The 70973-nt window shown below is 48.9% G+C and overlaps 2 protein-coding genes and 1 long non-coding RNA gene across 8 annotated transcripts in view; 1 reads left to right on the top strand and 2 right to left on the bottom strand.

Annotated features, from left to right (window-relative positions):
* Positions 1-12570: 12570 nt before the first annotated feature.
* On the bottom strand, positions 12571-13123 carry LOC103640226 (light-regulated protein, chloroplastic-like). The gene is made up of 3 exons (XM_020546322.1): positions 13017-13123; positions 12749-12901; positions 12571-12631 (listed from the first exon to the last, which is right to left on the bottom strand). Exons 1-3 carry the CDS (start codon positions 13121-13123, stop codon positions 12571-12573), a joined length of 321 nt encoding a protein of 106 aa, XP_020401911.1.
* Positions 13124-15864: 2741 nt separating this feature from the next.
* On the bottom strand, positions 15865-63819 carry LOC103638917 (uncharacterized). Its single transcript, XR_002266059.2, has 6 exons — positions 63656-63819; positions 63459-63565; positions 63217-63368; positions 62985-63140; positions 16370-16448; positions 15865-16294 (listed from the first exon to the last, which is right to left on the bottom strand). It is a non-coding gene; the product is annotated as an uncharacterized lncRNA (long non-coding RNA).
* Positions 63820-66100: 2281 nt separating this feature from the next.
* LOC100274243 (uncharacterized) overlaps positions 66101-70973 on the top strand; it is a 6593-nt gene continuing 1720 nt past the window's right edge. The window contains exons 1-6 of one of the 6 annotated variants that reach the window (XR_558238.4): positions 66229-66708; positions 69111-69335; positions 69542-69648; positions 69742-69907; positions 70099-70159; positions 70251-70645. Coding sequence is in view for 3 of the 6 variants with exons in the window: in NM_001148611.1 (NP_001142083.1) it covers positions 66474-66708; positions 69111-69335; positions 69542-69648; positions 69742-70044 (870 nt within the window). In the remaining 3 variants the exon portion in view is untranslated. Of the gene's footprint in view, positions 66709-69110; positions 69336-69541; positions 69649-69741; positions 70646-70743; positions 70912-70973 lie in introns of those variants that run through there. The other 5 variants (XR_004852436.1, XM_008660092.4, XM_008660093.4 and 2 more) reach the window with 5 other exon arrangements.

Raw genomic sequence — 70973 nt, 5'->3', positions numbered from 1 at the left:
AATGCTTTCGAAGCAATTCTTCATCCTGCTTATCTCTGCATGAAGATACCTTCGGATCAAGGACCCATTGCTATTCATGGAAGTCAGGAAGCTGCCAGAAGGGCAGAAGGAAACTGGACTGACTCAAAAGCAATTCATAACATAGATGGAGCTGAAGCTTGTGAACAATACAAATTCAGAAGGGAGAAAGCAGCTTCAGCAGATCAGCTGAAGCCCATGCTCTTATGTGAGGACATAGCAGAGCAGAAGGTGCTGTTAGGCTCTCAATTATCCGAAGAGCAGGAGAAAACCTTGATAAGGTTTTTGTTCAACAACAAAGATGTTTTTGCATGGTCAGCCAATGATCTCTGCGGAGTTAATAGGGATGTTATTGAACACTCGCTCAATGTTGATCCATCCTTCAGACCTAGAAAGCAGAGGCTTCGGAAAATGTCTGATGATAAGGCCGAAGGTGCTCGTAATGAAGTCAAAAGACTCCTCAGTGCAGGGGTTATCAGAGAAGTAAAGTACCCAGAATGGCTAGCTAACACAGTTATGGTAAAAAAGGCCAATGGCAAGTGGCGAATGTGTATCGATTTTACAGATCTTAACAAGGCTTGTCCGAAGGATGAATTCCCATTGCCAAGGATAGACTCTTTAGTTGATGCAGCAGCTTCTTCAGAGCTCATGAGTCTGTTAGACTGTTATTCAGGCTACCATCAAATCTGGATGAAGAAGGAAGATGAGCCGAAGACTAGCTTCATAACTCCAAGTGGCACATATTGCTATCTTCGGATGCCTGAGGGGCTCAAAAACGCTGGAGGAAGTTTCAGCAGAATGACTGCGAAGGTTCTCCAGTCTCAGATAGGCAGAAATGTGCTAACTTATGTTGATGACATCATTGTAAAAAGCACGAAACAGGAGAATCATATTACTGATCTGCAGGAGACCTTCGCCAGTTTCAGACAAGCTGGCTAAAATTGAATCCAGAAAAATGCGTCTTCGGAGTAAAGAAGGGGAGATTTCTAGGATGCTTGGTTTCAACAAAGGGAATTGAAGCTAATCCAAGTAAGATTGAAGCTATACTTCGGATGGAGCCACCAACTACAAAAAAGGGGGCTCAAAGGTTGACAGGAAGGTTGGCATCTCTCAACAGATTCATATCCAGATCAGCAGAGAGAAACTTACCATTCTTCGAAGTGCTGAAGTCAGCCGAAGTCTTTCAATGGGGACCAGTCCAGCAGAAGGCCTTCGAAGAGCTGAAACAGTATTTGATAGATCTAACAGCACTAACTCCACCTACGCCAGGGGCTCCCTTGTTATTATATGTGGCAGCTTCGCACTCAGCGGTAAGTGCAGCACTTGTCCAGGAGAAGCTTGATGGCCAAGTCAGGAAGCAGGTCCCAGTGTATTTTGTATCTGAAGTTCTTAGTATATCAAAGAAAAACTACACAGAATTAGAGAAGGTGTTATATGCTGTTTTGATGGCATCCAGGAAGCTTCGGCACTATTTTCAAGCTTACAACATAATTGTTCCTTCTTCACAACCTCTGAAGGATATTATGAGGAATCGAGAAGCTACTGGAAGGATTGGAAAATGGGCTGCAGAGCTCAACGAATTTTGTATTGAATATGTTCATAGATCTTCGATTCAGTCCCAGGCGTTAGCAGACTTCATTGTTGACTGGACGCCAGGGGCTCAGGAGGAAGAAACAAATAAAGACGCCGAAGCATGGACAGTGTTTTGTGATGGATCTTGGGGAACCTTCGGAGCGGGAGCGGCTGCTGTGTTGGTTTCACCTTCCAAAGTTAAAACTTGCTATGCGGCAAAACTTGATTTTAGTTGCACAAATAACATTGCTGAGTACGAAGCCTTGCTTCTGGGTCTTCGGAAGCTAAAAGCAATGGGAATCAGAAGGGCCATACTTAAAACTGATTCCCAGGTTGTTTCGGGTCATATTGACAAGAGTTGCAAGGCTAAAGACCCGAAGCTTGAAAAATATCTGGATATGGTTCGAAGAGTTGAAGCTTCCTTCGAAGGATTTTCTGTCAAAAATATCCCCCGAGGACAAAATGAGCATGCTGATTTGCTAGCTAAGTCAGCAGCACAGGGGCTGCCCTTACCTTCGGATGTGTTCTTCGAAACAATAAAAGCACCTTCGGTGGAACTTCTTGAAAGAGCAGTCCTCAATATATCTCCCGTTTATAGCGAAGATTGGAGAACTGAGATCATCTCTTACCTTCAGGGAAAATTCCTTTCAGATGACGAAGCTTATAACAGGAGGATAGAGGCAAGAGCTCGTCCATATGTCATAATAGAAGGGGAGTTGTACAAGCATGGAGTTTGTGCTCCGCTACTCAAGTGTTTATCCAGAACCGAAGGTATAGAGTTGATGAAAGAAATACATGCAGGCCTGTGTGGATCTCACATTGGATCAAGGTCGTTACTTGGAAAAATTTTCCGCCAAGGATTTTATTGGCCGAAGGCAGCTTCGGATGCAGCGGAATTAGTCCAAAAGTGCGAAGGTTGTCAGAAATGTGCAAGAGATCAAAAACAACCTTCGTCCTTAACACAGCTCATACAACCCATTTGGCCATTGCAAAGGCGGGGCCTTGACTTGTTAGGTCCGTTACCACCGGCCCAAGGGAACCTAAGATATGTTGTAGTGGCGGTGGAATATTTTTCTAAATGAATTGAGGCAAAGCCTTTAGCCACAATAACTTCGGCCACCGTCCAAAAGTTTTTCTGGTAGAATATTGTTTGTCGTTTCGGGGTACCAAAGGCTATTACTGTGGATAATGGAACACAGTTTGACTCCGAAGCTTTCAGGGATTTCTGTGATCAAATTGGTACGAAGATCCATTTTGCATCAGTCAGACATCCGGAGTCAAATGGACTCGTTGAAAGAGCCAATGGCATTATAACGACAGGAATAATGAAGTTAATCTTCAATCAACCCAGGGGAAAGTGGCCAGATCAGTTAACCAAAGTGGTGTGGAGCCACAATACAACAACATCAAGGTCTACAGGCTTTACTCCATTCAAGTTATTATTCGGTGACGAAGCAATAACTCCGGAGGAAGCTAAAACCGGATCAATAAGAGTAGTAGCTTCGGCAGAATCAGATTCCGAAGCTGCTTATTCTGTGGAAAAAAATGCTTTAGAAGGGATCAGGCTGCAAGCCGTGGAGAACATCAATAAATATCAAGCCGAAACAATCAAATGGCGAGATAGAAAGGTTCGGCTAAAGAATATTGAGCCAGGACACTTGGTGCTTCGGAGAGTGGCCAACCCAGAAACAGTGGGCAAGTTGCAGTTGAAATGGGATGGACCTTTCTTAGTAGCATCTTCGTCAAGACCCGGTTCATACAGATTGAAGGATATGGACGGCAACGACATTCCTAGATCTTGGAATGCGGATGAGCTTCGGCGATATTATGTATAACTCGATGTAATTTTTCATATTTTTTATTTTTCTTTCATGGCACCCTTTTCCTTTCTAAAGGGGGAGAAAGGTTTTTAATGGGGCCATCACATGTAATTTCCTTTTTTAGTTCTATAAGAGCAAAATCCCCCAAGGAATGTAAATGTAAAAGCTGAGAACGCACCATCGAGTGCCGAAAAGTAAAAAGCGAAGAAGCTCCAAAGTCGTTCCTAAGGGAATGCAGAGCTTACAGTGAAAAGTCAACGCTGATTCCGCCAAAAGTAAAGGCGAAGAAGCTCCAAAGTCGTTCCTAAGGGAATGCAGAGCTTACAGCGAAAAGTCAACGCTGATTCCGCCAAAAGTAAAGGCGAAGAAGCTCCAAAGTCGTTCCTAAGGGAATGCAGAGCTGAGGTGTGATTGTTTTTAAGGATATAATGGCTATGACTATGGCTTCGGATACGCGTTTGGACATTCATTTGCACATCACATTACATCATAGCATTTGCATTCATAAACATTCATCCAGGCATATGTAGGATAATCATCATCATGGCATAAGTAGTTGCTTCGGCAAAAAAAAAGAGAAAAAAGGGAAGAAGAAGCTCCGTGTACAAAAAGGAGAGCTTCGGAAAAAAGGGAAATGTTGTTTTCTATGCTTCGCTGCGTACGAAAAGAAGGGAAGGTGTTTTTTCGCCTTCGGCTCAAAAAAGAAAATTTCGTCCACATCAAAGCACTTCTCATACATCAATGGAAGGATAAGGATATATTACAAGGTATGAACAGAATTCATTAAAGACAAGTTTCAGTTACATTTACAAAAGTTATCTCAAAAGTTTCTCAAGTACTGTCTACAGTCTACTATCTAATCTCCAAGGAGCTTCAGCTTCGGCGTCATTTTTTTTAATCATCGGCTTCGGTTTCGCCATCCTACATGAATAAGGTTGTTGTAAGTCAAAATCGAGCTTGAAGGAAGAGGTAAGCACAAGGTATGATTTCTTACTGGTTCAAGATGACTCCGAGCTTCGTCTCCAGCCTTTTCTCGCCCACCTTTCGTCCATATCATTTTTACAAATCTGTTAGAGATACTTCGGGCGAGATCAGGAATGTCATCTAGGATTGATGGTGATAAAGTGAAATTTGGCCTATTGACAATCTTTCCATGATCGCAGCCAGCTTTTAGGAAAGCTGCAGCAGTGCCCCGAGAAGCTACCCAGGCACAGAAGTCACCGTGCCCAGCTATGACTTCGTCGAGCTCGTCAATCTCACCCTCAATATGTTCGAAGGTCTTCGGCAGATCTTCAGCTGAGGGGGTGAATTTTTCACTGCTGGCTCCAACTGAGTGGAAAATCTTTCTTAGTCGTTGAATGCATTTGTTGCTAAATTCCAAACATTTTTCTTGAAGGCTCGTCAATAGTTTTCTCAAATCTGAATTTTGTTGAGCTTCGGCTTCAAGTTTTGCATTAAGATCTTGCTTTTCTCGTTCGAACTGCTCAGATTGGCGGAGAAGTTTCGAGTTCAGTTCTGTTATTTTTGCTTCGGCTTCCGCCAATGAACCTTCGGTTGCCTGGAGCTCAAAGTTCTTTTTCTCGATAGCATCTGATTGCTCCTTTATTCTGCTTTCCAAATTTTCAATTATAACTTCGTGCTTCTTGTCTTCAAAATCTTGCTGCATTTTCAAGGCTTTGCTCAACATCATACTCTGCACAAAATCAACCTTCGTCAGACATGTTTTTATTATTAGAAACAATAAAAGTTAAGGGAAAAGTAGTTCACCTTGAAATTGGAATAAAATAAACTACCAACGATATGTTGTCGTCGGTAGCGGCTGATGTCTGTCTCCAGCTTCGGAAAACCGATACTCTTTGACAGAGTACCGATAACTTTGGCTCCAGTTTGATCTCGAATACAATCTAATTTTTCATCATCAACGCCTCCGAAGAGGAGTGCTCCAGGTTTGTATCCGCAGGATTTGGCATACTCTCTAAGCTCTTCTATTTCAGCTTTTGATAGTTTTTCCCCAACTAAATTCTGGAACATGAAGGCTTCGTTTTCTGAAGCTTCATCAGCAATTTCTTTCCCTTTCCCCGACGCTGCGGTCGCGGCCTCTTCGGCGGTGGTGGTAGCTTCTTCTGCAGCCATGTCTAGCAGTATTTTGTCAATGTGTTCGATTGTGCTCTCCAGGTTCAAATCTTCAGCTGAGGCAGCTTCGGCAGCTGCGGCCTCCGAAGGTGTAATTTCAATATCTGTCCCTTCCGCAGCCGCTGGTGTTTTCTGAGCTGAAGCTCTTGGCGGTGTCTTGTCAATTACTTCTGTCACAGTGATAATTCTTTGTCTCTTTGCTTTGATTGTTTTCTTCGATTTTTTGGGCTCCTTGTCCTTCTGAAAAAACTTTGTCAGTTGGGGCCCCAGTGGACTTAGCTTCGCAGGTAAGGATTCAGTCATTACCTTCAGAATTTCCTCAATGTCAGCAGCAGAGGGTGATGCGGGGGTGTCTTCTTCGTCGGAAATTTTTTGCTTCGGAGAAGACGCTCTCCTCTTCTTCGGAATTTTCTTCTTCGATGGTTCTTTCTCACCTTCATTTAAGGCCTCAGTCATCCTTTTTCTTTTTTGGCCCCCAGCACCTTTGTTCAGATTTTCATAATCAGGGTATTCAAAGCCCAAGGCGTCCAGCACTCGGTTCAGTCTTCGTTTCGGACGGGTGCCGAAGGCTGCGGTCATCAATTGATCTTCTTTTTTGGAATAATTGCCAAGTATTTCATTGCACATCACTTCAATTGTATCTAGCCACTCTTGGCATGGTGCTTTAAAATACTTTTTAAACTTGAAATAGTAAGGTAAACGTACAAGTTCACCTTCTTTCTTTTCCCCCTTTAGCTTCGGCATTTCCCATTCTTTCAAACTGGGAAAAACTTTGAAAGCCAAAAACTCCTGAACCAGGTCCCTTGTGCTGATATGCTCTGCAACAATTCTGAATTCATTCATTGCTTGTTGTGTTGGACCTTCGGGTGTCATGTTGCAGCGAGGTCGGGTTTCTCCGAAGATTAGTTCGAGTGGACTTTGCACAAGCTTTTCCTTATCGTCATCAACCTTGACATAGAACCACTCTGACTTCTAGCCTGCTGCCCATTTGCTTCGGTAGCTGATTACAGGAAACTTTGTGGTTTTCCAATAGGCGAAGTTATAGCAGCCAAAATTGTCGTGCAATCCATCCTTTCTAGCCTTCGTCTGATAATGCAACTCGTGAACCCGGCAAAAGCTGTCCGCAAATGGCTCCACTGCTTGGCTTCGGAGTGCCCAGATATAAACACTAAGCCTAACGATAGCGTTAGGAGTTAGCTGGTGAAAATAGATACCGAACCTCTTCAGTACCTCTGCAATAATCCCATGTAGGGGGAATCTTAATCCAGCCTTTAGGAAGCTCTTGAAAATAACAATTTCATCCTTCTCCGGCTTTGGGGTAGTCTCTTCTCCCCCGAAGCGTAATAGCTTCTTCTGATTTTCAGTAAAAAAGCCCGACTTTACCATCTTGGAGAGATCAGCCTTCGAAACAGTAGATTTCCCGAAGTCCAAGTGGTTGGGTTTGCTTGGCATGGCAATGCGATAATCATCTTCGGGATCAGTTTCCTCAATATCTTCTTCTTCAGCTTCAGCGATTGCTTGTTCTGCATCATCACTAGGGATCTTTTCCGAAGTCATCAGCCCGGATCGTTGCATGGCTTCGGAGATGGGAACAGTCTCCGAAGCTTCAGTTTCGCCCCCCTCACGCTCAACCCTGGCGGTAGAACGCACTCTGGCCATTTAATTATGAATTTGTGGAAATTTAATACTTTTTTCTCCCGAAGTTTTTTCTTCTGACGAAGCAGGCTTCAAACTGGAGCTTCGTTCGATTCCGACAGACAAGCTTCGGCGATGGTTAAAAATTTTGGCAGCAAAACAGTGCAAATAGCAATGAATGCTGTGGTAACTTCACACCTACTCGTTTGTTTATATAGTACTGCAGGTAAGAAGGTGAAGCGCCAGGATTTTTACACCTGGCGAACACCCGCTCGCACTCGCTGCGCGGTGGACCGCAGGGACAAACAGTAACTCTGCAAGGTGGGACCACTACGCGCTGGGAAACTGAATCGTTTCTCGACAACGAGCTCAGGGAAGGTGTTTTTTGGACCTTCGGCTCCCCGAAGCTTAAGAGACTTTTTTCACGGATCAAGCTCGTTACGAAAAACGATCTAGCACGCGAAAGGGGCTACTGTTGGGTCTATGCTTCGTCGTCGAAGGTCTTCTAGGAAGAAGCGGCTTTCGGCTGAAGCTGTTTGTATGAGATGGCCGAAGGTTCCTTTTCATAAAGCTTCGGTATTACAAACCGACTTAAAGATAGAATGACCTTTTAGTCCATAAAGGTCTGAGTCAATGTTGTAAACTTTTATGAGGGGCTTGATTGTAATTCCTCACAGGCTGTGTCCTGTGCCTATAAATAGTGAACAGTATTCCTTTACTGTTCACGCTTTTTGGAAATTGCAATCGCATCTTCCGGGAACCAACCTTTGTCAAGGCAGAGGTATTATTGTATTCAACGATTCAATATATTAAGTAAATATAATATAATTCATCTATGATTTATTTACTCCTTTTATACCTTTTATTTTATGTTGTCTTACAATATCTACTGAAATTTTATTACGAAGACCCATTATCCTCAAGCTTCGTAATTATACTTCCATCAACCTTCGTCCAAGGCCCATTATCCTCAAGGGAATAATGTTTCATGGACGAAGGACGTTAACATTTAATACTTTATGTTGCCTTGTTCTTAATTCATAGCATTTGAGAACAAGTCCCCAACAGCCACATATAAGAGCAATGGAACCCGTGGCGCAGGTGGAGTTAATGTTGTTAAATCAATCAAGTATTGCTTCAACTCTTCGAAAGCTTTTTGTTGAATCGGACCTCATTGAAAAACTTCAGCTGACTTCAATATTTCAAAGAATGGCAGATTTCTTTCTACTGATCTAGATATGAATCTATTTAATGACGCCAGTCTTCCTGCCAGCCGTTGGGCCCCTTTCTTTGTACTTGGCGGTTCCATCCGAAGGATGGCTTCAATCTTGCTTGGGTTGGCTTCAATTCCTTTCGTTGATACCAAACAACCAAGCAACATGCCCTTCTTTACCCCAAAAACACACTTTTCTGGATTTAATTTCAGACCAGCTTGCCTGAAGTTGGCAAATGTCTCTTGCAGATCAGCAATGTGATTTTCTTGCTTCGTGCTTTTGACTATGATGTCATCAACATAGGTTAGCACATTCCTGCCTATTTGAGAATGAAGGACTCTTGCTGTCATTCTGCTGAAGCTTCCTCCAACATTTTTGAGCCCCTCAGGCATCCAAAGATAGCAATATGTGCCACTGGGGGTTATGAAGCTAGTCTTCGGCTCATCTTCCTTCTTCATCCAAATTTGGTGATAGCCTGAGTAACAGTCCAGTAGACTCATGAGCTCTGAAGAAGCTGCTGCATCTACTAGAGAGTCTATTCTTGGCAATGGGAATTCGTCCTTTGGACAAGCCTTGTTAAGATCTATAAAATCAATACACATTCTCCATTTACCGTTGGCCTTCTTCACCATAACAGTATTGGCTAGCCACTCTAGGTATTTCACCTCTCTGATAACACCAGCACTGAGAAGTCTCTTCACTTTGTTCCGAGCACCTTCAGCTTTGTTGTCAGACATTTTCCGAAGCCTTTGTTTCCTTGGCCTCAAGGATGGATCCACATTGAGTGAATGTTCAATGACATCTCTGTTGACACCACAAAGATCATTGGCTGACCAAGCAAAGACATCTTTGTTGTTGAATAGAAATCTTATCAAAGTCTTCTCTTGCTCTTCAGATAGCTGAGACCCCAGCAGTACCTTTTGCTCTGCTATATCTTCACATAGAAGCATAGGCTTCGGCTGATCCGCCGAAGCAGTCTTCTCTCTTTTGTATTTGTACTGCTCATAGACTCCGGATCCATCTATATTATGAATTGCCTTTGAATCTGTCCAGTTTCCTTCGGCTTTTCTAGCAGCTTCTTGGCTCCCATGGACATCAATGGGCCCTTGTTCTGAAGGTATCTTCATGCATAGGTATGCTGGATGAAGTATTGCTTCGAAAGCATTAAGTGTTCCCCGACCAATGATTGCATTATATGGGTACTCCATGTCAATAATGTCAAAGACAACCTATTCAGTCCTTGTATTATGGACAAAGCCGAAGGTCACTAGCATTGTGATTTTGCCGAGCGCTACAATTTGCCTTCCTCTGAAGCCACAAAGAGGGTGTGTGGCATCATGAATCTTGTCTTCTGGCTCTTGCATCTGTCTGAAGGCCTTAGCAAATATGATATTTGTTGCACTGCCTATATCAACCAGAACATTATGGACCAGAAATCCCTTGATGACACAAGTTATGACCATAACATCATTGTGAGGGTAATCTTTGAGCTGAAGGTCCTCCTGGGAGAAGGTGATTGGGATGTGAGACCATTTTGACTTAATGAAGGGTCCCTGCACTCCAACATGTTGTACCCTTCTCTGTGCTTCCTTCTTCCGTTTCTTGTTAGCCAGCTCTGAACTTGAGCCGCCTGTTATCGGGAGCACCAGCTTTGTAGTCGAAGGTGCTTCAATGTGGTTGTTAAATGAAGCCATCAGCTCAAAAGTGGAAGTGAGTTCACCGGAGGTGGGCGCCAATGTTGGGGACTTGTTCTCAACTTCTTTGGCTTAAGAACAAGGCAACACAAAAACAGGTTAAAGGTTAATGCCCTTTGTCCTTCGAAGCATTATTTCCCTAAGGATATAACGATCTTCGGACGAAGGTCATGAAGGACGTACCTTCATCATCACAACATATATCAATGAAAGACGAAACATATGAAACATGGGAAATAACATAGATGATTATATGACACCATTAATATATCTTTTATTATATAATCATGAATGAATAAGAACAATATTGAACTATATTTATACCTTTGGCTTGACAGAAGGCAAAGGTACAAGCGTGATGCACGAGCGAGTACAAGTCAACGTGAAAAGTACGGGGGTACTGTTCATCTATTTATAGGCACAGGGTGCAGCCTGTGTGAAATTACATTCATGTCCTTTACAACTGGTTACAATCATGACACAAATTATCATGGGTCGATCGGTCTTTTCATCTTTAAGTCGATGCAACCCTTCGTCTCAAGGCGCGTCACTATGCCGAAGCTCCCTCAATGGTAGCTTCGGCGTTGCTTCTGTGTTGATCTTCCGAAGGTATTTCTTCTTACAGGACCTTCGGCGATGAAGTAGACCCCCAACATCTATTAAACCTAATTAGTTTATGATTTGATCATGTGATGCTATAGTTACATTTGCTAATCATGCATTAATTAGGCTTAATTAATTTGTCTCGCCACTTAGTCTTCAAATATGTAATTAGTTTTATAATTAGTTTATATTTAATACTCGTAATGGTCATTCAAACATCAAATGTGACACGTGCTAAACTTTAGTCCCTAAAGCTAAACACACCTAAGAATGATTCCAACAACGTTTTGTATATCATTCATCTATATATTTTATTTAGTCTAATCTAAAGATATATTCATTTCTATGTAGTAGTGTCCTCTATATCTCGTTTTCTATACATAAATATCTATATTGGAGACATATTTTATTTAAATTTTTTATACATATGTATTTGTCATATTCTCAAATGTTTTATACATTTTTTTGTTTTGCTTAATATGTTATTTAAAGTATTAAAATAAATATAAAAGAGGAGAAAATCTCTATGTATAAATGATGGATGAACATCCTTTATATTTAGAGGATTCTATTGGAGGAAATAGGTGAAGGAATCTGCTCTAAGGGGGTGTTTGATACAACTGAACTTCAAAAAAATAAACTCAACTTCATGAACTTCATAGTTGAGCAAATTTGCTTCAAAGTTGTGGAGCTTATGAAAGTGTTTGGCTTGCAGACCAGCTTCAGCTTCACTAAAATGAGAATTTTAGTAGAATAGTATTTTTTTACCCCTTGAATGATGCATGAGCCTTTTTGTTTACATGGTTTTTTCTGGAAACTTTAATAATAAAATAACACAACACAATATTAAAACAATAATGTTTACACAGTATAATAATATAATACAATAACTAGGTATATGCCCGTGCGTTGCTACGGTGATGCATAAGAAAATTGGGTTATGTTTTAATAGTTACCTTTCAGGAATGACACGTACAAGTTGTCACGGCCTGCCTTGAGGATTCCAGCATCGTCAGAGAACACAAGATGGTTTTCGGAGTCAACACCCCAGAAGAAAGGGATGCTACCATCAATATCCTACATTTAAACATGGCATTGCAACTTAAGGCTCAAGCCACAACGAACAAAGGTAAGGTGAACTTACAGCAGTGACAAAGGTGGACTTAGATAGGGTATCATAAAGGATGAACACAAACTTCCCACCGAGGTCTCTCACAACCTAGTAGGCTACAAGAACAGATGAGTCTGTTTGTGAAGCCATCACAAAGAACAAAAGCTCTAAACTTGAGCAACAATAGAAGGCTAAGATGGCAAACTATCTCAGGATCAAACTTCCATGAGCTTCTAAGTTAACAACCAGAAACTACTAAAGACTACATATTAATACTGAATGAGACGACACACGATTGTTGAAATGCATGACAATTGAAACTGATTATCATAATAAGTAGAGATTTCTCGGTAATGGTAGGTCAAGCCCGCCATACCATTTGTGCAGCTAGATGGCGGCTAGTATCCAGGTCAACTTAAGCAGCACACACTCCTTTCATCCATTGGCTTGCAAGTGCAGAGAATAGATCGGGTCGTAGCATAGTACTTCTACAGCTCTCTGTTCCACCTTCTGATATCGTAAAATGGGGAATAACACTAGTACCATTTCATCTTGGTTTCTACTACATACCTTGGCAGCTAAGCCAACTAAAGACATGCATATATACATTACATACACCGTTGGTCTTGCTTGGTCATCTGCTAGAATGATACACATAGGTACATTGTGTGAACATCTATCCGACTGTGAGACCAACTCGATTATGGACAAACATGGATGAGAATTAGGATCAGGCTTCAGGTGTGCGCCAGCCCCCTGGAGATGTCGGCCTAGTACGGCGCATCACAGAACTCACCATCAAGGTCGTTGCATGCCTCGCCCGATAACACCCTGTGGTTCAGTGGATTCACTATAGTTACAGTTAGCCACCAGCTGGTTTGCTCGACGAATCAGTGTAGGAATGACTGGTGATGAAACTAGGTTTATCCTATGCTGGTTGATGCTTACGTTCTTGGCTTGTCGTACGACAGGTAGTCCCTCTCCACCTTCTCCACCCTCCTGCTCACTGCTGCTGCCACTGAGGCAAGCTTAGCCTCTGAGTACATCTGTGCGCTGCACGCGTCGCCACCGAGTAGGTCGTAGGCCTCCATTGTGAACACCATGCAGCATCACCAACACACACGTGTGTGTTACCGATCCGAACTCTAACCATTAGAATTAGCTAGCTCTACACAGACCGATCGCTGATCAAGGCTAGGGATTAGGGGACACTTACGAGAATCTCGAGCTGTAATCAATCTCAGCAGTCTCGACCATGACAACAACAGGGACACTGACCACCACCGTGCTCTTCTCCACGGTCAGCCCTTGATGGGAACACATTCGAGAACCTGATGGGAGTAGCGACAGTCTGCATTTTTTGATCTGAACTTCTTGTGTGTGATCAATTGTTCTACTGAAGTGAAGTAGTAGCTTGGTACAGTATGATCTGAAAGGGTTATCGATCTTGTGTGGTGAGCTTTTGTTATATACTATAGAGCCAGAGTGGGGTCCTTGATAATTGTTTCTAAAAATAACTTCATTAGTCAATAGTGGAATAATTATATAAGTGTAATATTATTTAAGTAGTTGGCATTCATGAAACAGATGTCCTCACCAGATCCTTTTGCTACCTAGGAATAGAGACTTGAACACAAAGGATACAAAAGCACTTACTATGAATTCAGTAACGTCAACAGAGCTAGTAATAGGGTCAAAGAGTCCAACCTTCATGTACATCATAAGGATGAAAGCCACACATGATGCTCACTGACCATCTTGTGCAGCACCCAAGCTCCACCGACACCATGCGCACCACAACAAGCGCATCCATTACGGATCCCATAATGCTTAGAGTATATTGGATGCATAAGAAAGGGCCAGCGTTGTCCATGACTTGTGACAGGTTCACGGCCTTTGGTCTTGAGTTCTTCGAGACCCACTTCAGGTAGGAGCTCTTTTGGGTGTCAGGCTTCGCCATGATGCTTCCTGGCCCTGAGCTCGCCAAGAGGCTGGGGCTCGACATTGGGGTGAAGAACTCCTTAGGCTCGATGAGGGGGACAAACTTGGTGAAAGTGATAACCACCCTCACTGTTGGCACAACGGGGATTGTAATCGCATGAATGGCAAACATGAATAATGAGCTGAATGCAAAGCTAAATTGCACTTAGGAGTACCAAAATGAGCTATGTACAACAAGATAATTACAAGAACAGCCTTTAGAAAATTATATAATATATTGTGGCAAGAAGCAGCCGAAGGTGCACAAAGGCAAACCAATTGATGGCGTCCACACTTTTGAACACCACTTTGTGGAACATATATCAAAACTTGGATGAGTGCTCCAAGTTATATGTCTAACCACTTTCTACTTTCTACAACACCAGAGGTTTAGTTTTTCCCGTTAGGTTTCATTTGTCATATAAATAAACTATGAGTCATCAAACAAGACAATATCAATGCAGGTGAGGTGAGTGCCTGTTAAGTAAATTCCCTTAAATATGTGTCCTAAGTGCCGGTACTGTTCTGGAATAAACTAAACAGTGAAGAACAGTTAAACTATCAGTATAAACAGCTCTCTTTAAGTAAATTCCCTTAAATCTGTGTCCTAAGTGTCGATACTGTTCTGGAATAAACTAAACAGTGAAGAATCGTTAAACTATCAGTCTAAACAATTCTCTTTTCTTTCCCCGGATATTTAGATAGCACTCTCCACAGGTTGCAGGCCAGTATATGCTATGATTATGAGTTTCTGACTTAACTTCCTATGTCGTTGTAGTTGTGGCAGGTAAATTGTGGGTTATTTGCTGCCAATAAAAGAATAAGTTGCCATAAAACAACCTGATCAACAGACAAGAACGCCCTGCTTAGAGATGGTCTATTTAGCACTAGAACATCATTTGAACTGGTAGTTGATCGTTAAAAGAATGTATCGAAACAATTTGTTTATCAAGAAGGATGAATCATTATAGAATTGATCAGCCACTGAATCTGAAAATGAAAAAATATATGTAATTTTGTGGTTTCTTATTGAGCAGGAGAGTTATGTTACCTTTATCGGGAAAGTCCCCAGTGGGAACTTGGTGGTGAGCAACACGCGGAGCCGGCGCACGGCGCGCACACGGCTCGCCAGGATGTCCAGCAACGGCAGAGCCACACCGACGGCCGCAACGTCTTGACCATCTTCTCCTTCCACTTGGCTCCACCCATCGTCGTCGTCCCTGGGTGCCAGCCGAAGTATCATCCTCGCCGCGCCTCACCGATGCACACGGCGGCAGCCACCGTGCCACGTCCACGCTGTTCCTCCGCCTCTATGGGGTCCCCAAGTGCGAAGGCAGCCCCGCCACGCTGTGTCGCCCAGATCGAGGGCGAGGTTGGCGTGGTGTTGGGTGCGGGGGCATCGTGTCTAGTCATCCCCCGTGGCGACGATTTTGGCAATGTCGATCTCCCATATCGTGACTACCTCCTGCGACGCGAGGATAGCGGCGTGTTAGTCGATGGGCCTGCGCCAAGTCTCCGGCAATGGGACATCGGCCTAGACGTTGTGGGTTCACCTCTACGTGGTGGTTGTGACGGTGGCGGTGGTGCAGTACAGCAGCCAGCCAAGGGAGGTGAGGATAGGGAGGTGTGGTTGATGATGACGAGGGAGGTGAGTAGAGGGAGGGTGGAGCGGAGGAAGGTGGGAGGAGAGGGGTAATCATAGGATCCTTCTCCTTCCATGGATAAGGTTAGCGATAGAGGTGAGGGAGGCCGCGCCATCGATTGGGTCGGCGCACGCGGGCAGCGACCACGCGCGGTGGCAGTGGCGGGGCACGGGCTAGGGTTTTTGGGTGATAGAGGGTGAGAGGGAGGCGTAGGGAGGAAGGGGGACACAGACGATGGATCGATTCCGGGGGGCAGGCAGGCAGGCAGGAGGGTAGGTAGCGGGGGCTTGTGCGACGTCTGGGCGGGGGCGTGGTGTAACTGTGGATGCCCTCCTTAGCTCCTTATAGAGTAGTATAGTTATAATGAGTACAATACACAATGTTTATAAATACTAAAAATACTATTACAAATTTGAGCCACTATAAAATATTATTGCTACAAATTAGTTTCAACTTTGAGTGATAGTCGTCACTCATTCATCACAAAAAACATCCATAGTTGGCGCATTAGGTAATGTAGTTGATCCATCCAGTGCATGCAATACTTGTTGTACCATTATGGTATTGTAGGATCATAATCTCTCATGCTCACAAATGAAATTATGAACTACCATAGTCCCCACACCAATCATTTTTTTGCTTCCACAATGGATACAACGACATTATATATAGAATTTACCACTTCATCTTACATACTCCAAATGCCCCTCTATAATATTTCAAGCACGTGCATGAATATGATTAAACTTCTCCTATAGAGATTTGGGTTCCATACCTCTATGCCATTCTAGTAAATGATACCTCTTGCCTTTGTACGATGCTAGATAATCAACTCTATTGGGGTATCCGGCATCAACGACATAGAACTTATCTGCGAATACATATTACATCATTAAAAAGCACATGATCATTGTACATATAAACATTATATTTCAAACATGCTTACTCTTGGGAGGATTCTGGAAGAAATTGTTGTCCACCTTCATTGCATTATACAACACACTTGTATCATGCATAGACCCCGGCTGCCCAACGGAAACATATGTAAACCTCATGTCAAAGTCATAAATTGCAAGCATATTTTGATTTGGTATGCCTAATTTTCCAATATAATGCACTTGTTCATTAGGGTGTAGAGCTACCCTAATATGTGTCCCATCTAGAGCACCAAAACAGTCCTTTGTGGATATGCCCTGTTATCATTTGCTATCCTTTTGTGAACAATGTGAAAGTTGCCATCTTTTGGAACAATAAAATCTTTACCCATCTTCAAAAGAGTCTAGGACTTCAGAACATTTCTTACTAATAGTTTCACCAAAGTGATTGAAATGGTTTTGGCATCTTCTATTTGACTCATTTCTAGAAATATGAATAAGAAAATTGCTAGAGCCATATGTGTGTTCATGTGCATGGATGGTTGAAGCTCATACATTGACACCAACAAATCAAGAAGGTCCATGAATATTTTTGTACTCATACGCAATTATGAATGACATGCACCAGGAGTTCTTAAAATATAAAGTAGCCAACCATACCACTTGTTTGTGTTATCCATTGTTGCTTGCTTGCTAGTGGTGTACATATAGCTACAGTCGGTATTGTTTCAGCCTTTAGGCCACTTGTCATTGAGAAGAGTCGATGGCTAGAATTGCCTCTTGTGCTATAATTTGTCACATAAGAATATGAGGCTTTAGCTAATGCACTAATGAACATTGGACTAATTCTGGATTTCTCAAATACGAGATAAAAATGGGTTCAATCTAGATAAAAACAGGATTCCGCAAAAACGAACGGGATAGACCCTCTCTCTCGTTTTGTCCCATTTCCAGATTTTTTCTGTAAATACAAAAACGAGCGGGTAAAATTTGGAAAATGGTATGGACCATGACAAGATTTTACCCATCCATTTTTAAATCTACTAGGCTATGACCGACACTAAGGCATGCACTCGGAATAAAATATCTTGGGAGATGGGGTGTCCTCTTTTGTAGGAAACCCTTGGTACCTGTCCCAATTCTAGAAGGCCACCTCAAGCAAGTGGCAAGCCCATGGTAGCTCTCTCCCCCCATGAATGGCAGTGGGCAGGTTCGGGTCGGCGACCCATAGGTTTTGGACCCACCGGGTTCGGGGATAGCTTCATATCTTCCTCGTGGGTCTTTGTGTTTAGGCCCCTGAAATTGTATGGGTTTGGGTCTGGTTTGCATTGCCACCCACATGTTCTCCACATGTCCCAAACTCAATAGTGCTCTTAGTATGCTTGGCTAACCGTTCCATGCACCTAGGGGGTCCTTTTATAACCCCAAGGGCCAAAGGAGTCGTTTGATCTTCAATTTGAAAGGCTTTGGTTGCCTTCTGTCAGTGCACAATCCCTTTCCTTATCGGCCACGCCGACCATTGAGTTAGTCGTTGCATCCTTCGACTGTCCGGCATAGTGGCGCACCGGACAGTCCGGTGCTGCCACGTGTCCACCATTGATTACGCGCCAACCGTTGGCTGCCTGGCTCATCGGACAATCTGGTGCATACCGGACAGTTCGGTGAATTATAGCCAACACACCCAGCTCTTTTCCCGAGAGCGGCTAGTTCGACCACGGTGATAGCCTGGCACCAGACACTGTCTGGTGCACACCGGACAATCCGGTGCGCCCAGGATGGCGCAAATTTGGCTAATCTTAGCCAAACTTCTTTGCTCCAATTTATCTCAATTTGGAGAGTTTCCTAGCACTTATATAAGCATAGTTAGTCAATAAAACAATTGACTAAGAGCTAGACTCATACCTTTGATTCTTCATTTCAATAGGATTTGCAATGTGCTCAGACTCATAGTAGGCATGCTAGATCAAACTGATGTGTTGGGCACTTAGTCACCAAAACACTTAGAAATGCCCCAAGGGCACATTTTGTAACACCCAGGTGTTACTCAGAGTGTCCACCCAGGATTACCCCTTTTAACCTATTATCACATGAGGATTTATTTGGGCAATGTGCATCAAACTTGGAATTCAAGGTCCTAAGCAAGTGCAAACCATCTTGGATATCATGCCCTAGCTTGGCATGCACATCTAAGTGGGGAATTTCCCAAAACCCTAAAGCAAACCCCTCTTGGGCAATAGGAACTCTAATTGAAGCTAGGATCAAAAGGTCATGTAAACCTTATGATCATGGCTTGAGCCAAATATAAAAGTTGTAATATACTTCATAACCTACAATTAATAGTAAGGAAGTACCCCCAAAAAGTTTTCAGAAAAGTCCTAAAAAGTTCACCCAAGGTTGAGCACAAGGGAAAATTCAGAAATTTGCCTAAGTCTAAAAACTAACCCTTGAACAAAGATCCCCCCATGTTCACCTTAATCCAAATTTCAAAACCCTTCGACCCAATTGATAAAGTGGCGCCAAATTAACCCTAGAACACCCTAGAAAGAGATGACACCTACCCTAGGGCGCTAGACACGACTTGACACCACTTTTGTCTCAACTCGGACCTAGCTGACACAGCAAACTTCTTCCCCCTCTATCTCTCTACCCCGACCATATCTTGACTTGGAACTCACAGCAAAAAGGTAGGATATGGAGCAGAGAAGCGACCGTACACTGTGACTTTGCCAAGGTACGCACGCTATGGTGCTCTAATCCGCCGTTGAACCATGGCAGAAGCAAGCTTCCACGTGTTCGACGCGAGCTGACATCCGGGGGCGCGCTCAGAGCACGCCCGTGCGCGAACCCCCGCGCGCCCACGGCCGCCTGTGACCACGCCCGCGCCACGGCTATAAAGCCCGCCCCAGTGCTCGGCTGCCTTCCCCGTTGCCTCCTCCGTACCTCGCCTGACTTACCCGAGCCAGCCATTAGCTCCGGCGACCTCCCCGCGACCCGCCAGTGCCGCCCGAGAGCAACCACCGTGGCCAGCCCCTTTCCCGTCCTCCTCCGTTTGATCCAAGCCCTCAGATAGCTTCCTGGTGAGGCCGTGAGGCTTGCTCAAGCTTGAACCGGGGACCCGCGTCACCGGAATAGCTCAATCGTGCTCACCGGAGTTCAAGAACCCGCCGGCGCACGTGGACCGGGTAAGCCTCTGCACCGATTTCCAATTCGTTGCGCGCATGGCCTCTACATCACCCCGTGGAGCTCCTCGTGCACCTTAATTGAACTATACCGCCGTGGTTTGGCCGGAACAGGAGCCGCCGACGACCCCCGCCGCCTGTGCTCGTGGCCAGGGTAGCTCCGACCACCTCCGACGCCGACCCGCACACCGACGTGACCGTCGTGACCTCCCGGACGTCACTGACCACCCCGCCGGAGCTCTACTGCCGCCGGTAAGCCTCGCCGCCGTAATCTATGCCGCGGGTACTGTTTAAGGCAGCCAGGGAGCGCGGGTTAGATTTCGGTTAGGTCCAGGGGGTTTTGTGCAATGTCAGTGACCCATGCCAATAGTAGACCGAGGACTGTTTTGTGAGAAAAGAAGGAGATAAAACCCAGGGGCCTCAGCACAAACCTGTTTTCTTTTCCATTTTCGAATTTAGTTTCTTTTAATATGGCAGATAACTTAATAAATGCATAACTTGAAGAATAATCATCCAAAAATTGTCAAACCAATTTTGCTAGACTTTGGGAAATATGAACTATCAGATAAAAATAGTAAAACCCATAGTTCCTGTATCCTTTTCTAAAGTTTTGAATTAATTAAGAAACTGCTAAAAACTTAATATTAGAAGGAAAAATAGAAATATTGTTTGACTAGGGTTAGCAAAATTTGGAGAAGTTTATATCTACCTACTGACCCAATTAAAAATGCTAAACCTCTCTGTCCACCCCATTAAGTTAGTTTTTGCCCCTTATTTTACAATATGCTCAAGGTTAAGAAAAATAGAAAATGTGATTTAAATAATGAACCAGAGGGCACCCCTATTTTTATTAGGATACTTATTCAAGGTAGTTCACTAGAAAAATATATCATACCCTGTTTTGGTATAAAATAAGTAGGATACCTTTTATTTTAATAAAACAAGGGAAACTTAGAAAAACCCTACAAAAATAACCCCAAGGTGAAAACACCCCCACCCTTGGGATGGAAAATATTTTGCTAATAAGAACTTAAGAAAAATATGAAATCTGTTTTTTGACATTTTTCAAATAACAATGTAGTAGAAAGTGCCTTTTTGGCATTAAACTTTAGAAAATCATAACTAAATAACCACCCCTTAGCCTCCTGTGGTTTTTGACACAGAAGTCTATTATTATTGTTAAATACCAACAAAAATGACCCTTAGGACAGACCCCACCTCTAATTAAGAGATGTAGTGTAAAGTGGCCCATTTTACACCACTTTTGTTATTTTTATCTAAAGCAAAGCCTTTATATTTTAAGCCTCAAATTCTTAAAACAGGCTATAATAGCAAAGAGCAACCCACTGTAATTTTTACAAAATTTTTGGAAAATATTAAACCACTATCGTAGTTCAAACCTACACTAGAAACCATAAGTAGAATTTAAGAAAAGGAAAAATGAATAATGGTGATTAATGTCATCCTAAAACCCTTGTAAATTTGTCCACTGAAATGTATAAAGACAATACAAATCCCCTATGTTATACTAAATGAAAACCTAAGCCTAAAAGGTAATAAGTATGTACCACTGGAAGCCCCGCATGACTAAGAAACCCTAAGTTACTTCTTGACTTAGTTTCTTTTAGCATAATGTTATTAAATCTTGCATAATCATGACATGCATATTCATTGCATTTCGATAGACTGTAACCTTGCTGACGGAGAGTACGTCCTCGTGCCGGAGCAAGGAGCTGCTCAGGAGGTAGCCCCAGATCCAGCACCAGAGCCTGCACCAGAGGACCTGCCTGCCACTGCTTTGGAAGGCAAGCCCCGGTTTTATGCATAACCTGTTATTTATGCTACTTTACTTCGCTTAATAATTGTAGGATTGATTGTGCACTTAGGTGTAGGAGTTGTGTTGAAACCCTAGTTGCATGATCTCAGGAATCCTATTGAGATGGATACTAGTATGCTAGGACGAGTAGTTGCTTTATTAATTAGGGTCTCGGTAGAAGTCGAGTGATTTTTCTAGCACTCGCGCGAGATCAGGGAATTGGTTGTATCCACCTTCTCATCATAATGATGCTGGTTTGTGGGCAACAATCCATGGGGATTGGTTGTCTACGGGATAAAAATTTGAATAAGGATTATGGTGTGGTACCGTGAGTCAAGCGTTTGAACATACTAAGCACATGCCGAGAAATATGGTAAATCGGTAAGCCTAGTACCTGAGTGAACCTGGCAGTGGACATATCCCCTCACGCGACCTGAGACGAGGTCTCCCATTCCGGTTATGGTGGGTACAAGTGCGGTCACTGCACGACGGCAGTCGGGGTCAGTGGGGCATTGTACGCCAAGGCGGTGAGCCCTGATCTGCTGACGGGGAATCGATGGGGACGGTTGATGTGTGTGGGGAAGGAGTGCCCCTACATGTCGTGTGTTTAGGTTTACCTTGCAAGGATAAAAACTCGATTCGAATCGTCTGCTTCTCGCAGCTAATGAGACTGCTTGATCCATGCTGCTACATTGAGTAACAAGTGGAACTGTGTTGAGATGATACAAGATGTTGATTGCTAAAAATGTTTGCTACTATGTATGAATAGATAGTACATCTTTAGCCTTAAGAGAGTCACACTTAATTTTGACAAAGTTAAAAACTTGATTTAGAAACTCAGCTAGTGCTTTTGGCAACCAAACCCCACAGCCAAACAGCTGCATGTCTAGAGGTAGAGGAGTAGACTCCTCACACCGGGTAAGTCTAGCTGAGTATTAGTATACTCAACCTTGCTTGTGGCATAATTTTTACAGGTTCTCTGGAGGAAATGGTTGCTGGAGTGACTTGGCCGTCCATCTTGCCACCGGGTTGGACTGTCGAGTGGGACCCTGCCTCGGCTGAGGAGGAGCATGAGGAGTGATGGGACAGGCTTCCCCATCTCTTTGTTTAATTACCGTTAGTTTTATTCCGCTGCACTTCAAACACTGATGGCTACTTTTGCAAAACTCCGATGATGATGTAATAACTTAATACTCTTTCATGCATGGTTTTATGCTTTATTGTATTTGCTCTGTGACTCACCATCGAGTGAGATTGTGGTACTTGATCCTGTCAGTGGCCGTGTCGGACTAGATCCGAGGGATTGACGGGTTATTCCCCTTTAAGTGTGGTCTAGCCTTTAAAGCGGGACCTAGACACTTAAGTTGGAATAATTCGGGCAGTTCCGCCACACATTTCCCTTTCAATCTCCCCTTTTGGTGATTTATGGCGACACATCAAAAGCAACTCAAAATGCACTAACATTACAATATGTCTCTACTATATTAAAGCACCAGTTTCAACGGTCGTCTTGAGTTATATTTTTATAAAAAGCCCCTTGTCATTTCCTTGAAATCAACCCGCGCTCCAACGCACACCACGTGAAGCCTCCCATGCCGCTCGCTCTTTTCGAAAACGAGGAAGCGCGTACGTCAAACTAATCAGTAGTATTTTTCGAAACTGGACACCGATCCATTGCATCGTTCGTGCTCTTCCATTCCGATGACGCTCACAGTTCACCTTTGAACATGACATGTCTCTTTCATTTGGTACAATTACATATTTCTTATTATTCTTTGGGCCAAAGCTAAGATTAATATGCTTCCAAGTGTATTTCTATACTTAATCTTAGATTGAAAGGGAAATGGAGTTGAAGGTAACGACAAAGCTTCCACTGCATATTCGTTCGGTATCAAACACTCTTTTCCCAACTCATGTACTTACATTCAAATCTTTCTTGTTGAAGGCCTCTGATTTTATTCGTTTTTTGTGCTTAATGTCAAAGGGGAGAAATCACTAGGCCAAAGCAAAAGGACCGCACCGCCACTCTGTTTTATAAAAACGTTTTATCTTCCAAATTGATACTATTGAACTATTTATACCAAAGGGGAGAATTTTTTTCAGGTGGAGCTTTTATTTGGCCAAAGGAAAAGCATTTGAAAAGGGGGAGAATCTTTCAAACTTGAAAATGCTTTTGAAAAATTCTATTATTATACCTTAGGTCAATTGCAAATGAATTTGAAAAGATTTTACCAAAAGATTTGCAAAAACAAGCTAGGCGGTGCAAATGTGGTCCAAATTTTTAACTACGTAAAAACATTGATATGTACTTAGAACTGTTCTCACTTTAGTAACGTATGCACTTACCAAAATTGCAAATTGGTTACATTTTTTCACTTTATATTTGGTTTGGTTTGTGTTGGCATCAATCACCAAAAATGGGGAGATTGAAAGGGAAATGACCTTTACCATTTCCTCTAAATTGTTTTTGATGATTGATGACCATCACAACTTAATGGACTAACTAGTTTGCCTAGTTGATTGTTTCACAGGTGCATAAGTCTATCCATATCAATTCTAAGTAGACTATCCGGAATAACGTAGATTATTCTGGACAGGAGAGCTTTTTGGAAAACCACTTTTGCGCGGACCCTCCGAGCCCTTCTAGCGGACCATCTGTGACACCTTGGTGCAACTCAGACAGGAACTATGCAAATTTCAGATCTTCTACTACGGACTATCCAAAGGAGAGAAGAGTACACTCCGAGACAAAGCACAAAACGTTCGACCCTGAGGCGCGGACTGTTTGCCCACTAAAAACCCAAAGGTGTTGCGTTCGGTAAAATTTTATTTTTAGCGTCCTCACAGACCGTTTGGTGTGTATGACCAGCCCGTCCATGACTGCTTTATCTAACATCTGACGACGCATAATGCACTTATAGCCGTTACAGTTAACCGTTGTTTTCCAGCCATTGATGTGCAGGGGCGGACCATCTCGCCGAGGGCGCGGACCGTCCGCGTGTGGCAGAATATTGGCAACGACTATGTGGTTGTTGTGGGCTATAAGTTCAACCCAACCACCTCCATTCAATTCACCTAAGCATTCCAACTCCCACATTCATTGCAAAGAGTTATAGTTCACTCCAAAATCTCACACAAGCATTAAAGATCTTCCTAGTGCAATATTGTGATTGTGTTCATTAGTGATTAAGTGCCTTGTGAGAGATTCTAGAGAGTGTGAGTTAGTGTTTCATTTGTCGCTCTTTGTTGCTTGATTTCTTGATTGTGCTTTCTTCACCTCCTTCTATACTCTTAAGTGACTTGTAAAGCTAGCAAAAGATTAAAAAGGTTAAACTGTGTGGTGATTCTTGTGGTGTCTAAGTGACCCTCGAGGCTAAGAAGAAGCACTCAACTTGGTCTAAGTGACTGTTTGAGAGAGGGAAAAGGTTGAAAGAGACCCAGCCTACGTGGCATCCACAACGGGGAGTAAGTTCTTTGGAACCGAACCTCGGAAAACAAATCGCATGTGTCTTTGTGTTAATCTTGTGTTGCGATTTGGTTCTTCTTCTCCCCGCTCTCTAAGTTCTCTTGCTTACAATCATTTTAAGTTAGCTCCCAACATTATCCATATTGATTGAGCAACTCGTAGCAAGAAGAACTATCTTCCACACTTCGATTTCATTACTACTCATTCTAACGCTAACCTCGGGTGAAGTTTCAAGGTTTATAATTTACAAGTTTTGCCTATTCATCCCTTCTAGGCGACTTTCAAGTACGCAATTACTCGGCAAGACTTACTCGACTAAAGAAAAGACTCTCAAAGGTATGTTGGCTTGTTGGAAATCAAGGTAAAGCTTATCAAATTTCAAAGACTCATCTTTACATAAAAGATTACTAGTAGTGGATCTTTAGGCCAAAATTTTATTTAACAAGTTAAGTTCTTTACTGATTCTAGATTTATCTGATCTAGATCTGTCTTTTAACAAAGATCAAGTTTCACTTATTATCTACGATGATTGTCGGCGTTTCGACCCGGGGGGTCCCTGGACCGACGAGTAAACTGTCGCTGCGTGTCCCAGCCCAGATGGGTCGCGCGAGATGGAACACAAAGGGGAAAAAGGGGAACCACGGCTCGTATTATCCTGCGCCCAGGGCGGATGCGCTTGCAGTAGGGGGTTACAAGCGTTCGCGTGAGAGGGAGAGAGCCTGTTTGTCAGCCCGTCCTCCCGCGCGGCCACCTTCTCGTACGAGGGCCCTAGACCTTCCTTTTATACATGTAAGGAGAGGGTCCACGTGTACAATGGGGGATGTAGCAATGTGCTAACATGTCCGGCAGAGAGGAGCCAGGGCCCTATGTACATGCCGACGTGGCTGTCGGAGAGGTGTTTAGTGCCATGTGCATGTGATGTCGTGGCCGTCGGAGGAGCGCTTGAGCCCTGTAGAAGCACAGCTGTCGGGGCTGTCGGGTCCTTGCTGACGTCTCCTTGCTTCCGTAGGGGGCTAAGAACCGTCGTCGTCATGGGAGCATGCGGGGTGCCATCATTACTTGTTTACCGGGGCGAGCCAGATGGGACGTCGGTCTTGTTCCCCGTAGCCTGAGCTAGCTAGGGGTAGGGTAATGATGTACCCCCCTGTAACGTGGTCGATCTGAGCCCAAGGTCGGGCGAGGCGGTGACTCCTCCGAGGTCGAGGCCGAGTCCGAGCCCTGGGGTCGGGCGAGGCGGAGACCGTCTTCCGAGGTCGAGGCTGAGTCCGAGCCCTGGGGTCGGGCGAGGCGGAGACTGTCTTCCGAGGTCGAGGTTGAGTCCGAGCCCTGGGGTCGGGCAAGATGGAGACCGTCTTCTGAGGTTGAGGTTGAGTCCAAGCCCTGGGGTCGGGCGAGGCGGAGACCATCTTCCGAGGTCGAGGCGGGGGCCGAGCCCCGGGGTCGGGCGAGGCGGGGGCCGAGCCCCGGGGTCGGGCGAGGCGGAGCTTCCTATGGCGCCTGAGGCTGGACTCGGCTGCTGTCAGCCTCACCCTGGCGGGTGGCACAGCAGTCGGAGCAGGGCAGGCGGCGCTGTTTTCCTGTCAAGTCAGTCAGTGGAGGGGCAAAGTGACTGCGGTCACTTCGGCCCTGCCGACTGAGGAGCGCGCGTCAGGATAAGGTGTCAGGAGATCCTTGCATTGAATGCTCCTGCGATATGGTCGGTTGGCGAGGCAGTCTGGCCAAGGTTGCTTCACTGCGAAGCCTGCCCGAGCTGGGCCTCGGGCGAGTCGAAGGTGCGCCCATTGCTTGAGGAGGCCCTCGGGCGAGGCGTGAATCCGCCTGGGTCTACTGTTCCTGCCCGAGGCTGGGCTCGGGCGAGGCGAGATCGTGTCCCTTGAGTGGACGGAGCTTTGACCTGTATTGCGCCCATCAGGCCTTTGCAGCTTGTGCTGATGGTGGTTACCAGCCGAGTTTTAGGAGTCTTGGGGGTACCCCTAATTATGGTCCCCGACAGTAGCCCCCGAGCCTCAAAGGGAGTGTTGGTACTCGCTTGGAGGCTTTGTCGCACTTTTTTGCAAGGGGACCGGGCTTTCTCGGTTACATTTTGCTCCGGTGGGTGCGCGCGAGTGCACCCGCCGGGTGTAGCCCCCGAGGCCTCGGAGGAGTGGTTTGACTCCTCCGAGGTCTTAGTGCCTTTCGTGATGCCTCGGCCGGTTTGGTTGTTCCCTCATGCGATCTGGTCGTAGCCCGGGTGCATGGTCAGGTCCCGAGTTCTCGGGCTAGTATGTTGACGCTGTCAACGGTTTGGCCGGAGCCAGGTTTGCGAGAGCAGCCCCCGAGCCTCTGCACAGAGCGAGAGGACGGTCAAGGACTGACTCGGCTTTTATCATACGCCCCTTCGTCGCCTTTCCGCAAGGAGGAGGGGGAAAGCGCCATGTTGCCCTCGGAGGGCGCCGAACATGGTGTCTCCAGTGAGTTGCTAACGGGTCATCCGAGTGGACGTCCGTGCCCCGTTCGATAAGGGTCGGCTAGTGGCCCAGAGGCGCGCTCCAAAAGTACCTGCAGGTGATTTGCCGGACCCGGTCCCGTTTGATAGGGTCCGAGGGCTCGAGGCCTCCCTCTGATGGGATTTCGTTACAGAATCGCTCCTGCTGGTCTCGGAAATGTCCTAGGGTACCTTGGGAGCATAGCCCGAGCCTCGGCCATGTATCGAACGTACCCAGAGTCATCCCTCGCTCTGCGTGTTCTGAGGCGGTTGTCGAACCCTTCGGGGGGTCAGCCTTCGAATCCCTGATCAGTAGTGGGCGCGAAGCCCGAGTGGCCTGAGGCGGCTGTCGAACCCTTCTGAGGGGCCAGCCTTCGAACCTCTGATCAGTAGTGGGCGCAGAGCCCGAGTGCTCTGAGGCGGCTGTCGAACCCTTCCGAGGGGCCAGCCTTCGAACCCCTGATCAGTATGAGGGCTCGGGGCCCACTTCCTTCGCGGAGAAGGATCCCTTTCGAAGTGTCCCCTTTCCCGGTCCCTGTAGCAAGAGAGAGAGAAAGGGGAAGAGGAAAAGGATACGAAATTGAACGATGTGGCGCACCTTTTTTGACGCGGTCATCATGGCGGAGGTGAAGTGTCGCCCGCTTCGCCTGCCAAAGGTGTCGCCTGCCCTGCCGCGGAGTTAATGCGACGGGACGAGTGGTTCGCGGGGCAGCCGTTGCGCGTGCCGTTCGAGGGACGGATCACGGGCGCGTCGTATTCACGCCGTGGGAGAGGCTCCCCTGCTGCTCCAGGAGGGGGCGTGAGCCTGCAGACGATTTGACTGCTGCTTCCGCCCGCCTGCCGCCGCCATTACTGTCGGCCCACTTTTGGCCATATCGACCGTCGCGCCTTCTCCCGCGGCTGACTGACCTGTGACCGATGTGCTTGGTTGGCACTGTTGGGCCATGCGCAGGGTTGCCTCGAGTCGTGGCACTGGTTCCGTAGTCGAGAAGGCGCAGCATTGGCGTAAGTGGCGGTGCAGTTTTTCGCACGTAGTGACCGGCGCGCCGGTTACATGGCGTGTGGGCCTGGGCCTCCACGTCGGATGCGTCGAAGTTGAAGGGGTGCGTCTTCGTGGTGTAGTTGCACGCCGCCTGCATGGCGGTCCGCCCTTTCACCCGCTGGTTTAGGCGAAGATGGAGGAGTGCTTGTAACCGTTGGGTGGTTACACGCTCCGCGCATGGCGGTTTGGCTTCTTCTGTCCCAGGCCAGCTTGCATGTCGTGTGGGACTCAGCTCCCGTGTCGTAGGGGGAGGACCCTAGAGCGCGTTGGTGAAGACTTAGTCTATGACGCCTAAGGACGCGAGCGGAGAGAGTCGCCTTTAAAAAGGGATCGACCCCCCGAGTGGTAGCCATGCCTTCGCACTCTCCTCATGCATTGCGTCCTTCCGCCTTCCGAGCCCCCAGATGGGGGGCGCCCGCGTTGCCTTCGTCTCGTTGCTGTTGGAGGAGCGCAACTTCGTGGAGGTTGGCACCTTTCAGCCATTGCTTGGCTTCAAGGATTTTCATCAGGCAGCCCGGCTGCAACCCCTCACCAATGGTCACCCAGGACGGTGACCACCAGTTTGATGGTGGGGAGAAGCAAGCCGGGCTGCGGCCTCTGCCCCGCCCTCAGCTTCAAGGATCTTCATCATCCTTGCTGGGGCGGGGGGGCGAGCTGAGCCAGGGCCTGCCTTCGCGTGGGCTGGCGTCTCGCCTCTTCCTCCGGCATCTGGGGGTGGAAACCATCCTCCAGCTCTGCGGAGGAGGCGTCCTCCATGTCGGTGTTTTGGGTCCGACCGCACACCCGGGGTTGCCCCTCAAGGTGTTTTTTAGGAGTAGGACGGTGTCGACGACTGTAGCAAAATGGTTCATGTCGGATGCACGAGAGACAGTGGACAATGTTTACAGGTTCGGGCCGCTTAGAGATGCGTAACACCCTACGTCCTGGTGAGTATGCTTGGTGAATGAGGTTACAAGAGAGCTCTCTTAATTGAGAATGCAGAGAGTTGAAGTGGGTGGCTAAGCAATAGGGTCGATCATTCTGAAGGGGTGCCCCCTAGGCCTTATATACTCGACCGTGGGGCAACACACGTGGATATGATAACAATGTGTAGCTAAAAGATAGTGAACTGTTTGAGTTTATCTCCCTGTAGTTCTGCCGACCTATCCTCGCATGGCTCCGTTGCATGGGGGCTCCAGTGCGGGAAAGTCGGATCTCTGTTGTGGTCGCTCGCTCGACGTTGTGGGCCGTCCGGGTTTGCACCAATCCGGCCTCGTGTCAACCTGCTTTGCTGATTGTTCCTCCCCAGGCCCACAAAAGAATGACCTTACGATTTATTGAGCCCTTGGGCCTTTCGTGAGGTCTTTTACTCTTTTAGTGGACCCGGGGGATATCTGTCCCCCACAAGCCCCCGATCTTTGGGTTAATTTAGAGGTAATCAGCCCAAAGATCCCAGGTCCAGCTTGCAGGCGATTTGAAGAAAATGACTTCTTACTGTCTCCTCCTGCTTTGATCACTCGTAAACCGAAGCTTTGTTTCGTGCTTGTGCCTTAGAGGTCGACATTTCGTTTTGTAGGACCTTGAACTTCATTGGGTGCACCGGAGGTGTACCCAATGGGTGTAGCCCCCGAGCTTCGAGTAGATTTTAGAAAATAATCTACTCGAAGGTCTTCACCAGAAACTATTTCCATTTTTACTCCTGCGTTTTGGTTGAGGGCCAGCCTTGTCTTTAATCTTGTCCCATGCCTTAGAAGTCGGCACTATCTTGGCTTGGGATGATGATCCATGGGGTGCACCGAAGGTGCACCCAATGGGTGTAGCCCCCGACCTTCAAGTGGATTTTTGAGGATAATCCATTTGAAGGTCTTCCTTTTGTGTCTTTTTGCTGAAGATTATCCTTTCTGCTTGTAAAAATCGGCATGATGCCATCCGCATTATGCTTTGGAGGTCAGCATTATGTCATCAATATTATGCTTCAGAGGTCAGCATGTATTTTGTCTTTTGTAGCCGAGTTCGCAATCCATCCATATCTTGCTAGGTAGTGTAATTTATTTGCTCTGCAACTGATTGGACATTTGATGGACGTTCTCTGTCTAGTCTTCACGTCGCTTCTGTCGGCCATATTTTGTACTTCACTGGCTATATTTGGCTTTCCTCTGATCCTTACTGATATCTCATTTTTGTCTTGAGGTATTCACTGCATGCCATGCACAGATGTGACCGTTTTGAAAAATATACTGATAATTCCTGGGCGTCCCCCCCAATGGGTGTGGGCAAGGGACGGCTTGGTACACTGAGTGTTTTAGCCGGCTGCTTCTGAGTAGTAATGTGATGTGACGGCGGGTGTAATCATATCTTCCGCGCTGTTGACTGGAGTCCCAATGGGTGTTGTGTTGCGTGAAACGGCGTCAGTCGCCTGACGTGTCTTCAGACGGGTTGAAGTGCTTATTGAATGCTTTGCGACTGTTCAGTGACCGTGGTTGGAGGTGAGCGGTTGCCTTCTCCTTCTATAAATAATGTCGTTGTCTCTCCGGCTTTTTCACATCTCTTGTTGTTCTCTGTTGCTTGCTCTTCTTCTCTCCCTTTCGCTTCCACCATGGGCAAGAACAACAAGCGCAAGCGTGAGCCAACTCCTCCATCGGAGGATTTTGGTGACTCGGAGTACTCAGAGGAGGAGTTCTCCTCTAAGTCTGAGGGGTCTCCGGCTCCCATCCCCCTGCGTGAGTCGTCTGACGACTCAAACGACTCCCAGGGGCTCGCGGCGGAGGTCTGGACGTACATCCGGGCCGTCGAGCGCTCCGGGCTCGAGGGCTCGGATGAGTCGGAGTACTCCTCGGATGAGGAGGACTCGGACGGTGGCGGCGAGGACGAGGACGACGACGACGACGAAGGCGGTGGCGGCGGTGACGGTGACGGCAGCGGCAGGGGCGGCAGCAGCGACAGCAAGGACGGTGACGGTGGCGACGACGACGACGAAGGCGGTGGCGGCGGTGACGGTGACGGCAGCGGCAGGGGCGGCAACAGCGGCAACAAGGACGGTGACGGCGGCGGCAGCAGGGGCGGCAGCGGTGATGGCGGCAGCAGCAGGGGCAGCAACAGGGGCGGCAGCAGCGGCGGCAACAACAGGGCCAGTGGCTAGATGTCACTGGTCCTTTAGATGTTAGTATAGTATAGTTAGAATAATGTAGTAGTATTTAGTAGTGATAGAGTAGTATAGTGTAGTGTAGTAGTAGTAGTAGTAATAGGGAAGTATCAACTCATATGAGTTGATTTGTAAGTTTGATATCTTCCCTTTAATGAAGAAATGATGTTGGCTTCTCTGTGATGATTGCTCGTTGATATTCATAACTCAAAGTTGTTGAATCATTCCTCTTCCCGCCTTTTCGTGAAGTTGATTCCTTTGGAATAGTAAGTGAATAACTCGGGCATCATATCGATGCCTTTAGAAGTAGCCGCCGAGCGACTTGCAGATGATGTCAGAGTTTTAGAGATAACTGCCGAGTAATTTGAAGACGACGTCGGCGTCTTAGAGGTAACTGCCGAGCGACTGAACACGATGTCGGAGTTTTAGAGTTAACTGCCGAGCGACTTGAAGACAACGTCGGCGTTTTAGAGGTAACGCCGAGCGACTAAACATGATGTCGGAGTTTTAGAGTTAACTGCCGAGCGACTTGAAGACAACGTCGGCATTTTAGAGGTAACGCCGAGCGACTAAACATGATGTCGGAGTTTTAGAGTTAACTGCCGAGCGACTTGAAGACAACGTCGGCGTTTTAGAGGTAACGCCGAGCGACTGAACGCGATATCGGAGTTTTAGAGTCAACTGCCGAGCGACTTGAGGGCGACGTCAGCATTTTAGAGGTAATGCCGAGCGACTTGAGGGTGACGTCGGCGTTTTAGGGGTAACGCCGAGCGACTTGAAGACGACGTCGGCGTTTTAGAAGTAACGCCGAGCGATAGCGGGCTACGTGGGCCACTTTGAGGATAATAGCCGAGTGATGATGTGGCGCGCCGGTGTTTTGGAAATAACCGCCGGGTGATGACGTGGCATGCCGGTGTTTTGGAAATAACCACCGGGTGCTGACTGGGCGCTTTTTGAAACGGTATCTGGCTCGGGAATATCCCATAAGTGCTGCGCTTTTAGCCGCCTCTACTTTTCGTGCCCTAGTTCTTGCTTTCTTGCTTCCGAAACCTCTCCGCAATTCGCCTCCCACTCTGCTCACCGGTAGAATCGAGATGGCGCCCAAGAGGAAGGCCTCGAGTTCGTCTGCCGTGGTGATTCCTCCAATCGACCCCAACAGCCAATTGCCTTTCGCAGGTAACCACATGTCCGTCGTTTCTGAGCCTGATCTTCTCCACCTCGTGTCCATCGGGGTTCTTCCTCCGAGGGAACTCTGCTCTTGGCGGATTTGCCATGGGGTTACTGTCCCAACTGAGGATACCCATGAGTCCGTGATTTATGCTCCTTTCCTTCTTCGCGGCCTCGGTCTTCCCATTTCTCCCTTTTTCGCGGCCTCCTTGATTTCTACCATATTAACTTGACCCATCTGAATCCCAATTCTATCCTGCAAATCTCCATTTTCGTTCATTTATGCGAAGCCTTTCTTGGCGTGCTGCCACATTTCGGGTTGTGGAAGTACTTGTATCACTGTCGCCCTGGGATGGCCGGGGGACAACATCAGTTGGTTGGGGGTGCTAGCTTGGAGATGCGCCGCGGGAGGAAGACTGAGTATCTCGAAATCCCTCTCAAAGACAGTATCAAGGGATGGCGCTTGGAGTGGTTCATAGTTGAGAATTATGGAAACTCTCTCCCCCCTCGGTCGGGAAGACAGCCGGATGTTCGCACCCCAAGCTGGACCGAGTCCCCCACAGATCAGGAGGTAGCCGAGGTAGGTGCTTTGCTGGCTGAAGTTGGATTGCTGAAGGAGAGGGGTCTGACTGCTGAAGCTGTTGTTACTGATTTTGTCTTCAAGAATATTCAGCCGTTGAAAGACAGGGCGTACCCGGCTTATCTGTATCGAGGCCTAGCCGACTCAACTCGGGTTACCAGCAGAAGAATTCCCTCTGCAGACTTGGTGAACCGACTTGAGATGATCCTTAGAGGCAAGGTGTCAAATGTTGGTGCCTCAGTGGCATACTCAGCGTGGAACCTGCCTCCTCCCAAAGCCTTCACCCTTTTTGTGTCGAATCCACCTGTTACTGATGGCAGTTTGGGCCTTAGAGTGCGACCCTCTGCTGAAGAAGTTAGTGCCTTGGTTGCCTCGCTCGAGGAGATTCCTGATGATGAACGGCAGGTCCATTTTGAGGTGCCCCTGAATCCTAGCGATGCAGAGATAAGTGCTATGCTTGATTTGCTGGCTGAGGACTCTTCTGACGCTGCTCCTGATGGGGCATTGGTAGTGGCGCCCCTCCCAGAGGGTGATACAACTTTGGATACTCAGAAGCCTGCCAGTACTCGCCCAAGGCGCCCTTGCCGAGCCAATCAACCTGATCCTTCTGCTGATGAGCAGAAAAAGAAAAAGAGACGCCTCCGGCGAGTATCCAGTCTGGATCGGGACGTTGGTACCTCGGTTCCTGCTGCTGAAGAAGTGCCTATGACTGAATTTACTAACGCTGACCCCAATGGGTGTACCCAATCTGTTTTTAATCCCAATGTGAGTGCTCCATCTATTGCTGATCCCAATGGGGGTGCTCCATCTGTTGCTGATCCCAATGGGGGTGCTCCATCTGTTGCTGATCCCAGTGGGGGTGCTGCCTGTGTTGCTAATGTGGACGACGAGGAGGAAGAAGATGAAGTTCCTTTGACTCGGAAAAACAGTCGGCAGTTCATCGCTAGCGGTGAAAGTAGTGGAGTTCTTTCTCCTGCTTTGTGTGCTCTCATTGGTCTGCAAGAACTGTCCCTGGCCAATTTTGATCAGACTCTTGAGGATATGGTTCCAGAGGATTTGTTATCAGAGCCAGTGGATGATGGTGTGATGGAGGTTTGTGCTGATGTGCTTGATGCTGGGTTGAGGTCATCCCGTGCTTCGTCGACCTTAGAGCGCGATCTCGAGGGTCGGGAGACTGACTTGGATCGTCCTGGTCCTATGGAAGTAGCTAAGGGCCCATCAACCTTAGAGGTGGCTACCGCAGAGAACTTGGACCCCAAGGATGGTGTTGACACGTGCCCAGCCCCCGAGAATGTTGCCGAGGATGACTTGGTTCGGGTGGGAAGTGTAAGCCACTGCCCAGCCCCCGAGGGTGCTGCCGGGGATGATCCGGCTCAAGTGGGCAGTGCAAACTATGACCCAGCCCCCGAGGGTGTCCGAGCGGGGTCTCCCTCTTGTACTTCCATGGACGTTCATGCGGGATCGCCTCCACACTCCGGCTGCATGGTGGTAGCCCAAGCTTTGGACCAGGGGGTCGCTTTAGAGGGAAGCGTCCCCGCTGACCAAGTTATGGGCTCTGTTGATGGCACTGAGTTGGTTCCTGCTGGTTCGTTGCAAACTGCTTCGGGTGGTGGCCTTACGCCCGGTTATCAATTGATCTCTCCTGATTTGGGGATCCCTTCGTTCTTTTCCAACCTCCAGGTACTGTGATGTATCTTAGCTTGGTTTTTACACTGCATGAACTGCTGTCATTACATTCATCTGTTCTCCTCATCAGGCTTTGGTGGATGGGATGGCCAGCCAGTTGAGGTTACAGGGTGCTTCTGTCCCAGAAGTAGCTTCGTCTCTTGCATGTTGGAATCCAGTGTCACTTCAACATCGTGTCTCTGAACTGGAGGCGACCAACGCCGGTTAGTGCTTTTTGCCTCTTTTTGTCTTCACTGTAGACTGCTTTACCTTCTGACCCCTTTTGTTTGATTGTCTTTTGCTAGGTATGACTCGGCAGATTTCCACTCTTGAGGAAAAACATTCCCGAGATCAGGCTGAATTGGTCCAACGGTGCACTGATTTTGAGGAAAAGTACTCTCAAAGTCAGACTGAACTGGGTCAGGTCTCCGCTGCCTTAGATGACGCCAATGCACTGAGTTCTTCTCTTCACGCTCAGCTCAATTCTGAAAAGGTGGTTTATGAAACTGTGCTTTGCCTTGTTGTGCTCCTATTACTTGCTGGGTGTTTGAGGGAGTTGACTTTTGTTTGCAGGAAGAGAAACGTATCCTTGCTGCTTCTCGCGACAGCCTTGACAGATTGTATCGTGATTCTAGCAACTCGCTGACTATCTTGGAGAGAAGTCATCGCTTCACCATGGAGGAGTTAGACAACCAACGCTGTAAGCTACAGGAATCCATGGATGAGGTGACCCGGCTCAAGCAGTTGATATCAGCGAAGGACGCTACTATCAAAGAACTCTGAGCTTCTAAGAAATCCATCGCCCAAGAGTTAGAAACTGCTCGGCTGGCTGCCAAGGTTGCCGAAGAAACTTCTGTTACTCTCAGAGCCCAGCGCGACAGAGCCATGGACAAGGCTATTCGGGCGGGGCGAATCTTGATGAGGAGACCCGGCGTGGTTGTTCCTGAAGATATAAGGGCTGATGTGAATGCTGCCCCTGATTCCTCGAGTCGTCCTTCCTCATCGATTGCTCCTGAGAAAAATATCACAAAATAGAGAAACATCTTGCGTGCTTTGAGCGCGCAGTTAGCATGGTCAGACATTTGTTAGAGGACATCATTTCAGTACTTGGATGATATTGTTATTTTCATATTGTTTCAGAATTCATCATTTCATAAATTTGTAGTAGTAAAATGATGTGCGATGGTTTTGAAATTTGTTGGCGGGATATAGAAGCCATCCTTATATGAGTAATTATAATTACGTTAGATCGCCTTAAGTCGCTGCTGACTTAAGTCGATTGCTTCTGTTAATAGGGCGTAGTGGTCACCCTGAATTGCGTAGGCGTGAGCATGTTGCACCGGCTTAAGTCGCTGCTGACTTTAGTCGATTGCTCCGTTAGCAGGGCATAGTGGTCGCCCCGAGTTAAGTAAGCGTGAGCATGTTGCACCGCCTTAAGTCGTTGCCGACTTAAGCCGATTGCTCCGTTAGCAGGGCATAGTGGTCACCCCGAGTTAAGTAAGCGTGAGCATGTTGCACCGCCTTAAGTCGTTGCCGACTTAAGCCGATTGCTCCGTCAGCAGGGCATAGTGGTCACCCCGAGTTAAGTAAGCGTGAGCATGTTGCACCGCCTTAAGTCGTTGCCGACTTAAGCTGATTGCTCCGTCAGCAGGGCATAGTGGTCACCCCGAGTTAAGTAAGCGTGAGCATGTTGCACCGCCTTAAGTCGTTGCCGACTTAAGCCGATTGCTCCGTCAGCAGGGCATAGTGGTCACCCCGAGTTAAGTAAGAATGCAAGTCAATCGCAAACAAACTGAGTATCTTTGAAGCCCTTTTTTATTGATGACATATTTCCATTTTACAGAGTACATCGTCGTCCCGATAGCTTTTGAAATACAGCTAGGGATAAAACTTCCTGAGGTGTTCTATGTTCCAGGAGTTCCCGACTTCTGTGCCGTCCATCTGAGTGAGACGATATGATCCTGGCCGAGTGACTTCTGCTACTACGAAGGGTCCTTCCCATAAGGGCGATAACTTGTGCCGTCCCTCCCCCGTTAGAATTCGGCGGAGGACGAGATCTCCTACTGAGAAGGATCGCTGTCGCACGACCTTGTCGTGATAGCGCCTTAGAGTCTGCTGGTACCGTGCTGATTGGATTACTGCATTCAGCCGTTCTTCCTCGAGTATATCAATGTCTTCCAGCCTGGTGGCTTCGACTTCTGCTATGTTTTCGAAGATCAACCTTGGCGCCCCGAACTTGAGATCGGCGAGTAACACTGCCTCCGACCCGTAGACCATGAAGAAAGGAGTGTTTCCATGCAGAGCTCGGCTGGGTTGGGTTCTTAGGCTCCAAACGACATAGGGCAATTCCCTTATCCACTTTCCTGCGAATTTTTCATTCTTATCGAAGACCTTTTTCCTGAGTGCCTCCAGTATCATCCCGTTGGCCCGCTCAACCTGCCCGTTGGCTCTTGGATGTGCTACAGAAGCATACTTGATCTGAATGCTTTTTTGCTCGCAGAAGTCGAAAAACTCTGAACTTGTGAAGTTGGATCCTAGGTCAGTTATGATGTTGTTTGGTATCCCGAATCTGAATATTATGTCTTGTATGAATTCCACGGCCTTAGCTGAGGTTAAAGAAGCAATGGGCTTGACCTCTATCCATTTAGTGAATTTGTCGATTGCTACCAATACATGAGTGTATCCTCCTTGAGCTTTCTTGAAAGGTCCAATCATATCCAGTCCCCAGCATGCGAAAGGCCAAGTTACTGGTATGGTCTGCAGTTGCTGTGCTGGTAGATGTTGTTGTTTTGACAAGTATTGGCAAGCTTCGCACCTCTGAACTAACTCGGCTGCATCACTCTTCGCTGTTGGCCAATAGAATCCTGACCTGAAGACCTTCCCGACTAGTGTTCTGGATGCTGCATGTATTCCACATTGCCCAGCATGGACCTCCTCCAGAAGTCGCTTCCCAGTAGATGGAAGAATGCACTTCATGAGGACGCCTGATGCACCCCTTCTGTACAATGTCTCCCCAATGAGTGTGTAGTGAGCCGACTGTCTGGCAATGCGCTCGGCTGAATTCTTGTCATCTGGTTCCTCTTCATTCTTTATATACTTGATGATTGGCCTTCTCCAGTCATCAGAGTCTGACTCGGGTTGATCTATAATATTACACTCTTCTGCTTGATCTATTGAGATGCTCGGCTGTAGTATTTCTTGCACAAAGACTCCAGGTGGGACCTGAGTTCGACTGGATCCTAGCTTGGACAACACATCGGCTGTTGTGTTCCGATCTCTTTCTACATGATGAAATTCCAGACCCTCAAATTTATCTTCCAGCTTTCGGACGGCAGTGCAGTATTTTCCCATTGAATCGCTTGAACAATCCCACTCTTTGTTTATCTGGCTAATGACTACCAGAGAGTCTCCGTACACCATCAATCTCTTGATGCCCAATGATATGGCGATGTTCAATCCATGGATCAGATCTTCATACTCGGCTGCATTGTTGGAGGCTGGAAACAGCAACTGGAGGGCATATTTGAGGTGCTCGCCTCCAGGTGCGGTGAAGAGAATTCCTGCTCCTGCTCCCTGCAGCTTCAGCGAGCCATCAAAATACATTCGCCACACTTCTGCAGTCTCTAGGTTATCCGGTACTTGCTGTTCAGTCCACTCTGATACGAAATCAACCAGTACTTGAGTTTTGATGGCAGTGCGAGGTCTGAACTCGATGTCATGAGATCCCAGCTCACAAGCCCACTTGGCTATTTGGCCAATGGCTTCCTTGTTGTGAAGAATATCCCCTATCGGAAAACCAGTGACTACTATGACTTTGTGGTCATCAAAGTAGTGACGTAGCTTGCGGGTAGTTAGAAGTACTGCATATAATAGCTTCTGAACTTGAGGATACTTTTTCTTTGAGGGGCCCAGAACTTCACTGATGAAGTAAACAGGATGTTGCACTGGGTAGGCATGTCCTTCTTCTGCTCGCTCGACTACCAACGCGGTGCTTACCATATGAGTCGTGCAAGAGATATACAGTAGCAGATCTTCAGCTGGTTGAGTTGACGTAGCTCGTCATGGTGGCTTCAGTACTGGTGGTGTTGTCAAGAATTTCTTCAGTGCATCTAGAGCTTCCTGTGCCTCTGAAGTCCACTGAAACTTACCCACCTTCTTGAGTAGCTTGTAAAATGGTAAACCTTTTTCCCCCAGCCTGGATATAAATCTACTCAGAGCTGCCATACATCCAGTAAGTCGCTGAACCTTCTTTTGTGATCGAGGTGCTTCCATCTTCATGATAGCTTCAATCTTATCCGGATTAGCCTCGATTCCCCGGTGGCTGACAATAAACCCGAGTAACTTTCCTGCTGGTACCCCAAAAACACATTTTTCGGGATTAAGCTTCCATCTATACCGTCTCAGACTGTTGAAAACCAGCTGTAAGTCTTCGATGAAGTTCTCCGAGTTCTCTGTTTTGATTACCACATCATCTACGTAGGCCTCCACACGCTTGCCCCAGTGATCGGCTAAGCATGTTTGAATGGCTCTCTGATAAGTTGCTCCAGCGTTTTTTAGGCCGAACGGCATGGAGGTATAACAGAAAGCACCAAACGGAGTAATGAACGCTGTTTTTTCTTCGTCTTCCTTTGCCAAACTAATCTGGTGGTATCCGGAATAGCAATCCAGGAAAGACAGCACAGAACATCCAGCGGTGGAGTCCACCACCTGATCTATCCTTGGGAGCCCGAAGGGATCCTTCGGACAGTGTTTGTTGAGATCAGTATAGTCGACGCACATGCGCCAATCCACTTTATTCTTTTTTAGTACAAGAACAGGGTTGGCTAACCACTCGGGGTGTAATACTTCTCTAATAAATCCAGTCGTGACCAAGCGAGCTAACTCGGTGCGAATGGCCTCTCTCTTGTCGGGCGTGAAGCATCGTAGTTTTTGCCGGATCGGCCTCGCCTGGGGATAGACTTTCAGTTTGTGCTCGGCCAGTTCTCTCGGGACTCCCGGCATATCCGCAGGTTGCCACGCGAATACGTCTCGGTTATCTTGTAGAAACTGGACGAGCGCGCTTTCCTATTTGTCGTCCAGGCTGGAGCTGATGATGGCAGTCTTGCGTTCGTCAGCGAACCCCAGGTTGATCCTTTTAGTTTCTTCAGTCGGCCGCATAGAGGTCGCGGCCTGAGCTTCGTTTGCCGGTACTGCAAGGTCCTCCTCAGGCTTAGAGTTCACCTGTGTTGAAGAAACCGTCGACGGCTTGGTGGTGAGGGCTGCTTGGATGGCCACTCGGAAACACTCTGCGGCGCCTTGGAAGTCGGCGCGCACAGTTATGATTCCTTGCGGTCCTGGCATCTTCAGTATCATGTACGTGTAATGCGGAATGGCCATGAATTTGGCCAATCCCGGCCTCCCGATGATGGCGTTGTACCCGCAGTCGAAGTTCGCCACTTCGAACCTCAGGAACTCGGTTCTGTAGTTCTCCGGAGTTCCGAAGGTGACAGGCATGTAGATGTGGCCCAGCGGGTATTCCCCTTCAGTCGGCACGATGCCGAAGAAGGGAGTGTCCAACTCATGGAGCTCTTTGAGGTGAACTCCCAAGCCTTGGAGTGTCCGGGGGAAGGTGACGTTGATGCTGCTCCCCCCGTCCACTAGTATTTTCTTCACCTGGCTCTCTCGGATCACCGGATCGACGAGGAGCGGGTATTTGCCTGGATGGTCGAAGTTGAGCCATTGATCCTCCCGAGTGAAAGTGATCGGGTGCTCCGACCACCGGTACGGGGCGGGAGGACCGATGGTCGCCACCAGTATCTGGCGGTCGTTGAGCTTTTGTTGTCTTTTGTTCTCCTGCGACTCGTGCCCGCCGAAGATGACGTTGACCTCTCTGTCAACGCGCGGGAAAGCTCCTCCTCCTCCCTCCTCCTGCTGACGGGGTTGTCGTGGTTCATCTGGTCCTCCCCTCGGCGGAGGAGGAGGTAGAGGTTGGAAGGGTCGACCGTGCCCGACGGAGTGCTTGAAGTCCCGGTAGTTCCGAAGAGTGTGGCGCATGTCCTTATGGTACGGGCACTAGGCGTCGAGGAGGTCGTCCAGCGTGCGCTCGCCTCCGTGAGGTCCTCCTCGGGCGCGAGAGGCTGGTGGCCCGGCGGCGTGTACTTCTTCGCGGGGTCTCTTCTCCCAGCGTTTGTCGGGTTGCTGGTTCGCGTCGCGTCGTGGCACCGCCGGTGCGGGCTTCGCTCCTCCGATGAGGTCCTGGGCCCGCTCGTCGGCGGTGATGTAGAGGTCGGCTTCCCGGAACAGCTCCTCGGAGGTAGTCGGCGCCTTCTGTAATATGGCTCGGACAAAAGCCGAGTCATTGGATCCTCTGTAGAAGTCCTTGATCACGGCCGCCTCTGTGACCTCGGGGATACGATTTCTCATGGTCTGGAACCTTTTGAGGTACGACCGGAGAGTTTCGTCTCCCCGGCGCTTGATGGATTTGAGGTCCCACGGTTGCGCCGGTTTGTCGGAGAGGGACTGGAAATTGGCGGTGAAGCATCGACTGAAGTCGCCCCAGTCATCGATGCAGTGTCGGGGTAGATGTCGCAGCCATTACAGCGCGTCTTGCCCAAGGACAATGGGTAAGTACGCGGTCATCACGTCTTCGGACGCCCCGGCAGCTCGAGCAGCGATGGTGTAGACGGCTAGCCAACCCCCTGGATCCTGTTTAGGTTCATATTTGTCGACATTGGATACCTTGAAGTTGGGAGGCCATTGGATGGCCCTAAGGCGCGAAGTAAGAGCAGACACTCCGCATGTGTCCTCCTGTCGTCGGGGATGATGTCTGTCCCGGGGAGGGGAGTAGTTGTTGTGGTTCCTCGACCGTCCCCGGGTAGTACCGCCAGTTGAGGTCGTTGCCGACTCAGTTCTGGTGGCCTGGCTTCGAGCTGGGATGCCATGATCCCTGTCGTACTCCTCCCGGCGGCGGATCTCGTTCTCATGCTGTCGTTCACGCGAAGCGTTGATGGAACTTCGCACGTCTCGGCGAATATTGATGGCGTGTCGTAGATCGTTCGGTGGGTGAGCAAGCGGTAGAAGATGATTAGTTGCCTGGGTGAACAGTCGTCGGTAGCCCTCGGCGTCGGGAGTCCGAGGGAGTCCATCAGCTATCCGAGCTAGTACTCCTCCAACTTCGCTCGGCGTGTTCATGGCTCAGGCGAAGTCGGGGTTCAGGTTACGGCCGAAGAATGGATTCTCCCGGCGTTGCCTTGCATCTTGCTCGGCTTGTTCCTGAGCCCGGCGGCGATCACGCCGTCGGGAGTTCCTTCGTTCTCTGAAGATGCGTTCCTCCGGAGTTTCTCCTATCTCCGAGACCTCGTCTCGCGAGACAGGTTGCTCCGGATCCCGTTCTCCGGCCGCGTAATGTCGTCGAACGTTCCTACGCTGGTTCCTCCGTCGGCGGGATTCTTGTTGAGGTGGTTCTTCTCCGGGTGCGGTCGGCTCGTCGTCGGAGACGGTAGGTGACTCCACTCTCCCGATGAAGAGGACGTCGGGATAGAATGGTGCTACTGTCGTGGTGACCTTCTTTCCGTTCTCCTTTGAGGGCGGAGGAACGGAAAGAACAACTTGCTTCCCCTTGGTCTCCTTCTTCCTCGCGATCTGTGTCCATTCTTTTGTCGGGGAAGTAGACAGTGGAGTTCTCCGGGTCAACGGGCCCTCGGCCCCTGACTTTCCAGAGACGATCTTTTTCCGGAGAGCTGGAGGTTGCGCTTCTCCGACATTTTCGGAGTTTGTTGGAGGAGACTTCTTTTCCGGTGGATCCGCAATGCGGTGTAGAGTTCCTTCTTCATCTGCTACGGATGAGATTGTTCCGAAGCAGAATACGGATCCGGGACGGAGGGTGATCTTGCTGTGGAAGGTGACGGCCATTGAGCTAGCTTGGATCGTCGACACACCCCTACCTGGCGCGCCAGCTGTCGGTGTTTTGGGTCCGACCGCACACCCGGGGTTGCCCCTCAAGGTGTTTTTTAGGAGTAGGACGGTGTCGACGACTGTAGCAAAATGGTTCGTGCCGGATGCACGAGAGACAGTGGACAATGTTTACAGGTTCGGGCCGCTTAGAGATGCGTAACACCCTACGTCCTGGTGAGTATGCTTGGTGAATGAGGTTACAAGAGAGCTCTCTGAATTGAGAATGCAGAGAGTTGAAGTGGGTGGCTAAGCAATAGGGTCGATCGTTCTGAAGGGGTGCCCCCTAGGCCTTATATACTCGACCGTGGGGCAACACACGTGGATATGATAACAATGTGTAGCTAAAAGATAGTGAACTGTTTGAGTTTATCTCCCTGTAGTTCTGCCGACCTATCCTCGCATGGCTCCGTTGCATGGGGGCTCCAGTGTGGGAAAGTCGGATCTCTGTTGTGGTCGCTCGCTCGACGTTGTGGGACGTCCGGGTTTGCACCAATCCGGCCTCGTGTCAACCTGCTTTGCTGATTGTTCCTCCCCAGGCCCACGAAAGAATGACCTTACGATTTATTGAGCCCTTGGGCCTTTCGTGAGGTCTTTTACTCTTTTAGTGGACCCGGGGGATATCTGTCCCCCACACTCTAGCCATGCCGGGGAAGGCAAACTGCTGCTGCCCAGCCAGGGTGCAGCATTCCGTCCTCTGTCTGGGCGACGGTGGCCAGCCGCACCGGGGGGTCTCACAACACGTCGTACACCACGAGGGCGGTACTCGTGTTCTGGGACGGTCCCATTCTCGTTTTCGTGGCGAGGACGGGAGTGAGGACCTGTCGGTGCGCTTTGGGGCGGCCAGCGCTCGCTGGTGCGGTAGTGGTGGGCAGGTGGACACCGCCGTCGGTGCTGAGGTGGTGGCAGCTGGAGAAAGCTTCTCCACCGACAAGACTGTCAGTGCCACCCGCGGACCGACCTCCGGCTCTTTGGCTTTAATGTCTGGTTCTCGTCCACGGCGAGGGGACGCGAACGAGAGCCTTCCAGCGGTAGCGTCCGCCCTGGGACCATCGCTGCTGCTGCAGAGGTCGCCGGCGAGTTACCCGGAGTTTGTCGTCCCGTACGCCCTCCGATGTGGGGGTTGTTCGTACCCGCGGGAGTGGAACCGGAGTTTCGTTTGTAATGGCACCTTGAGTGCCGGTGTCTGTTCATTGTGGCTGTCGGGGCCTGAACATCTAGGTATTTGAGTGCAATACCGTGTTTCTTCCTCATTTCAAGCACCAGGACTCGCCTGTCGGCTAGCTGAACCGCTTAACCAAGTGTGAGTTGCCCTGTGCGGAAGGTGACGAGTGAGGTATCCGTATCCCGAAGGCGTAGGAGTCCCTCGGCTCGGTCGGCCTTGCCGCCCGAGGCTTCTCTTGCTCAGTTAAAGAAACCCTCGGCCGCTCTGCGATGAGCCGGAGCCGGAGGCAGCGGTGTCAGCATGGATAGAGGCGGAGTTGGCTCGAGAAGAAACTTCGTCGGCCCAGGAGCAGGTGACTTCCCAGGCTGAGGAGGCGTAGCAGCGGCGGCTGGAACCTAGCCAGGTCGTCCACTGGCGGGACCGACGCCGGAGTCGGGCTACCGAGGCCATGAGCTGGGCTGATGTCCTCGGGGGACAGCTAGCTGAGGCTACGGAGCGGCCGGTCAAGCCGTCTGCTTGGGTCGGGTTCCTGGAGGAGACCCTGGCGGCGATGGCCCAGGCGCGGTGCTGACATCTTCCTTCGAGGTGGAGATCCTCCGACCGTGTCACCGTTCGAGGCCGGGTCGGATTCTGCCGAAGGTGGAGTCGACGCTGAGGGTGCTTCTGCTCCCCCTATTGATGTCTGAACCTGTAGGAACAGTTTGTCTGTAGTATGCGTATGTTTTTTGCAGCCGCCGAGGCCCAAACATATCGTTGTCATGTTATAAAGCTGCGTTTATTTTCCTCTTGTTTCGAGTATCAGGACTTGTTTGTCGGTAGCAGAATCGTTTATCCGAGCGAGAGTTACTTAACGCGGAAGGTGATGAGTGAGGTATCCGTATCCCAGAGGCGTAGGAGTCCCTTGGCTCGGTTGGCCTCGCCGCTTACGTGTACTCTTACTCGTCCGCAGGATTCTGTTACCGATATAGTCGAGAAGGCACGAAAAATCATTTCGGCAGAAAAGTTTTCGAGCATTAAGACTTGTTCGGTCAGCGAAATCGCATATCCGAGCGTGAGTTACTTATCGCAGAAGGTGATGAGTGAGGTATCCATATCCTGGAGGCGTAGGAGTCCCTCGGCTCGGTCGGCCTTGCCACTTACGTGTACTCCGTCGTTTTCAGGATCACGCTATCGAAGTAGTCGAAAAGCGCGAAAGATGTTCTGGCAGAAAGACTTTTTCCGAGGAAAATTTTGACGCAGAGGGGGTTCCCCCCTTCTAGCCCCCGAGGGAGGGTCGGGTTTTGCCGAGGCAAGGCTGACCCTACCTTGACGGTTAGACTCTATTTGTGTATGTAAACAGAACGAGGTATATGAACGACTTGAAAACATCTTAGGGGTAAAAGCGACGTAGCTGTCGGATGTTCCAAGCGTTGCTGTAGACCTCGCCTTGGCTGTTGGCCAGCTTGTATGTTCCGGGCTTCAAGATCTTGGCGATGATGAACGGCCCTTCCCAGGGAGGTGTGAGCTTGTGGCGCCCTCGGGCGTCTTGTCGTAGCCGAAGCACCAAGTCCCCCACCTGGAGGTCTTGGGACCGAACCCCTCGGGCGTGGTAGCGTCGCAGAGACTGCTGATATCGTGCCGAGTGTAGTAAGGCCATGTCCTGAGCCTCTTGCAGCTGGTCCAGTGAGTCTTCTCGGCTGGTCTGGTTACTTCGGTCGTCGTACGCCCTTGTCCTCGGGGAGCCGTATTCTAAGTCTGTGGCCAAGATAGCCTCGGCCCCATAGACTAGAAAAAACGGCGTGAAGCCCGTGGCTCGGCTTGGCGTCGTCCTCAAACTCCAGACCACCGAGGGGAGTTCCTTCATCCATCGCTTGCCGAACTTGTTGAGGTCATTGTAGATCCTCGGCTTAAGTCCCTGCAGAATCATGTCGTTGGCACGCTCTACCTGCCCATTCGTCATGGGGTGAGCTACGGCGGCCCAGTCCACCCGGATGTGGTGGTCCTCGCAGAAGTCCAGGAACTTCTAGCCAGTGAACTGGGTGCCGTTGTCGGTGATGATGGAGTTCGGGACCCCAAAGCGATGGATGATGTTGGTGAAGAACGCCACCACCTGTTCGGACCTGATGCTGTTTAGGGGTCGGACATCAATCCACTTGGAGAATTTGTCGATAGCGACCAGCAGGTGCGTGAAGCCCCCGGGTGCCTTCTGCAAGAGACCCACGAGGTCCAGACCCCACACAGCAAACGGCCAGGTGATGGGTATTGTTTGCAGGGCCTGAGCGGACAGGTGTGTCTGCCTTGCGTATAATTGACACCCTTGGCAGGTGCGTACAATCCTAGTGGCGTCGGCCACCGCGGTTGGCCAGTAGAAACCTTGTCAGAAGGCGTTTCCAACGAGGGCTCGAGGTGCTGCGTGATGACCGCAAGCCCCCGAGTGTATTTATTGCAATAGCTCCTGACCTTCGGCGATGGATATGCATCGCTGGAGGATGCCTGAGGGGCTACGGTGATAGAGCTCCTTCTCATCTCCCAACAAGACGAACGACTTGGCGCGCCACGCCAGTCGCCGAGCTTCGGCTCTGTCGAGGGGTAGCTCTCCTCGGTGGAGATATTGCAGGTACGGGGTCTGCCAGTTTTGATTAGGCGTGACCCCATTCCGCTCTTCCTCGACACGCAGTGCCTCACCCTCGGGGGCCGAGGGTGCCTCGGGCTGGGCCGAGGCCTCCCCGGGCTCGGGCGTGTCATCGGTCTTGACGGAGGGTTGATGTAGGTCTCGGGAGAAGACGTCCGGGGAAACCGTTATCTGCCCTGAGGCTATTTTAGCAAGCTCGTCCGCAGTCTCGTTGTATCGTCGAGCGACGTGGTTGAGCTCAAGCCCGTAGAACTTGTCTTCCAGGCGCCAAACCTCGTCGCAGTAGGCTTCCATCTTCGGGTCGCGGCAATGGGAGTTTTTCATGACTTGGTCGATGACGAGCTACGAGTTTCCACGAGCGTCGAGGCGCCGAACCCCTAGCTCGATGGCGATGCGCAACCCATTAACCAGAGCCTCGTACTCGGCCATGTTGTTTGACGCCGGGAAATGGAGGCGCAGCACGTAGTGGAGGTGCTTCCCGAGGGGTGAGATGAAGAGCAGGCCCGCACCCGCTCCTGTTTTCATCAGCGACCCGTCGAAAAACATGGTCCAGAGTTCCGGTTGGATCGGAGCTGCTGGAAGCTGGGTGTCGACCCATTCAGCCACAAAGTCCGCCAAGACTTGGGACTTGATGGCCTTCCGAGGAGCGAACGAGATTGTCTCGCCCATGATCTCCACCGCCCACTTTGCAATCCTACCCGAGGCCTCTCGGCACTAGATGATCTCCCCCAGGGGGAAGGATGACACCACAGTTACCAGATGAGACTCGAAGTAGTGTCGCAACTTTCGCCGCGTCAGAATTACCGCGTACAGTAGCTTATGAATTTGCGGGTAGCAGATTTTGGTCTCGGACGGTACCTCACTGATGAAGTAGACCGGCCTCTGGACGAGCAATGCATGCCCTTCTTCTCGTCTCTCGACCACGATCGTGACGCTGACCACCTGAGTGGTTGCGGCTACGTAGATCAAGAGGGCTTCTCCGGCAGCGGGGGCACCAAGATGGGCGCGCTTGTAAGGAGCGCCTTTAAGTTCCCGAGGGCTTCATCGGCCTCGGGGGTCCAAGTGAAGCACTCGGTCTTCCTTAAGAGGTGGTACAGGGGTAGGCCTCTTTCGCCGAGGCGCAAGATGAAGCGGCTCAGAGCCGCAAGGCATCCCATGACCCTCTGTACTCCTTTCAAGTCCTTGATAGGCCCCATGTTGGTGATGGCCGCGATTTTCTTCGGGTTGGCCTCGATGCCCCGCTCGGAGACGATGAACCCCAGGAGCATGCCTCGGGGGACTCCAAAGACACACTTCTTGGGGTTGAGTTTTACGCCATTCGCCTTGAGACACTTGAATGTCGTTTCAAGGTCAGAGAGGAGGTCGGAGGCTTCCCTCGTCTTGACTACGATGTCATCGACTTAAGCCTCGACCATTCGGCCAATGTGCTCTCCGAACACATGGTTCATGCACCTTTGGTATGTCGCGCCTGCATTCCTTAAACCGAATGGCATAGTAATATAGCAGTACATGCCAAAGGGTGTGATGAAAGAGGTCGCGAGCTGGTCGGACTCTTTCATCCTGATTTGGTGATACCCTGAGTAGGCATCAAGGAATGACAGGGTTTCGCACCCAGCAGTGGAATCCACGATTTGATCGATGCGAGGTAGAGGGTAGGGAACCTTCGGACATGCTTTGTTTAGACCAGTGTAGTCTACACACATCCTCCACTTCCCACCTTTCTTTTTCACAAGCACAGGGTTGGCTAGCCATTCGGGATGGAATACCTCTTTGATGAACCATGCAACCACCAGCTTGTGGATCTCCTCGCCTATGGCTCTGCGCTTTTCTTCGTCGAATCGGCGCAGAGGCTGCTTCACGGGTCGGGCTCCAGCTCGGATATCCAGCGAGTGCTCGGCGACATCCCTCGGTATGCCAGGCATGTCCAAGGGACTCCACGCAAAAACCTCGGCGTTCGCACGAAGAAAGTCGACGAGCATTGCTTCCTATTTGGGGTCGAGCTCGAAGCCGATCCAGACTTGCTTGGAGGCGTCGTTGCTGGGGTCGAGAGGGACGGACTTAACCGCCTCTGCTGGCTCGAAGTTGCCGGCGTGGCGCTTCGCATCTGGCACCTCCTTGGAGAGGCTCTCCATGTCGGTGATGAGGGCCTCGGATTCGGCGAGGGCCTCAGCGTACTCCACGCACTCCACGTCGCATTCGTACACGTGTCGGTACGTGGATCCGACGGTGATGACCCCATTGGGGCCCGGCATCTTGAGCTTGAGGTAGCTGTAGTTGGGGACGACCATGAACTTGGCGTAGCATGGTCTCCCCAGCACTGCGTGGTAGGTTCCTCGGAACCCGACCACCTCGAACGTGAGGGTTTCCTTTCGGAAGTTGGAGGGAGTCCCGAAGCAGACGGGCAGATCGAGTTGCCCAAGGGGTTGGACGCGCTTCCCGGGGATGATCCCGTGAAAGGGCGCCGCACCGGCCCGGATCGTGGACAGATCGATCTGCAAGAGCCCGAGGGTCTCGGCGTAGATGATATTGAAGCTGCTGCCTCCGTCCATGAGGACCTTGGTAAGCCTGACATTGCCGATGACGGGATAGACAACGAGCGGGTACTTCCCCGGGCTCGGCACGCGGTCGGAGTGGTCGCCTTGGTCGAAGGTGATGGGCTTGTCGGACCAGTCTAGGTAGACTGGCGCCGCTACCTTCACCGAGCAAACCTCCCGGCGCTCCTGCTTACGGTGCCGAGCCGAGGCGTTCGCCACTTGCCCACCGTAGATCATGAAGCAGTCGTGGACCTCAGGGAACTCCTCCGCTTTGTGGCCCTCCTTCTTGTCGTTGTCATGGCCTTTGCCACCTTCCGCCGGGGCCCAGCCTTATGGAAGTAGCGCCAAAGCATGACGCACTCCTCAAGGGTGTGCTTGACGGGACCCTGATGATAGGGGCACGACTCCTTGAGCATCTTGTCGAACAGGTTGGCCCCTCCGAGAGGCTTCCGAGGGTTCCTGTGCTCGGCGGCGGCGACAAGATCTGCGTCGGCGGCGTCGCGTTTCGCTTGCGACTTCTTCTTGCCCTTCTTCCTCGTGCCGCGCTGAGCGGACGCCTCAGGGACGTCTTCCGGCTGGCGCCCCTGAGGCTGCTTGTCCTTCTGGAAGATGGCCTTGACCGCCTTCTGACCAGAGGCGAACTTGGTGGCGATGTCCATCAGCTCGCTCGCCCTGGTGGGAGTCTTGCGACCCAGCTTGCTCACCAGGTCGCGGCAAGTGGTGTCGGCGAGGAACGCGCCGATGACATCTGAGTCGGTGATGTTGGGCAGCTCGGTGCGCTGCTTCGAAAATCGCCGGATGTAGTCTCGCAGGGATTCCCCCGACTGCTGGCGGCAGCTTTGGAGATCCCAGGAGTTCCCAGGGCGCACGTATGTGCCCTGGAAGTTGCCGGTGAAGGCTTTCACCAGGTCGTCCCAGTTGGAGATGAAAGGGAAATGTGCCCTTGGGCCATTTCTAAGTATTTTGGTGATTGAGTGCAAACACAAGTGCTTAATGTGAAAATATGCCCATTGATGTACAAAGTGCAAATCACAAGTTAAGGTATGTTTCTAAGCCTTAGTACATTGGTTTTGTGTACTAATATATTTGTCTAAGTGTTAGAAACAGATAAAAGAAGAGAAGAGAAGACTTGGCTGTGTACAGCCAAGGGGCTGTTTCGGTCTGGGGCACCGGACTGTCCGGTGGTGCACCGGACAGTGTCCGGTGGTGCACCGGACAGTGTCCGGTGCGCCAGGCTGCCTCGGCCGAAGAGGCCGCTCTCGGGTTTTTCTCCGGCGACTTCGGTTAAAATTCACCGGACTGTCCGGTGTGCACCGGACTGTCCGGTGAGCCAACGGTCGGCCGGGCCAACGGTCGGCCGCGCGATCAGCGCGCGACACGTGGCCGAGCCAACGGTCGGAAGGGAGCACCGGACTGTCCGGTGTGCACCGGACTGTCCGGTGCGCCAGATCTGCAACGGTCGGCAACGGTCGGCTTCGCTTTTTATGGAAACAAATCGGGCACCGGACAGTGTCCGGTGTGCACCGGACTGTCCGGTGCGCCCGACGACAGAAGGCAAGAATAGCCTTCCAGATGTGCTCTCAACGGCTCCTAGCTGCCTTGGGGCTATAAAAGGGACCCCTAGGCGCATGGAGGAAAACACCAAGCATTCCTTGAGCACTCTTGATCACTCACACATCAATCTTGCGCACTTGTTCGACATTCTAGTGATTTGAGCTCCGTTCTAGTGTGCTAGTCTTTTGAGCTCAAGTCTGGGTCTTGTGTGTGCGTATTCGCTGTGATCTTTGTGTCGTGTGTGAGTTGCTAATCCCTCCCTTGCTCTGTGATTCTCTGTGAACATCTTTTGTAAGGGCGAGAGGCTCCAAGTTGTGGAGATTCCTCGCAAACGGGATTGAGAAAAGAAAAGCAAGAACACCGTGGTATTCAAGTTGATCATTGGATCACTTGAGAGGAGTTGAGTGCAACTCTCGTCCGTTGGGACGCCACAACGTGGAGTAGGCAAGTTTTGTACTTGGCCGAACCACGGGATAACCACTGTGTCATCTCTGTGATTGAATTCTTGTGGTTATTGTGTTTTGACTCCTCTCTAGCCACTTGGCATAAACTGTGCTAACGCCTAATCAAGTTTTGGGGCTTAAAGTTTTGAAGTTTTACAGGATCACCTATTCACCCCCCCCCTCTAGGTGCTCTCAATTGGTATCAGAACCATTCTCTTCAAGAAAGGGACTAACCGCCCGAAGAGATGGATCCTAAGGGGAAGGGAATTGTGATCAACGACAAGGAGAAGGAGTCCTTCGTCAACGAGCCAAGGGATGACAAGTCCAATGACTCGGGCTCGGGCCACAAGCGAAAAGATGGGAAGAAGAAGAAGACAAGACGCATCAAGGAGATCGTCTACTACGACAGCGATGAGTCCTCTTCTTCCCAAAAGGACGACGACCACGACTATAAAAAGACGGTCAATTCGAACTTTTCATTTGATTATTCTCGTATTCAACATAGTTCGAATTCGCATTTGCTTTCCATTCCTCTTGGCAAACCCCCACACTTTGATGGGGAGGACTACGGATTTTGGAGTCACAAAATGCGTAGTCACTTATTCTCTCTCCATCCAAGCATATGGGAGATTGTGGAGAATGGAATGAAATTTGATAGCTCGGATAGCCCTATGCTTATAAATGAACAAATTCATAGAAATGCACAAGCTACTACTGTTCTCTTAGCATCTTTGTGCAGGGAAGAATACAATAAGGTGAGTGGCTTGGACAATGCCAAGCAGATATGGGACACCCTCAAGATCTCTCACGAGGGGAACGACATCACCATGCTCACCAAGATGGAGTTGGTGGAGGGCGAGCTTGGACGATTCGCCATGATAAGGGGAGAGGAGCCAACTCAAACCTACAACCGGCTCAAGACCCTTATCAACAAAATAAGGAGCTACGGAAGCACGCGTTGGATGGATCACGACGTCGTCCGCCTAATGCTCAGGTCCTTTACCGTTCTTGATCCTCATCTCGTGAACAATATTCGTGAGAATCCCAGGTACACGATGATGACGCCCGAGGAAGTGCTTGGAAAATTCGTGAGCGGGCGGATAATGATCAAGGAGGCAAGATACGTTGACGACGCATTGAACGGTCCACTCCACGAGCCTCAACCCATTGCTCTAAAGGCAACGAGGAGCAAGGAGTCGCTTCCTAGCAAGGTGGCGCAAATTGAGGCGGCCGGTCTTAATGAAGAAGAAATGGCCCTCATTATCAAGAGATTCAAGACGGTGCTAAAGGGTCGCAATGGACAGCCGAGCAAGACTAAGACCAAGGGGAAGCGATCATGCTTCAAATGCGGTAAGCTTGGTCATTTTATTGCTAACTGTCCCGATAATGATAGTGACCAGGAAAAGGGAAACAAGAGGGAAAAGAAGAAGCATTACAAGAAGGCAAAGGGCGAGGCGCATCTAGGCAAGGAGTGGGACTCGGATTGCTCCTCGTCCGACTCCGACAATGAAGGACTCGCCGCCACCGCCTTCAACAAATCGGCTCTCTTCCCCAACGAGCATCACACTTGCCTCATGGCAAGGGAAAAGAAGGTAATCACTCGTAATGCTAATACTTATGATTCTTCTAGTGGTGATGAATCTAGTGAGGATGAAATTGATTACTCTAGTTTATTCAAGGGATTGGATAGAACTAAGATAGCTAAGATTAATGAGTTGATTGATGCCTTAAATGAAAAGGATAGAACCTTAGAGAAACAAGAAGATCTCTTATATGAAGAACATGATAAATTTGTTAGTGCTCAAAATTCACTTGCTCTAGAAGTTAAAAGAAATGGAATACTTTCTTGTGAACTTTCTACTTGTAATGAAACCATTTCTTCTTTAAAAGGTGAAATTAAAGATTTAACTACTAAACTAGAAATAGCAAGTAACTCGTATGTTGAAAATATTACAATTTGCACTAGGTGTAAGGATTTTGATGTTAATGCTTGTAGTGAACACTTAGTTTCCATTTCAAAATTAAGTGATGAAGTGGCTAGTCTTAATGCTCAACTTAAGACTAGCAAAAGTGATTTTGAAAAACTAAAATTTGCTAGGGATGCCTACACGGTTGGTAGACACCCCTCAATTAAGGATGGACTTGGCTTCAAGAGGGAAGCCAAGAACTTAACAAGCCATAAGGCTCCCATTCCCGCCAAGGAGAAAGGGAAGGCCCCTATGGCTACTAGTGCTAAGAGGAACCATGCCTTTTTGTATCATGAAAGAAGACAAACTAGAAATGTAAGTCATGATGCTTTTGATTCATATGTTCATGATTCTCATGCCATGTTTGCTCCTAGTTCCTCTAATGTGTATGATAGAAATGTTACTAGGAGAAATGTTGTTCCTAAAAGAAATGCTATTCATCATGTGCCTAGAAGGAGTGTTGTTCATAATGCTCCTAGGAAAGTAGTAAATGAATTTTCTACAATATATCATGCTTTGAATGCTTCCTTTGCAATTTGTAGAAAGAATAGAAAGATAATTGCTAGGAAGTTAGGGGCTAAATGCAAAGGTGATAAAACTTGCATTTGGGTCCCTAAGAAGATTTGTGCTAACCTTGTAGGACCCAACATAAGTTGGGTACCTAAGACCCAAGCCTAAATTTGCCTTGCAGGTTTATGCATCCGGGGGTTCAAGCTGGATTATCGACAGCGGATGCACAAACCATATGACGGGGGAGAAGAAAATGTTCACCTCCTACGTCAAGAATAAAGATTCCCAAGATTCAATCATATTCGGTGATGGGAATCAAGGCAAGGTAAAAGGGTTAGGTAAAATTGCAATTTCCAATGAGCATTCTATTTCCAATGTGTTTTTAGTAGAGTCTCTTGGTTACAATTTACTATCTGTTAGTCAATTGTGCAGCATGGGGTATAATTGTCTATTCACTAATGTAGATGTGTCTGTCTTTAGAAGAAGTGATGGTTCACTAGCTTTTAAGGGTGTATTAGACGGCAAACTTTATTTAGTAGATTTTGCAAAAGAAGAGGCCGGTCTAGATGCATGCTTAATGGCTAAGACTTGCATGGGCTGGCTGTGGCATCGCCGCTTGGCACATGTGGGGATGAAGAATCTTCACAAACTTCTAAAGGGAGAACACGTGATAGGACTAACTAATGTTCAATTCGAAAAAGATAGACCTTGTGCAGCTTGTCAAGCAGGGAAACAGGTGGGAGGCTCTCATCACATCAAAAATGTGATGACGACATCAAGACCCTTGGAGATGCTGCATATGGACCTTTTTGGACCCGTCGCCTATCTGAGCATAGGAGGAAGTAAGTATGGTTTAGTTATTGTTGATGACTTTTCCCGCTTCACTTGGGTGTTCTTTTTGCAGGAAAAGTCCGAAACCCAAGGGACTCTCAAACGCTTCCTCAGGAGAGCTCAAAATGAGTTTGAGCTCAAAGTGAAGAAGATAAGGAGCGACAACGGATCCGAGTTCAAGAACCTTCAAGTGGAGGAGTTCCTTGAAGAAGAGGGGATCAAGCACGAGTTCTCCGCTCCCTACACACCACAACAAAATGGTGTGGTAGAGAGGAAGAACAGGACGCTCATCGATATGGCAAGGACGATGCTAGGAGAGTTCAAGACCCCCGAATGCTTTTGGACGGAAGCCGTTAACACTGCTTGCCACGCCATCAACAGGGTCTACCTTCATCGCCTCCTCAAGAAGACGTCGTATGAGCTACTAACCGGTAACAAACCCAATGTATCGTACTTTCGTGTATTTGGGAGTAAATGCTACATTCTAGTGAAGAAGGGTAGAAATTCTAAGTTTGCTCCCAAAGCTGTAGAAGGGTTTTTGTTAGGTTATGACTCAAATACAAAGGCATATAGAGTCTTCAACAAATCATCGGGTTTGATTGAAGTCTCTAGCGACGTTGTATTTGATGAGACTAATGGCTCTCCAAGAGAGCAAGTTGTTGATCTTGATGATGTAGATGAAGAAGATGTTCCGACGGCCGCTATACGAACCATGGCGATTGGTGATGTGCGACCACAGGAACAAGAAGAGCAAGATCAACCTTCTTCCTCAACTATGGTGCATCCCCCAACCGAAGATGACGAACAGGTACCTCAAGTGGAGGCACTTGGTCAAGGGGGAGCGCAAGATGAGCAAGTGATGGAGGAAGAAGCGCAACCGGCACCTCCAACCCAAGTTCGAGCGATGATTCAAAGGGATCATCCCGTCGATCAAATTCTGGGTGACATTAGCAAGGGAGTAACTACTCGATCTCGATTAGTTAATTTTTGTGAACATTACTCCTTTGTCTCTTCTATTGAGCCTTTCAGGGTAGAAGAGGCCTTGCTAGATCCGGATTGGGTGTTGGCCATGCAAGAGGAGTTAAACAACTTCAAGCGCAATGAAGTTTGGACACTGGTGCCTCGTCCCAAGCAAAATGTTGTGGGAACCAAGTGGGTGTTCCGCAACAAACAAGACGAGCACGGGGTGGTGACGAGAAACAAGGCTCGACTTGTGGCAAAAGGTTATGCCCAAGTCGCAGGTTTGGATTTCGAGGAGACTTTTGCTCCTGTGGCTAGGCTAGAATCAATTCGTATCTTGCTAGCATATGCCGCTCACCATTCTTTCAGGTTGTTCCAAATGGATGTGAAGAGCGCTTTCCTCAACGGGCCAATCAAGGAGGAGGTGTACGTGGAGCAACCCCCTGGCTTCGAGGATGAACGGTACCCCGACCATGTGTGTAAGCTCTCTAAGGCGCTCTATGGACTTAAGCAAGCCCCAAGAGCATGGTATGAATGCCTTAGAGATTTCTTAATTGCTAATGCTTTCAAGGTTGGGAAAGCCGATCCAACTCTTTTTACCAAGACTTGTGATGGTGATTTGTTTGTGTGCCAAATTTATGTCGATGACATAATATTTGGTTCTACTAACCAAAAGTCTTGTGAAGAGTTTAGCAGGGTGATGACGCAGAAATTCGAGATGTCGATGATGGGCGAGTTGAACTACTTCCTTGGGTTCCAAGTGAAGCAACTCAAGGACGGCACCTTCATCTCCCAAACGAAGTACACGCAAGATCTGCTAAAGCGGGTTGGGATGAAGGACGCCAAGCCCGCAAAGACTCCGATGGGGACCGACGGACACACCGACCTCAACAAAGGAGGTAAGTCTGTTGATCAAAAAGCATACCGGTCAATGATAGGTTCTTTGCTTTACTTATGTGCTAGTAGACCGGATATTATGCTTAGCGTATGCATGTGTGCTAGATTTCAATCCGATCCTAAGGAATGTCACTTAGTGGCGGTGAAGCGAATTCTTAGATATTTGGTTGCTACGCCTTGCTTCGGGCTCTGGTATCCAAAGGGGTCTACCTTTGACTTAGTTGGATACTCAGACTCCGACTATGCTGGATGTAAGGTCGATAGGAAGAGTACATCGGGGACGTGCCAATTCTTAGGAAGGTCCCTTGTGTCATGGAACTCTAAGAAACAGACATCCGTTGCCCTATCCACCGCTGAGGCCGAGTACGTTGCCGCAGGTCAGTGTTGCGCGCAACTACTTTGGATGAGGCAAACCCTCCGGGACTTTGGCTACAATCTGAGCAAAGTCCCACTCCTATGTGATAATGAGAGTGCTATCCGCATGGCGGAAAATCCTGTTGAACACAGCCGCACAAAGCACATAGACATCCGGCATCACTTTTTGAGAGACCACCAGCAAAAGGGGGATATCGAAGTGTTTCATGTTAGCACCGAGAACCAGCTAGCCGATATCTTTACCAAGCCTTTAGATGAGAAGACCTTTTGCAGGCTGCGTAGTGAGCTAAATGTCTTAGATTCGCGAAACTTGGATTGAATTGTAGCATACATGTGTTTATGCCTTTGATCATGTTCATTTTGCATTTTGTTGTTTATTGTGGTGCTCAAGTTGTACAAACACTCCCTGGACCTCACAAGTCCGTTGCAAAGTGATGCACAGTTTTAGGGGGAGATGTGTTACAACTTGACCCTTTGAGACTAACCATATGCTTGAGTTTGTTTGACTTAGTCTCGAAGGAGAATTGAAAGGGAAAAGGTGGACTTGGACCATGAAAGACTTCCACTGCACTCCGATGAGAGGGTAACTAATTCCAAGTTCATCTCATGAACTCTTATTGCCATTTGATCTTAATTGAAGATTTTTGTGAGGCAATGGGGTTAAGGGGCCAAGATTGATCCCGTTTTGGTGCTTGATGCCAAAGGGGGAGAAAATAAAGGCCAAAGTGATAAATGGATCAGCTACCACTTGAGAAATTTTGAAAATAGTAGAATAGAGTTTTTGTTTTGTCAAAAGCTTTTATTGTCTCTTATTGTCTCTATGTTCAAAAGTTGGCTTCTTGTGGGGAGAAGTGTTGATTATGGGGGAGTTTTTGAAATCTTTGATCAATCTCTTTTGGAATGACTCTTTTTATGCTTCAACATGTGTGTTTGACTTAGAGATAGAGATGTGAGTTTGATTTGCAAAAACGAACCAAGCGGTGGCAAAAGATGATCCATATATGCCAAAATTGAATAAAACTCAAAGTCAGTTTTTATTTGAAGTGATTTTGCACTTGTTCTAGTTGCTTTATGTTGTGTTGGCATAAATCACCAAAAAGGGGGAGATTGAAAGGGAAATGTGCCCTTGGGCCATTTCTAAGTATTTTGGTGATTGAGTGCAAACACAAGTGCTTAATGTGAAAATATGCCCATTGATGTACAAAGTGCAAATCACAAGTTAAGGTATGTTTCTAAGCCTTAGTACATTGGTTTTGTGTACTAATATATTTGTCTAAGTGTTAGAAACAGATAAAAGAAGAGAAGAGAAGACTTGGCTGTGTACAGCCAAGGGGCTGTTTCGGTCTGGGGCACCGGACTGTCCGGTGGTGCACCGGACAGTGTCCGGTGGTGCACCGGACAGTGTCCGGTGCGCCAGGCTGCCTCGGCCGAAGAGGCCGCTCTCGGGTTTTTCTCCGGCGACTTCGGTTAAAATTCACCGGACTGTCCGGTGTGCACCGGACTGTCCGGTGAGCCAACGGTCGGCCGGGCCAACGGTCGGCCGCGCGATCAGCGCGCGACACGTGGCCGAGCCAACGGTCGGAAGGGAGCACCGGACTGTCCGGTGTGCACCGGACTGTCCGGTGCGCCAGATCTGCAACGGTCGGCAACGGTCGGCTTCGCTTTTTATGGAAACAAATCGGGCACCGGACAGTGTCCGGTGTGCACCGGACTGTCCGGTGCGCCCGACGACAGAAGGCAAGAATAGCCTTCCAGATGTGCTCTCAACGGCTCCTAGCTGCCTTGGGGCTATAAAAGGGACCCCTAGGCGCATGGAGGAAAACACCAAGCATTCCTTGAGCACTCTTGATCACTCACACATCAATCTTGCGCACTTGTTCGACATTCTAGTGATTTGAGCTCCGTTCTAGTGTGCTAGTCTTTTGAGCTCAAGTCTGGGTCTTGTGTGTGCGTATTCGCTGTGATCTTTGTGTCGTGTGTGAGTTGCTAATCCCTCCCTTGCTCTGTGATTCTCTGTGAACATCTTTTGTAAGGGCGAGAGGCTCCAAGTTGTGGAGATTCCTCGCAAACGGGATTGAGAAAAGAAAAGCAAGAACACCGTGGTATTCAAGTTGATCATTGGATCACTTGAGAGGAGTTGAGTGCAACTCTCGTCCGTTGGGACGCCACAACGTGGAGTAGGCAAGTTTTGTACTTGGCCGAACCACGGGATAACCACTGTGTCATCTCTGTGATTGAATTCTTGTGGTTATTGTGTTTTGACTCCTCTCTAGCCACTTGGCATAAACTGTGCTAACGCCTAATCAAGTTTTGGGGCTTAAAGTTTTGAAGTTTTACAGGATCACCTATTCACCCCCCCCCCTCTAGGTGCTCTCAGGAGATCTACGCAGGAGGCAGATGCTCCAGCCAGGCCCGGGCGGCGTCGGAAAGGAACAGGGGGAGGTTGCGGATGATGAGGTTGTCATCGTCCGTTCCACCCAGCTGGCAGGCCAGCCAGTAGTCCGCGAGCCACAGTTCCGGCCTTGTTTCCCCCGAGTACTTGGTGATGGTAGTCGGGGCTCGAAACCGGGTCGGGAATGGCGCCCGTCGTATGGCCCGGCTGAAAGCTTGCGGACGGGGTGGTTCGGGCGAGGGACTCCGATCCTCCCTGCTGTCGTAGCGTCCCCCACGCCTGGGGTGGTAGCCTCGGTGCACCTTCTCGTCGAGGTGGGCTCGACGGTCGCGGCGGTGGTGCTCGTTGCCGAGGTGACCTGGGGCTGTAGGCGTCGCGTCTCGCGTGCGCCCGGTGTGGACCGAGGCTTCCCGCATGAATCGGGGAGTCGCGGCGCGATGCTCCGGGGGTACCCCTGCCTTCGGGAGGCAGAGCTTTCGGCCCGTCGGACCGCGGCATCCTCCAGGAGATTCTTGAGTTCTCCCTGGATACGCCGCCCCTCGGTGGTGGATGGCTCCAGCATCGCTCAGAGTAGTATTGCTACTGCAGCCAGGTTCTGGCCGACCCCACTGGAAGCCGGGGGCAGCCTTGCCCTGGCATCGTCAGAGATGCGGTGCTGGACGTCCTGGGCCAGATGACGCGCTTCTCCGGCTGGTGCTCGGCCTGCCCACTCCTGCCCAATGTTCTGCCGGAGCTGCACAAGTTGACCTGCTTCCTCGTCGAGCCTGGCCTGCATCTCGCGGATTTGCTCGAGCTGTGTGTCCTGACCCCCCGCAGAGACTGGGACCACAGCTAGCTCCCGAAGGATGTCAACGTGAGGCGCAGGCCTAGGGGATCACCGTCCTCCGGCATACCAAGGTGGTTGCCTTCGTCGAGACCCCCTAGATCGACGTGGAAACATTCGCGACTTGGGCCACAGTCCTCGTCGTCAAGGCTGTGGCCACCATCGGAGTAATCGGAGAGGCAGTAGTCACATGCGATCATGAAGTCTCGCATGGCACTGGGGTTACCGAGCCCAGAGAAATCCCAACCAGAGTCGGGCTCATCATCTTCCTCGGAACCCAGGGGCCCGTAGGTCGAGACGGCCATCAGTCGGTCCCAGGTTGACCACATATGGTACCCCGGAAGGTTAGGATATGCCTTTATGAAAGCGTCCACCAAAGCGAGGTCGCTTGGTGGGTCGAAGCTGAATCTAAAAGGCACAGGGTGGAAAACAGACGGTACCTCTTGATCGACGGATGGTGACGAAGTCGCGTCGGGGACGGACTGCACCGTTATCTCAGGTACGAGGCTAACGCCCAACAAGTCCTTCGCGAGCGTGCTGGCGTCATCCGTCCGCTTGGGGTTGGTGTGTTGCGGGGAAACGACGCTCGTCTTCGTCTCAGACGCGAGGTCAACGCCCGACGTGTCCCCCGCTGGGGCGCCAGCGTCGTCGACTCGCTCGACAGCCAACGAGGTGCCGCCTCCTTCTTGGCCATGGTTGCCCCACCTCCTCCTCCTACGGCGGGGAAGGTGACGGGACAGACCCGGATGCTGCTCTTCCGCCACGCGGGGAAGACGTCGTCGATTCTGCCGCCGTCGGGCGGGCTGACGGCTGCCATTGTCGTTGTCGCACGGCGGAGGAAGGAGTACCATGTCGTAGCTACCGTCGAGGGACATGAACTCGAGACTCCCGAAACAGAGCAGCGTCTTGGGCTGGAGAGGTTGCTGGAGACTACCCATCTGGAGCTTGACGGGAAGCTGTTCGTCAACACGCAGCAGGCCCCTACCTGGCGCGCCAACTGTCGGCGTTTCGACCCGGGGGGTCCCTGGACCGACGAGTAAATTGTCGTTGCGTGTCCCAGCCCAAATGGGTCAGCGCGAGATGGAACACAAGGGGGAAAAAAGGGGAACCGCGGCTCGTGTTATCCTGCGCTCAGGGTGGATGCGCTTGCAGTATGGGGTTACAAGCGTTCGCGTGAGAGGGAGAGAGCCTGTTCGTCAGCCCGTCCTCTTGCGCGGCCACCTTCTCGTACGAGGGCCCTGGACCTTCCTTTTATAGATGTAAGGAGAGGGTCCAGGTGTACAATGGGGGATGTAGCAATGTGCTAACGTGTCCGGCAGAGAGGAGCTACGGCCCTATGTACATGCCGACGTGGCTGTCGGAGAGGTGTTTAGTGCCCTGTGCATGTGATGTCGTGGCCGTTGGAGGAGCGCTTGAGCCCTGTAGAAGCACAGCTGTCGGGGTTGTCGGGTCCTTGCTGACGTCTCCTTGCTTCCGTAGGGGGCTGAGAACCGCCGTCGTCATGGGAGCACGCGGGGTGCCATCATTACTTGTTTACCGGGGCGAGCCAGATGGGACGCCGGTCTTGTTCCCCGTAGCCTGAGCTAGCTAGGGGTAGGGTAATGATGTACCCCCCTCTAACGTGGTCGGTCCGAGCCCAAGGTCGGGCGAGGCAGTGACTCCTCCGAGGTCGAGGCTGAGTCCGAGCCCTGGGGTCGGGCGAGGCGGAGACCGTCTTCCGAGGTCGAGGCTGAGTCCGAGCCCTGGGGTCGGGCGAGGCGGAGACCGTCTTCCGAGGTCGAGGTTGAGTCCGAGCCCTGGGGTCGAGCGAGGCGGAGACTGTCTTCTGAGGTCTAGGTTGAGTCCGAGCCCTGGGGTCGGGCGAGGCGGAGACCGTCTTTCGAGGTCGAGGCGGAGGCCGAGCCCCGGGGTCGGGCGAGGTGGAGCTTCCTATGGCGCCTGAGGTTGGACTCGGCTGCTGTCAGCCTCACCCTGGCGGGTGGCACAGCAGTCGGAGCAGGGCAGGTGACACTGTTTTCCTGTCAGGTCAGTCAGTGGAGGGGCAAAGTGACTGCGGTCACTTCGGCCCTGCCGACTGAGGAGCGCGCGTCAGGATAAGGTGTCAGGCGATCCTTGCATTGAATGCTCCTGCGATACGGTCGGTTGGCGAGGCGATCTGGCCAAGGTTGCTTCACTGCGAATCCTGCCCGAGCTAGGCCTCAGGCGAGTCGAAGGTGCGCCCGTTGCTTGAGGAGGCCCTCAGGCGAGGCGTGAATCCGCCTGGGTCTACTGTTCCTGCCCGAGGCTAGGCTCGGGCGAGGCGAGATCGTGTCCCTTGAGTGGACGAAGCTTTGACCTGTATTGCGCCCATCAGGCCTTTGCAGCTTGTGCTGATGGTGGTCACCAGCCGAGTTTTAGGAGTCTTGGGGGTACCCCTAATTATGGTCCCCGACAATGATGGTCACTAGGCTGAGTCTTCATAACCGAGGAGCAACAACGATTTGAACCGATTATACCTAGCAGTGGATCCCTAACCACGTGACATATGTATCACTTAACCATTGCATATGTCAATCATTCCCACAGATCATCCAAAATGTGAACCGGTCCACGCCACTCAAGAGCACAACACCCCACCATCCAGCTTCCTACAAGGTGGGCACATGTTACTCTTGCCATATCTTCATTCCCAATTGTTGCATGTATTAGACTTGTGCTGCTGTGGATGGTGTTAAGTGCTGGTAGGCTCGGTCTTCTTATATAAGTATATCCTTCTTTATGGTCTTTTATGAGGATTGCTACTTAAGTTAGCATGTATTTCAAATTTACAAATATTTTATAATGTTTTCAAGTGTAATACTTTTGAATCACTCTTTGTAATCACTCCGATCTTGTATAATGTAATTTTATTGTAACTTGTAACCATTAAAATATTGGTATGTGATTTGTGTTTACTTAATCTTGTGATCCTGATTATATGTGGTTTATTAGGGGGTTTTGGAACACTCGGACGAATCATATTAAGTTATCTGATACACATGCATAGTCGTCTTAGAGCCTAACTTAGTAAGTACTAGAACATGAGGCGCCCTTACGGGCGCCCTATCGACGACACATAATTCGTAAACAGGAAAGCAGAACTAGCCATCTAAAAGAACATAAGAACCCTAATTAACCAATGGCACATAAATAGGAGGTCCTAAAGCAGATTCGTACCTTGAGGAAAGCGTGAAGGGTACAAGCAGTGGTTGTAGTAGCTGGGAGAGAATTGAGAAACATGGCAAGCCATTTCCAGATAAGCCATAAGGATGATGTACACCCTTGATTTTTGTCCATAAATGAAGTTAGTAGGCCGGTCTACTGGCCAGAGAACTATATCATATGAAAAATCATCAATTCAAAAAGAAGGTATAAAACAAGCACGTAACAAGAAAAGAAGTGCACACACCTGAATCAATGCCGTGAAATTTGGAGATTCCAATGTCTTGTGTTGCTAATCGGACATGGCATATATACATATTTCAAATTGCAGATACAACATTGATACAAGCCACAACTTCATCATAATAAAGGGAGAGAAATCACTGCCACATTACTCCCCTGAAATTGTCGCCCAAAAAATAAGTGCTGAAACCACATCTCTACCATCTCAGATTGTCCTATTGCATGGAACAACATGTTACTCCATACCATCATCTGCCAGGTTCACTATTTTCCCCCTGGGCTAGCTTACTCCATACCAAACAAACCAACAATGATGAGGTCTGCCCAAACTCAGCCTCAATCTCTAAACCTTCCTGAAAACAATGGCGGCAATTAACAGGTGGGCAGAACAGATAGCATATGCAAAAAAGGAGAAAAACTCTCAGGCAGAACACATGACATACGCTAGATGGCCAGGAGCAAGCCAGGGGAGGCAGGCGACGTGTCTGCCGCTGGCCTAGAGTAAAAAGAGACAGATCAAGCCATGAAATGCACCACTATCTGACATGTGAGAATTTAACAATTTGTTACACAACTAATATCTTGCACTGGACAAAAAAATTCAATTAGTTATTCCGTCGAGAAATTAGTTCATGTGGTCTATTCCTGTTGGTGTTTGCTTCAAGTGGTGGAAGATCGTCGTCTTCATCAGAACCTGGCTCCTCATCAATCTGGACAGTAGTTTGTGCTTGTGTTCCGCCTCTGAAGCTTCATTCAGAGTTGAGTTGAAAATAGTTGGCCTAATATAAGAAGGGACGAACCAGTTTCTGGATGCCAAATTAAGCAAAATTCAGCAACACTGAGACAAATGTACACAAACTGATATTTTATAAGATCAGTTAGTAGCTTAGGATCTCTAATCCTAGTATTGTTTTCCCTCTGTCATCACTACAAAGTAGAAAATACAACACAAAATTCAGTTATATAAAAATGATTCTTTCGTGGATAGTTGATCAGGTAAAAGGTATATGTGCCTCAGTGACCCTTTCTTTTTGTTATGAGGCAAGTGAACTGTAAATCCCAAATGCAAAGAATAAAGAGATAACATCAAGTCTGCAGTCTGTAATTCACGAAGCATGCATAACTACTAAGTGACATTCAGTCTCTAGAAATATGAGTATAATGGAGACACCAAAGAAACACACATTACATACGTGCTTGCAAATATTTGGTTAGTGTCATGCAGCCAGCAACATGGTTTCCCCTACCTAGAATGATCCTTGGCAATCAAGGAAGCACCAGGGTGACTCCACTCTCGGCACACTGTTGATCTACAATTCACTGAATCGTCAATACACAATTAGTCGTTGTCGTTCTTCTTACAAGAACATACCATAGATGGCGATGAGTAGCCAGAGGTAGAACCCCAAAACAGGCGTCGGCTGCGACAGCCACCCGTTGAGGTACCCGGCGGCTCGCCACGGCCGCGGCCATCGAGGTGGCCGTCTGGATCGCCTCGATGTCGGTGACGGCCTGCACGGCCTCATGGTGAAAGCTGAGGAAGCTGTCAAAACAGGTGGCCGGCGCTTCCGGCCTCGCCGTCTTGCTCACTTCCAAGAACAACCTGTAACAATTGTTCAGCAGCAATTAGCGATATCGTGAGAACAAAATTTATTTATACACTCGCAATCAGTGCCAAAACGCTACTACGAGAAATCACACACATACTTGTAGATCCTAGCCACGTTGTTCGTGGCTGATGCGTTGTGCAGTGCCTCCAAGGCAACCTTCTGCGCCTGCTCTCTCTGCTCCATTGCGTCCTGAATGCAGGACACAGCAAACACGTTAGACAAAGAAGAGTCAAGATTGATGGTTTGCTGCTATTCCTAGATTCGATCGCACCTTCCCGAGTAGACTGAGCTTCCCCGGCACCGGCACGCGAGCAGCTATCGCCGATCGCTTCTTGGTGGATGTGGCTGAGCTTCTGAGCTCATCATCAAAAGGAGGCGAGGAGGGCTCTTCCTCCTTGGTCACCCTCCTCGTCGCCCTCGAGGCTGTGCAGCTCACCGAACTCTTCTCCTGCGCAAACAAAAATTGGAAATCAACATTGATCTGTAAACAAAGGCGTGACTCGACTTGGCTCCCAATGCTTTTCAGTTGAGGCTGGGGGCGTACAGTGGGGAATGGGCTCTTGGGGATCCTGGGATGCTGCTGATCCCTGCCCGCGACAAAGCTCTGGCTCCTGGTCAGCCTGGGCAGCACGCTGCTGCTCTTCCTCACCGATGCAGAGCTCAGCGCCGACGACGCCGCGGCGGCCCGCTCCCTACCAGGCGTCGCCGCAGCCCCGCGCTCCCTGGCAAGCGTCGCGCCACCAGCGCGGTCCTTGACCGGAGTCGACAAGGCCGGCCGCTCCTTGACCGGCGTCGTCCTCTCGGCGTCGAAGTTGAGCGTGGCAGGCTTGATGGCGGCATTCTGCTCGGGGCCCCAGGACCCCCTGCGCGGCGCGGCGGGCTTGGCCCTCGCTGTCGGGTCGGGCGTGCCGACGACGAGCGGGTCCGACGGTGCTGAGCGGGGCCCCGAGGGCGAAGTGCGGCACTGGAACGCGGACGTCAACAACGTCTCCTTCGATGTTGCTGAGCGGGGCCCGAGGATAGGCCGACGGTGCTCCTACTGGGACCTGCTACACGGCTTCCCAGAGCTCTGGCTCTCGTGGCGCCACAAGGCCACCTACGACCGTGGGCTTGGCGCCGGCGAACGCGTCAGGGACATAGGCGATGGCGGCGAGGTCGGGAGGAGGTAGGGGCGCGGCGGGAGGAACAACGTGGGTATATGGAGTGTCGGATGGGGACGGGCGGACCGCGGATGTGATGTATAGCTCGCACGCGGCTCTATTGAATTGAAGAAAAATTTCGGGTCCATGGGCACGTGTCGGCACGCATGAGAGGCTGGAGCCGTGAAATGCGGAGGGAGCGTGAAACCCCAGCGGGTTTTAGCAAGAAGTAATATGGATTAAACGAAGAGGAGCGATGAGCCCACGAGTTTAAGTTTAGATCAGGTCTAAAGTTCGGATATCAAATCCGGATGCACGATGATGCACCCGCTCTGAACCCAACCCACCGCCATTTCTATACCCCTCTCGCCCTGCGCCCCGTCACCTCTCTGGTCCCTCTCCTCTTGCTTTGATGCTTTCTCTCTCCATCTCGTTTCCCCCGCCTGCCCAGCCAGCGCAAACCCTAGCCCGTACTGCGAGGCTCTTGGCAGCGGATAACTGGACCTGTCCGCATGAATCGGGGGAGAGAAACTGGCGGTAACTTACGTGAATCGGGTTTGTTTAGTGGCTGCGACGGCGACGGCGGCGCAGGGATGGACCGTAAGCGCATTAAGGACGTGCTCGAGAAGCACCTGGAGAGGTCGTCGCCGTCCACCTCCAGGGGCGTCGTGTCCAAGGAGAGGGAGCGCCTCGCTGCCGGGAAACTGCCGGCGTCGCTTGGCAAGGCGGAGAAGGTGTCTGATGGTGGTAAGAGCTATATCTTTCGTGAACCCTCGTTATTCTTTACGTGTTTTGATTACCTTCGTCACTGTGTACGATGAACTGCCACAATGCATGCTTGGTTTGAAAGATGCGACTTTTCTGTATTTCGTCTTTTTTCGTACAGAATCTTATGCTGAAATTTAGTGTGCTATGATTAGATTTAGTGGCTTCCGTTTTTATGTCCCCATTCAATGAGAAGCTCACTTCCTTGCCTGAAGCGGATGATGTTCCTTGCCTGAAGCGGAAGATGACATGCTTTCCGTTTGTATGTTGGCTCTTTTGCAACAAGTGTTGTTATAAGCAATATAAACTAAGTGGGTGTTTGGTTTCTAGGGATTAATTTTTAGTCTCTCTATTTTAGTCCCTAAATTGTCAAACACAGGGACTAAAAGAGGGACTATCTCTATTTTAGACCCTGTGTTTGCCAATTTAGGGACTAAAACGGAGGGACTAAAAATTAGTCCCTATAGAACAAACTCCCTCTAAGAAACCAGTAAAAATGAGCAAAAAGCCAAAGACTAAAGAGTTTGAGTGGTTTGCTCCTATTGGGGTTCAGGAGCTGGGGTATCTCTGAAACCAACAATGAGGAAACAAATGTAAGTGTAACATGGTAATTGAAAGTGACTTGGATTACCTTAAGGATGAGATGGATCAAAGGCTGCAAAACATTTATTACACAGAATCATAACATGAATGCTTTGTGTTTTTTGTTTCTTCAACTTGAATGCTATCCAAGCTTGTTAAAATCATGATCCAGAATGGGATCGAAACTCCAATTGTACGATCGCAAATATTAGGATCATAAGTGCTAGAATCATAAAATTGGAGATTCTACTTAATGGAATCCTAGAACCAAACTGACATGCAATTAGTTCTACCATGATGTCTGAAGTGTCACCTTCTGACTGGAGGGAGTGATAGTATAGTATCTTGTTTGCTCAAGAATATGTGATTATTTCTTCTGCTTGGTACTACTCCCTCTGTTCCAAACTGCAAGTTGTTCTCGCTTTTCTATGGCATATATAGGTACCGCAAACCTAGATATACGTGTCTAGATACATAGTCAAAGCTATGTACTAGAAAAGCCAGAACGATTTACAACCAGGGAGTACCTTTCAGTTGGATCAGCGGAATTCTCAGGTTTCTGTTATCTGTGGGCAAATGTGTAGAGGCTGCTTCAAATCCACGACCTAGTGACTCAGTGGGACAACTCTCACAACTGCACCAGACCTACCAATGAAGGTCAAAATGAGAATAAAAAGGTCTTTCTAGATGATAAGGGGAGAAGTATGATATGATGAACGAAATGAAAGTTAATAGGATGGGAGGCACCAGGAACCGAATCTAGTGATGTAGAGTTAATCATATGTTGTGCCTTATGGTGCGGGAAACATTTTGCTGATCCTCTCTTTGATGCATGTTGTTAATTTTGGTTGGATCAATGCTGGTACATGTGGACCTGACCAACAAACTGAACACAGTCACACTTTTTTCCCTCTCCGAGTCGAACACATGGGGTAAGTGCCACCGAGGCACTGGACAAACAAGATGATGTCGTCCTGTTCGGTTCATTTTTTCACTCTTAGTGTGGAACCATGAAGTTGTTGAATGGCTGAACAGGCTGGGTCAGAAGAAAAGGATTCTATTGCACAGATTGTGGGTTAGTTATGTTCACATTGTAGACAAACGAAGCATTGGCTAAGAAAGGCTTATAACAATATACCATTAAAGCAGTATCTTAACCATTCAAACAACAGAAGTTATGTACACAATGACCGCTTATTTTCCTCGTCAGACTCAAGGAAGTGGGAGCATGTTCTGCCTCAGTTGTAGTTTAATTTGTCTACTGGATTTTTCATCTTTTTTTACTGTTGTTCTGCTAATCTCGGCAATGGTATTACTGCCGTGCGTTAATGTAGGATATGACTGCACCTTTGGCTAAAACTTTAGGATTAACTTGATACCAGTCCACAAATCCTGAGCACATAATAAAAAAGAAATATTTTTGGTTTATATTTGCTGTTGTTTGCTTTGTTTTTTGTTGTGGATTGATATTAAAATGTAAACGATATACATTTGTTTGTTAGAGCATGATGAAGCTGAGCTAGATCAGTTGGTTGAGGACTTGAGGGTGTGGACATATGCGCAGACCACCCAGGTTGAAGTCCTCATCGAGCTGAATTTGGGTGTTTATTTTCTTCTTAATAAAATGCCACCTCGTTCTAGTTTTTTTAGAGCATGGTTTAAAATATTTTTTGTAGTGTTTGTCTCTATTTGCTTATGGTTGTTGGTTCTCATCCAGAGTAGCTGTGAATAACTGAATATGAGCATATTTGCTTTTCATCGCTAGGCATCCATTGATTTTTTTTTTCTTTTTGGAATTGCAGAGGAATTTGAAACTGACAGTGAAGATGAAGATTCTGATATCAGTGGTTCTGAGAGCGAGGGCACATCCTGGATTTCATGGTTCTGTACATTGCGAGGCAATGAATTCTTTTGTGAGATCGATGATGACTATATACAGGATGATTTTAACCTTTGTGGTCTGAGTATGCAGGTGCCATATTATGATTATGCACTTGATCTCATCTTAGACATTGAGTCTTCTGATGGTGAGATTGTTGTTCCTTAAGGAAGTTGATGCATATTGGTTTGCCTTTGAATTTATGGTCTGTAACTTATTTTCAATCTACTTATCTTTTTCTGCATTCATTACTTATGGTGATAAATCTCTTAATCAATCCCGTCAGCTAGTGCGTGTGGCCCAGCTAATAGGTCTAGATCAATCGTACTCATGAGACATGACTGTTATGTACAGATACATACACTGAGGAGCGAAAAGAATTTATCGAGTTGTCTGCAGAGATACTATATGGATTAATTCATGCACGATACATCTTAACCAGCAAGGGTCTAGCTGCAATGGTAACCTTTATAATGATCTAAGTGGGATCAGGACATGTTTTGCTCCTCTTACCTCCCTTCGATATTGAACTATTCTACTTCCATTTGCCGCAGTTGGAGAAGTTCAAGAATCGTGACTTTGGTGGATGCCCCAGAGTGTACTGCTGTGGCCAGCCCTGTCTTCCAGCAGGTCAATCGGATGTTCCTAGATCGAGCACAGTGAAGATATACTGTCCAAAATGCGAAGAACTTAACTATCCAATATCCATGTACCAAGGCAGTATCCTTTTGATTTGTTCTTTTAATTGTTTTGTACAGTATGATATTTCCATACTTCCATTTGCATCTACTGGCCATTTTATGCTGTTCTTTTCAAGCGATTTATATTTTGACCACCATTCGAAACTATTGAAGTAATATATTTTTTGTTTGCAACATCATTTATGTTTTCCCTGATCTCCATGCCAACAGCCTGGTGAACCACACTGAACATTTCCCCCCTGATTACTTGCCTCAAGTCCTCAATTTTTTTGTCAGTAAACTCTTTCTCGGTAAATAATAATCGTAGATGGATATTTGTAAGTTGCCATTACTTGCCCTTGCATGTCCTTTACTTTACCCAGGCATTGATGGATCATACTTCGGGACGACGTTCCCTCATCTTTTCCTGATGACCTATCCGCACTTGAAGCCGCAGAAGCCGCCACAGCAATACACTCCAAGAGTTTTCGGCTTCAAACATCACAAGCCGTCATGACAGAGCTGCACTTTCAGCAGAAACACCCTTTGCACCTAGGATTTAGGGAGAGCACCGTGGCCTTCAAATATTGTTGCCTGATCGATGTACGAATTCGCGACCTTGGGTCCTGCTGCAAACTGCTGTCAAATTGTACGTATCTGTTTTCTCGTATTACTATTGCGTAACTTAGGTTTTCTCAGTCTCACACTCACTTGATCAGAGTATGTCAACCTGCATGACATGGTTTCACGTCAGTTTACACGAAACCTTTGCCGTCCTCGTGTTCATGTCAATATATGGCCAATATGTGCACGGTTTCTACGCACCGGGAAATGTGAAAGTCGTGACGTCGTCGAGTGTATATTTCCTGTGCCCAGGACGTTGAACACTCCACTACCATGGTTACCTCTTCGTGGCTACGTGAAAAATTCGTGTTGACGGCTTTACTGACCGGAAGGGCCAGCAACGTCGTCGTCCTGCGGGTGCGGAGTTGCCGGCTGCGACTGGGCTGCGTGCACGTAACCACCGGCTGCAGCTGCAAGTAGGTGCGTGTTCAACGTACCTCAACTCGACTTTGTCTTGTTTATTTACAAGCACAAATTATTAG

Source organism: Zea mays, chromosome 9 (assembly GCF_902167145.1).
Source record: "Zea mays cultivar B73 chromosome 9, Zm-B73-REFERENCE-NAM-5.0, whole genome shotgun sequence".
Classification (NCBI taxonomy): Eukaryota; Viridiplantae; Streptophyta; class Magnoliopsida; order Poales; family Poaceae; genus Zea; species Zea mays.
This window is presented reverse-complemented; position numbering and strand designations above follow the sequence as displayed.

Coding starts and splice junctions, on each gene's coding strand:
- LOC103640226 (XM_020546322.1), bottom strand. CDS start 13,123: ATGTGTTCCCATCAAGGGCTGACCGTGGAGAAGAGCACGGTGGTGGTC. Junction 12,902..13,016: donor GATTACAGCTCGAGATTCTC/GTAAGTGTCCCC, acceptor GTGATGCTGCAT/GGTGTTCACAATGGAGGCCT. Junction 12,632..12,748: donor TCGTACGACAAGCCAAGAAC/GTAAGCATCAAC, acceptor ACTGAACCACAG/GGTGTTATCGGGCGAGGCAT.